This window comes from Ptychodera flava, chromosome 22 (genome assembly GCF_041260155.1).
Source record: "Ptychodera flava strain L36383 chromosome 22, AS_Pfla_20210202, whole genome shotgun sequence".
Taxonomy (NCBI): Eukaryota; Metazoa; Hemichordata; class Enteropneusta; family Ptychoderidae; genus Ptychodera; species Ptychodera flava.
In genome coordinates, this window is record NC_091949.1 from 20,162,467 (window position 1) to 20,234,555 (window position 72,089).

At 38.9% G+C, this 72,089-nt stretch overlaps 4 protein-coding genes and 1 long non-coding RNA gene across 8 annotated transcripts in view; 1 reads left to right on the forward strand and 4 right to left on the reverse strand.

Moving 5' to 3' along the window:
- Positions 1 to 10,724: 10,724 nt before the first annotated feature.
- LOC139122904 (uncharacterized) lies at positions 10,725 to 22,470 on the reverse strand. Of its 2 annotated transcripts, XM_070688765.1 has the most exons (15): positions 22,325 to 22,470; positions 22,037 to 22,103; positions 21,470 to 21,631; positions 20,949 to 21,028; positions 20,433 to 20,616; positions 18,679 to 19,999; positions 17,966 to 18,122; positions 17,375 to 17,539; positions 17,046 to 17,228; positions 15,739 to 15,900; positions 15,291 to 15,461; positions 14,271 to 14,480; positions 13,453 to 13,610; positions 12,583 to 12,802; positions 10,725 to 11,815 (listed from the first exon to the last, which is right to left on the reverse strand). In XM_070688765.1, exons 1-7 carry the CDS (start codon positions 22,370 to 22,372, stop codon positions 17,981 to 17,983), a joined length of 2,004 nt encoding a protein of 667 aa, XP_070544866.1. In that variant the 5' UTR covers positions 22,373 to 22,470; the 3' UTR covers positions 10,725 to 11,815; positions 12,583 to 12,802; positions 13,453 to 13,610; positions 14,271 to 14,480; positions 15,291 to 15,461; positions 15,739 to 15,900; positions 17,046 to 17,228; positions 17,375 to 17,539; positions 17,966 to 17,980. The 2 variants fall into 2 exon arrangements, with proteins under 2 accessions (XP_070544866.1, XP_070544867.1); XM_070688766.1 differs by lacking the exons at positions 20,433 to 20,616; positions 20,949 to 21,028; positions 21,470 to 21,631; positions 22,037 to 22,103; positions 22,325 to 22,470 and having other exon boundaries at positions 18,679 to 19,864.
- Positions 22,471 to 24,764: 2,294 nt separating this feature from the next.
- On the forward strand, positions 24,765 to 33,430 carry LOC139122906 (uncharacterized). Its single transcript, XR_011549548.1, has 3 exons — positions 24,765 to 24,860; positions 25,071 to 25,116; positions 32,918 to 33,430. It is a non-coding gene; the product is annotated as an uncharacterized lncRNA (long non-coding RNA).
- Positions 30,652 to 40,549, reverse strand: LOC139122905 (neuronal acetylcholine receptor subunit alpha-10-like). Its single transcript, XM_070688767.1, has 6 exons — positions 40,429 to 40,549; positions 38,514 to 38,644; positions 37,703 to 37,747; positions 37,116 to 37,225; positions 34,459 to 35,000; positions 30,652 to 33,556 (listed from the first exon to the last, which is right to left on the reverse strand). The coding sequence occupies exons 1-6, from the start codon at positions 40,481 to 40,483 to the stop codon at positions 33,345 to 33,347; spliced, it is 1,095 nt and encodes a 364-aa protein (XP_070544868.1). The 5' UTR covers positions 40,484 to 40,549; the 3' UTR covers positions 30,652 to 33,344.
- A 1,872-nt stretch (positions 40,550 to 42,421) lies between these two features.
- LOC139122371 (neuronal acetylcholine receptor subunit alpha-10-like) lies at positions 42,422 to 52,449 on the reverse strand. The gene is made up of 6 exons (XM_070687760.1): positions 52,371 to 52,449; positions 47,640 to 47,770; positions 46,937 to 46,981; positions 46,303 to 46,412; positions 44,488 to 45,029; positions 42,422 to 43,956 (listed from the first exon to the last, which is right to left on the reverse strand). Exons 1-6 carry the CDS (start codon positions 52,426 to 52,428, stop codon positions 43,343 to 43,345), a joined length of 1,500 nt encoding a protein of 499 aa, XP_070543861.1. The 5' UTR covers positions 52,429 to 52,449; the 3' UTR covers positions 42,422 to 43,342.
- Positions 52,450 to 55,363: 2,914 nt separating this feature from the next.
- The window catches only part of LOC139122907 (neuronal acetylcholine receptor subunit alpha-10-like), a 25,068-nt gene continuing 8,342 nt past the window's right edge, over positions 55,364 to 72,089 (reverse strand). Inside the window, exons 1-6 of one of the 3 annotated variants that reach the window (XM_070688769.1) lie at positions 63,962 to 64,096; positions 62,202 to 62,332; positions 61,384 to 61,428; positions 60,805 to 60,914; positions 58,166 to 58,707; positions 55,366 to 57,255 (exon numbers count right to left, since the gene is read on the reverse strand). In XM_070688769.1, the coding sequence (XP_070544870.1) occupies positions 56,627 to 57,255; positions 58,166 to 58,707; positions 60,805 to 60,914; positions 61,384 to 61,428; positions 62,202 to 62,332; positions 63,962 to 64,016 (1,512 nt within the window). In that variant the 5' untranslated portion in view covers positions 64,017 to 64,096 and the 3' untranslated portion in view covers positions 55,366 to 56,626. Of the gene's footprint in view, positions 57,256 to 58,165; positions 58,708 to 60,804; positions 60,915 to 61,383; positions 61,429 to 62,201; positions 62,333 to 63,961; positions 64,097 to 68,635; positions 69,493 to 70,840; positions 71,380 to 72,089 lie in introns of those variants that run through there. The other 2 variants (XM_070688768.1, XM_070688770.1) reach the window with 2 other exon arrangements.

Consider the following 72,089-nt stretch of genomic DNA (forward strand, 5'->3'; position numbering starts at 1 on the left):
CTTTTCTTGGTCAAGGACGAGATGATCGCATCTTGATACGCATGACGTGCAACACCCCATATCTGCAAAAATGAATAATATGTGAACGGTTTTGAACTAAAAGCGAAATGTAGATCAATTGGAATTGATCAGTATGTTTTTCTTGCCAATGCTAAATATTGGAGAACCCTTTAAAATGACCGAATAGATACTGCAATCAAAAACATTGTCCAGATAATTTTCATCGCTTTATTTATTTTTGATTTATGCAGCTTTAGTTCCTTTCGTTAATTTCGATTAAAATCTCTGTCTACCATTTAATACTGTATCTAGTTAACAATAATGCTAGCATAGGCATGTACTAGCATGTGCAGTAAGAACATTTTCCTGGAAAATTTTAGCTAAAAACTTTGTATAACAACAAATTAACAAAGATTAAAATATGAGAAATGGGAAATTCAGGGGGAGGCGCGGTCTCCATTGATATCCTTAAGTTATTCGCCTATGCCCTTACCTTTTGAAAAGTTTACTAGTACGGCTCTACAATTGCTTATATCACAAAAATTCCTTTCTGTAGGAAATCAAAAAAATGTTGCCACCTTTCGATTATTTATCAAACAGCCAAGGAACGCTTTTGATCGCACTAAACCAATATTTCGTTATGTCTCATACATCGAATCCGTATTATAGAGAATCGTTACGGGCGCCGCCATATTCTATTATGATGTCACTAGCGTCCTGGGTTTCACAGGGGCTTTCACAGGGGCTGATAAGGTTAGTGCATTGGCATATCGCCAAGCAGTTTCATAGCACAGGCTAACAGAAAGGGTCAGCAATACCCCACAGAAAAAAATTGTGACCCTGGTTGAATTAAACCTTTAGAAATGAGCTCCAGGGAAGTGATTCTTAACATGAAAAGATTGGTGTACTGTCACACAATTTATTCAGAGAACGTTCGACTGCCTTTTTCTATATCTTGTAATCGTAAAATATTGCATTCAACTAGCTCAACCAAGTGCATGCATGTAGATTTCACAGTACAGATTTACAATACTTAAATCCACATAAATTGCCCTTAACTATATAAATTTATAGACTATACGAAATTCACATTTAGAAAACTTAATAAAAAATTAAAAGTAAACATATTGCGGATAAAAAGCGCATATTGTTAGTGGGACACTTTGACGGGAACTTGAGCCTTGAAAGCATATACAAGCTTTGATTTGCATAATACTACATTAGAATTGAACACTACATACTAAATTTCGTAAAACCCATTTCTGTAAGTTGCATGATTGATGTAACTTCTCTCAGCTGTTATTGCAACCACTTTTAAAGTATTTTTGGTAAACAACTGTTTTTCTTTCAAAACCCTGTGAAGTTTGATAGACACAGCTTCGCTTGATCTCAAGTTTGACTGCTATTATTTAGGTCGTTTACATACGGGTGGTTACTCGTTATCGGTGTCGATGCTTTCTACTGGCATCTCAGTGTTTATCGATATTCTTAACTGTTCTTTATAAACGGTTTGTTTCTAACAAGGCTCAGCTACACACTCGTTAAGTCGTTTCTACTGAACTACAGGTCGAATGTATGATCCCATCATGGCGTTGAACATGTGTCCTTACTGTACTAATCTCTGTATTCATATTTCACAGCAACTGAATACAATTTTCGTTAAATATGTCTTAAAGGTGGTTGAGGAAAATAAATGTAGGAGATATGTTTCAGATTCACTGTCTCTCCTTGTCCATTCTTCGTGCGAGTACCATCAAAATTAAAAATAATTCCAGTCCCTGAAATGGTTCGTATGTTTTCAGATCGTCAAAATCATATTACTCTCTCAATAACCATCGAGTTTTCTTCGTTTGAAAGCCTTTGATTAGTGAAGAATAATTACACGACTCTGTAGCCGTTGAAAAATGTTAGGTTATCGTTCTTTCAAGCGATAGGACTAATGTAACAAAATGTAAGTAGCTGAAGCCACATGCTGGTCTTGTCAATTTTGCATTGTTGCCTACTAGTCAACAATAACTCTGACTTACCATTTTGACCATTTTGCACCGGTTCCAAGGCAGTGATAATGCATCTTGTCTTTTTCCGCCCTTTCCTGATGCATGGCGATCTCTGTGCACAGCAACTCCTGGAATCCAAAATACCATAAGAAATAAACACAAATGATTGCATTGAACATGTGTTTTATCGTTAATTGGTAACAATACAGCGTACTATAGCATTGACGTCAGTTTACATCCATTACTTAGATTCTTAGTTAGTTAGTTAGTTAGTTAGTTAGTTAGTTAGTCAGTTAGTTAGTTAGTTAGTTACTTAGTTACTTACTTACTTACTTACTTACTTACTTACTTACTTACTTTCTTTCTTACTTACTTACTTACTTACTTACTTACTTACTTACTTACTTACTTACTTACTTACTTACTTACTTACTTACGTAATACCTACTTCTTAACTATAAGCTGGCTTACATATGAATTAAGCGTTTGTTCATTAATCAGTCAATTTTCTTGTCTATCCATTACTTAACTTTACTTATTTTAGTGTTGATATATTTATCTGATAACAGTTTCCGCCTACTCTTCTACTTGGAAAAACATTCATGAAAAATATAACAAACTCTAGATGAAATTAACTCCAGAACGACAAACTTCTTGCTGGTAATTTACTGGCGTGTCTTATAAACCTTACGCCACCTGCTTATTAGTAACTATTAGTAGGCCCACATCAATTATCCTTATTTCGCTGTACTGCACTACCTTCATAGTTTTACCTATGTACTGGTATCCTTGACTGATTCAAAATTGTTTGTATCATCCAAGCAAATCATTGTTTGGAAACCTCACAATACACATTTCTTATTTACAGCCACATGGTTACTTCAAATTAATGCTCTTTGCAAGCTATGAAACAAACATCGCCCTCGACGACGATTATGTGATATTTGTTTTGAAAACATCGCCACCACAAATGACCCTATACACCGGCACGTAGTTCTGCGTGCCATTCTGTCAAGATCTAGCCGTAAATAACAATGCGGGTACAGGATTGCTGCCATTGTTAGCCATGAACAAAGAGTTGAACTCCGATTATTCGTATTATAAAAAAGACACTGTTTTCTGTGCATGTTCACTTAAGGGGCAATTTTTCATCAAAATCAGGGGGCAGACTTGACACTTCAAAGATGGTAGAAACAACAGCGAATTCACAGGTCACTACTATGCGCTTGGGTCACCATCACATGGGCGTATTTGCTTGTTGTGTTTTATAAGCGATTTTCGCGCTGTCAGTAACTTTTAAAAGTGGCAGAAACAACAGCGAATTCACAGGTCACTACACTATGCGCTTGGGTCACCATCACATGGGCGTATTTGCTTGCTGTGTTTTATGCGCGATTTTCGCGCTGTCAGTAACTTTTAAAGGACAGAGAGTGGCTCAAAATGCGCAATTTGCGCAATTGCGCAGTCGAGAGAAAACCCTGCCTACGGGAATGCAGGGAACTTTTGACATATGATGTGCGACATACTTGGCAACAATAAACATTGGTATTTTACTTCAAATTTTCTAATCGTCGTCCTTAGACATGAAAACCACAAACCTATGTTATCAAGTGATTCTTGTCCTAGTATTGTGATCGGTGACCTATTATCAGTTTTTTTCAAAGTTAATCAATATAGAATAAAATAGTATCGACCCATCTACAAGATCATAATAATCACCCGACTTGACTCATTCCAAAGTCTAAAAGAACTCGGCCCTACCTGTATACTGTCTATATCGGTAAGTTATAAATACATCGGTCCAATTAGCGCAAGACATGCCGATACAAGCCAAGTTCCTTCTTTCCACCACCTGGGTGGCTGCTGGTTCGAATGTCGATGGTGTTTCGACGTGCGCGCAGGATGGCGCGTCGAAATACAATACGCCAATCGTTGAAGAGCTAGTATTAGAGAAACAGAAATAGCCTAAAAGAACTTCACACACGAGTAAAATATTATTTTTGCTTTCTTTAAAAAAACGTTTCCTGTACTGTAACAGAGAAGTTTATGGTTTAGATAAGTCGCCGTCAGTTTAGCTTTTTGCTGTAGGCCTAATACAGCTCATAACCGCGTGAGTCAGTAGTGCGTTTACCTATTGCGACAAAGACAAGTCAGACAAAGGTCGATCAGAACCGGTTTGTTTTACTGTCTTTGTGAGTGTACGAACTAACAAAAGTTAATTTGCATTCCTTCACGCAAACTTGTCAGGTGTACCAGTTTCAAAAATTTTTGAAGCTCTCTTTCGATTTTTCCAGTGAAATTATCGAGTTTTATCCCGAAGGGAAAACTAAATAACCGTGCAGCATCGTCGCAGCCGTATTCGGTAAACGCAAAGTTTGAACAGGTTTATCCACTCGACTTTATATACTTAAAACGTATAGAAAGTTCCATTGTGACGTCGATGAAATAGGTAAATGACAGTCAACATTTTCCGAGGGTGTAAGTCAAGCATACATATTGCCAGAGTTGTTGTTCAGTTCCTTCAGTATGCAAAAACGCCACGGTTTAGAACTTAAAATTATGGTGCAGCATGGCACATGTTAAAGAACCATTATTTGTAACTTTTGACCATTTTTTACCCCGGAAAATTCCATGTTAGAGGCTCATATTTGTTGCAAAATGTTGTTTTACGAAGAAACAAACATGATTAGTGATGTTATAGCCACATAAAACTGCTAATTTTTGTCCAAACGTGTTGCCCTTCCGAGCTCGTTTGTTGATGTCTGGCATGCTCAGCGTGCTGGAACATCTGGCTACGCAACGTGTTCGGACAATGGACTACGACGTAAGTGCCGGGCTGAGTAATGAATATTTATTTTCAAATAGCTATAAATGGCTCGCGCAGGTGCAGAAGAATGCCTACGTTGGAATCCGCGTGTCAACAGAGTTTGTATTTCTGTCCGGACAAAAATTGAAATTTTCGTTGTAAAATCACATGTTATTTAGTTGTCGGGCACGTAATGTTTCCGAATAATATGCGATTCTCTGTTATTTGACAGACTCTTTAACATGAGCCAGTGATCATTTCAATCAAAACTAACGGAAAAATCGCCAGAAGATACAGCTAATGGAACTTAATACATTCTGAACAATACATCCGCGAGCGTAAACCTGCGCCGAACGACGATCAAAACATCTAAAGACTAGTTGTAGTTGGTAACCTTAAAGTTAATTCTAGTGAGCGTAAACAAGAATTAAGACAGAGACATAATTTCTCAGTGGATTAAAGTAACAAAATTAACTCTAAAATGTAGAAAAAGTGATCGAGCGTTAAGATTATGATTCCCAGCAAGGATTTCAAGCAGCAACACATATGTTTTGTATCACTGAAAAGTCATTCCTGCGTCGCACGGTAGTGTCTAAAGAGTAATCTATTCTCTGAGCTGAGTGAACTTTTTAAAGAGAGACTTACCGAAGATCTGAGCGTTTTCATCATCTGATTTTTCAAAGTAGACGTCTCGTTACTTGTGACACTTATATCAGCATGTTTTAAGTTACAGCTTATGAAGATCACACACAAAATCATGATCGCAATCCGGGTATCACTCGCTAAGTTTGTTGCTCTGTGAACAATTGTAATGTCCACAATACCCTTTTGTCACCCAGTACAGAATCGTTTCCTTCTGCGTCACTCTAAAAGTTAATATTCTATGAAGCGTGTCAAGAAAACACACGATCATGCCTGACACAGCTGACCCAGCTGCGTTACTACAACGTTGAGTGGGTGCAGCATTGAGCCATTGAGGATTTATTGCGTACCGCACGATAGACCTTATACACAGGGGTCGTTTCCAAACGTCACACACTTATGCATTCAGAACTTCTGCTTTGACGAAGATCTAAAAATAAGAAGACCAAAATTTTACTGTTTTGTGAGTTTTGAGAATCCGTCAGTTAACCTTTTCCCTCGCGGGCAAGACGTTGAGTAAAACTTGCCCGTGATTTCAGTTGACCTTTCCCCTTCCCGTGTGCGAACAAGTCCCAAGCAGAAGGGATTCACTTTCACTTTTACATAAGTGCACAAAAGTAAATAATATGCGTATTGCTATAGGTGATCTTTCAGACGAACGCCCTCACCGCTCTCATAGGAGACATTTATCGGCATGTATTTATTTACAATACAACTGCTGGTATCCATAGAAGAAATATGCATTAGAAATAGACATCTCTTATTCTACTGCTCACTCTTCTTTGCGCACATTCTGAAAGTCATCAAGGTAGAATGCGTCTCGGGGACAGAGATTCGGACTCTCAAACTTCTTCAGTTCTTTTCTGTAACTTGTTGAGGCTCATTTTAAGAAAAAAGTTTACCTTCTTAGTTTTTCAGAAATCGAAAAGTTTGTATTCCATAGAGCTAACACAGGGATGGCGGCCATTTTGAATTTCAAATATCGGAAAATCTGGGGTAATTTGTTTTTCTAGTACCAAAATTTGCATCCACTTGCCGCTTTTATTCTTTATTTTGAAAGAGAATGGTTGAAAGATTTCTTTAAGAAAGTTTGAGCAAAATTTTGAGTCTTTCACTTTCGAGGCGCATACTAAGCACAATATTCATTTGTCAACATACTAGTCTGTCTGGCCATACAAGCGCTCTCGAACATTGACATGAAGAAAACTTTTGATGAAAGGGTTCACCGAATTAATGTTTTTGCGATCCAGGGCTTATAACATTAAACTTTCCATCCAAGTTTTTCTGTTCATAGATCCACATTCAGACTTACCATTACTACCAAAGGATTTGGAAGCACGGTGATGGAATGCATGGATATGACTGAACAAAAGACTTAAGAAAATATAAGGTACATCATGTTATGAATGTGGTAATATTTATTTTAACTGCGTTTACGGATGGCCCATGTAATATGATAATGAATTCCCATAACACTGTGAAGTACATTATTCCAGAAAAAACTCAGAACCTCCGAGTTGAACATTGACAGAAAAAAGGCAATGAAATTGCCTGGGTTGATTTATTCATTTAAATATGTTCTCGTGTTTTAATTGAAACGTGAAATTAATTGAAATGAATATTTACAAACCAGGCATTGAATAATAGGTCAGAGTGGACCACATTCATTTTTCACTGTTTTTTATTTCTTTCTTATCATCTTGTATTTTATGCCATCGTTTTGATATCTCGGATCTCCGAGTATGCTACATTACTGTTATAATACGACACCAAAAAGGATCAAATTTTCAGTATCATTCAAGGTGACAAATAAACAATTTACCACTGGTCAAATGAACAGAGAGAAAATTACAATAAAAACATAGGATCATCTTGAACCACTGCATAGTGGTGTTACCAGATTTTAGGGATGGTAAGTAAGTGTACTCTGTCAGGATGCTGGTAAAAGACGGGCTTTGAAAATATCTACAAAACACAGATTTATAATTAGAAATATTTGGAAAGCCATTGAACAAGCAAATACTGGAAAGCCGGCCGACCGGGAGAGTGTCAAATTGCACAGCCGCTGAGGGGCTGAGAGAGAGAGAGAGAGAGAGAGAGAGAGAGAGAGAGAGGGAGAGAGAGGGAGAGAGAGAGAGAACTCAGCGCTCGCATATTGTACATTACAATTTAACAAATTCAGTGAGTCAATAAGTACGAGGAAATCTTTCGCACTGAATGGATATAAATTTCAGGGTCAAAATTAACATGAGCGTTACTTGAAACGTGTTTTTTTCTGAAACTAATTTCGTTGTTGGCAACCTTTACATCTTAATGTTGTTCGCTGTGATAATATTTTAGATTATTTTTGTCTGAGGTTTTTTTTAATGTAAACGACAGCTTGTTCTACTCCCCGAAAATGTTGATATACACAGTATGATCCAGTTTCGAACTCTTCTTGTTCATCAGCGACTGCATTGTTCTCTGTTGACAAGAGAGTTCTGGTCCGGACTGGAAATAAAATCTGAAAAATAACCGTGAATTCTGTGTTGGCAAGCAAACCGGGAAAAAAAAGGGGGGGGGGGGGGGTGTTGTAAACATGCTTCGGTGAGCAGCAGAGCTTGCAATGAACAAAAAATGATTATCAAAAGTTACAACTACTACCCGTTTGTTTCTAGTGTCTTTACTGCCACGTATGATCTTGACTTTTTGATAATAATCTGCAGACAATAAATCAAAGACAGGTAGGGCTTGAAAAACACGTTTCAAGAACCCGAGATCCGTAATAGATTTTTTATGAACCAGTCATAATTGCGCTCGGTCGGCAAAGCTCCTCAATCATTATCGCTGACGGATCATACTTGTCGTGGGAACGTCCCAATTGTTTACATAACGGGTAGAAAATGTCATAGTATACCATCAAAAATATCTTATTTATCGAGTCTTGGTCAAGGTGTTCATCTTTATTAAAATTGTGAAACGTTTCACATAAAAACCTCGAAAATAGACATTGCAGATTATTGCTGGTAGACCACTTGTTCAGTCAACTGATTAAAAACCTGTTAATGTGGCAACAGCATAATTGTTAAGATAGAAACGTTAATAATTAATGAGAAAATAATTAGCAGTGTTCAAGCTTTCTCGTATCCAAGTCACGTGACGTGTCACCTGACCATTGAGCTCAGAACTGGAAAGTAACCAGAAACTTAGACTTGCTCCAAGCCTGTGGGCATATTGGTTTATCAAAAAAGAATAAATTAAAGGAACAAACTTCACTAAACTGTCGCACTAAGTGGTAGCCTGTTGCGTAGATCATGGGGTGAATGCATTGGCCCACGGCCAGTAACTCAGCTGCCGAGAAAAGCCAAGCGACTTGGGGCCAGTCTACCAGAAACTCCGACCTGAAATGGTTAGCTGTCACAAGATCAGATACCGTGAAAGTTTGATTACAAAAAGAAAACCAACGTAAAATGGTGTTTTAACGTAAAATTACGTCATAACGACATTTACGCTTGTTACAGACCCGCAGAAAAATATCATCAGCTTTTTTTATCTTTTAGATAATTAAATTTTGACCACAATGACTCGATAAAGCTGAGTGAGCGAAACTCAGAATAGAGATGAGCTGATCTTGAATTGTTTTCAAAACATTTTTGAAAAGTTCATGATGTTTTCGTTCCAAATGCATTAAATAAAGTCAGGCACGTAGTAAAAGTTTAGACTAACATATTGTGATTAGAAGTTGACAAACATTTTGCGACTGATCGCGGTTTCGATCCTTACAGCAACCGACTGATGAATACAACGTAAGAAAAAAAAACAGAATGCGGTTGGTTTTAAGGTTACGGCTGCGTCTGATTGGTGCATCGCCCCGCTCCGAAGTTTACATAGCAAGCCTCCAAGCGGGATATCGATAGCTGATGGATGATACTCAGGGTATAATAAGATTTCAAGTCAAGACTCGCATTCAACTTTTAATACATCTTCGTTTGAAAAATAAAACTATATTACTTCCCATACAGAATGCGTTGATTTCAAGGTTACGACCGGGATAGTAGACGTCGCATCGGTCAGTGAGTTTGCATAGGAAAGCTGCAAGCGGTATCTCGATAGCTATAGTTGATGATACTTACGGTATAATGAGATAAGTAATAGTCAGCATATCAAAATGTATTTTACTCTCCATATTTAATACATTTTCGTTAAAAGTAGCGGTAGTTTTGCTCTGGAAAAATTCAGTTTTTGTCTTATTTGTTTTTCTGGTCGTACAAACATTTTAATACTCTTCTTGGAGTTAAAATTCTCGCCGTCTTAAATTTTTTTCGAAAATATAAAAATATGTTTCTTCGCACACTTAATGTAGGGATGGAGATAATTTTGAATTTCAAATATCGGTAAATGTCAGGTAATTTGTTTCTCTAGTCCCAAAATGTACACAGAGGCGGTTGATTTTTATTCTTGACTTTGAAAGAGAATGTAAGTTTGAGCAAAAGTTTAAGTCTTTCAGCTTCGAGGCGGGGACTATCTTAAGGCAATGCCACCGTCCTCTCCACCCTAATGGCATAAGTTTGACTGTACTTTTGCAAGTACATCCAAGATTAAAATGATTTGTTTTCAAAGACATGTGCTGCAATACTAAGATTTGTGTCGGAATTAACTTCTTCGGGAATAGGCGGATGTATCTCGTTTAAATTGCTGAATCTCTAAAGCGTTTCACCTTACTGACTTTATGGGGAACTTTATAAATTACGAGTCATCATGCACAGCAAGTTGTATCATGTCTTTTTCTTCGGCTTTTAAAATACAACCGCCGTTCCATATTAATTGTTCATAGCGTTCTTGGGTAGTATGGTGGTTATCCGAGGTTTGACAAATTCGCAAGAACTCAGTAGACTTATCAATATGAATTACGATTGTTTGCTTTACTCAGAGACTCTTATTGGTCAGTTTCGTTGTGGGACCTGTCTGGAAACAATTGAACAGATGACGTCACCTAGTATGAGATGAGACACTGCACACTGTTCGGTGGCGTAGCTCAGCATGTCGTTCATCAGCCAATGGGAGTACACGTCTCAATCAAGGTTCTTCTAGATTGGAACTTGCCAAATAGGTGTGTTCTTTCTGTGTGACTACCAAATGACTAAGATTATCAATCACAGCAAGAGTCGTTTCAATCTTGTCTTTTGTCACTTTTGAAGAGCAGCTGATATCGCTGGACTTAAAAAAATCTCGATGAAAATATGATTGTAGACAAACAAATCACACTTTCCATCACAGAAAGAAATCGCAAGAAACTTCACTTGTTTGCAGCTGCTTGAATTAACTTTATTGAACGTTCTTAGTGGTTGAACAGAAAGAGGTGAACAATACACAAGTAAAAGACATTTCTGAAAGATAATTGTACACTGAAATTTCCAATTGGCTCTAAATTGTATTATAAAGATACTTGCAATTTACATACAGTTTGCGACCATTAACATGGGCAGAATTTAAACAAAGACTTATACTATTCATAGTTGATTTTGAGTCAGTGACGGACAGACAGTCGGTCGTGAAACGATTTGCTTAATAAAGCTCATGAAAGATAATTATTCTGTTTATTCACATCGAGCACATAATTTAGTCGGATGGGACCGGGGGTGTCTTCTCTGTTGGATTTTGTCAGGGGGTGCTACTCTCTGTCTATTTTGCAGGTATTATTCTCATTCATTTGCAAATTTCCAAATTGTTTAACTGGGGGGGGGGGGGCAAAATAAAATATTGCAACAGTGGAGTTGTCTCATAAATACATCGTTTTCCACATACTCGTAAACTATTCATGAATCTTGAAAATTGAATTTGTATACAAACTTTAAAATATAAATCTAACCGGTCGCCAATAGTACTGTGTATGCTACAAAGCAAACCATTACTTTATATGTACGAAAAGAAAATGGATGGGTATATGACAACATAATCAGCGCACCTGATTCTGGTATCAATTCGTCATGATTACAATTCACAGATTTGAATACCGCTTCAAATATTGTGTAAAAAACTAAACGAAATAAATTATTCTCTGTAAAAGATGCTACATTTTGCGACCAAAAAAGCTTAAATTTTGTCGGTTAGGCATAATTTTCAGTTCATTTCCTTTACTGACTTGTATAGAACTACTAGTTTGTAGTAACTGCAATGTAGTACATGAAAGACGGGAATCTTTACATCCTCGTAAATATCCTTTCACGATCTTCATTCGCGCCTCGTTCACAGCCCTTGTATCACCATAGCACCGCCACCGTGTGTTCAACTACCAAGAGCGAACGTCGTGTGTCCAAAACGTAAATCGAGAGAAACCGTTTGAAGAAACCACTGTCGTATTCGTATTCGATGTAATTGCATACATCACGGTCTGAAATGAAAAAAGCGAAAAAATGTTTAGCTTCCGTACAGTAGGAGTTCTACGCACAGTCAACCTTTATCAATTTTTAGAATATTCATCGAGGATAGTTTACATATGGTAATATCCGTGGCTCCTTTTTTGAAACTTCGAGAAATGCCCTTCGCTCCCCGGAGATTTAGAGTTGATATTTTGTGTCGTGGAATGTGTAATGAAGGTCATCATGTGACCTTCATGTGACCTTAATCATTCACGATTACAAAGAATGAGTCTATGGTCATTTCATGGTCTGTAAATACTGACATATTTTCAGTCCTTTGGGTAATGGGTTACTGACAAGCATGTATCTCTGACGAAACTTTGAAGTGTGACCTTGACACAGTGTGTTGAATTCCCACTAGCGAACGATTTTCATAGACAATGAGAACATATTGCCAGATCTGGAGGTGAAGATTCGAAAAAGATTAAAAGGGACAATTGGCTGTAATTATTTAAAGATATTTTCATTATTCATGTTCACGAATACTACGATATTTTCTTATCCTCAAATTTTGTTGAAATCTATTTTATTACAATGTGTGTGTATATAAATATATATATATATACACACACACACATCATAGTCAGTATGAATTGCAAACATAAGGCTACGTTTGCAAGTTGAATTTCAGGAATTATGATTTAGTTAAGAGCTATACGTAAGAAGCATTACAGTAATAACGAAGAAGACATCAAAAAATACAGCTCCTGCATGGAGCAATAAAATTCTGCATTCCTACCTGTACATGTTTACTTAGTTGACCAGTTGATCTTGAAGCCTGTGGCCTGGCCACCATTATCACTGGTGAAGCGCACTATAATTTCACTGTATCCTGTCTCGAGTGGTTCCGGAGGAACTTGACCCGTGAACTTGTTGATCTTCTGGAGTTGGGGTCCGATCACCCAGATATAGTCAAATCCACCTTCCAAGTCCAATGCTTCGAAATCGAGCACGACTTCCTGCAGAAATCGAATAAGGTAGAGTCTTAAACTCTCGCACCGTAATGGACTTGTGTCTGGACTGTGGCTTGACTTTTCGTGAATGTTTTTAAACATTGCTTACAAAGTCGTTTGGAGAGAGAATTTGTTGTAGTTTTCAAACCCTCGATCATTTTTAGCATTTTGAAAGGAGCCCACGTTGACTCGAGAACTATTCTAGTCTTAAATATTTGATTTTACTCAAACAAGTCACTGCTTATGAATCGTTTCTTTATTTTATGTATTTTCGTTTAGAAGTTGTTTTCAAGTTTTTCGGTTTTCATCTCGATCAGCTGATTAGTAAACAGGTATCCAGGACAGGCTGTCCACGTGTTTTCTGTGCTATTATCAAATGACAGTTTAAACTTATGCCGCGTCTGCGGCTGTACGTATGGGACGAAAGAATGGGCATGGCTAAGCTGGAGCAAGCAGCTTCATATCAACGAAGGGACGCAACCAAAGTGTTTGGCAAAGCCTAGCAGTGATTTGAAAGTTAAAAACTGGTGAACATGCATCAAATGCTGAATTTGCTTCACACTTGCTCGACATCGTCAAATTGTGGGAGGAGGCTATGTTTATCAGGAAGAAAGTCGCGCAGCCGCAGACGGGACGACACCTCCCTTTTAACTTACCTTTCCTTCTGTGGATCTGATGCGGAACTCGCAGCGTGCGTCGTTTTCGTACAGAGTGGTACCATCGTAGTCCAGTGACGTGATGGTTCCAGTTTCACCTGCCAAATCGTGTGGCAAACCACATCCGGAGTCGAAGGTTGGCTGTTCTGCACCGGATTCTGAGGAGAAAAGGGACAGAGGTTACTCCGAGTCTCTGATTCATTTTAACATCGATCAACCTGCCAATTATTGACTTTACTTTCAAGTGTCATGGAAGCATAGCCAAAATCACACTTAAGGTAGAACGCACCTCGGGGACAGATATTCGGGCCTTCAAATTTATCAATTTCTTCTGACCTACCACTTGTGGGGGCTCATTTTGAAGCTCTTGGCGAAAGAAAAGTTTTCACCGACTAAGTTTTTCGAAAATCGAAAATTTCATTTTTTTTCCCGTAGAGTTAACACAGGGATGGCGGCCATTTTGAATGTCAAATATCGATAAATCGCAAGTTATTTGTCTCTCTAGTGCCAAAGTTTGCACGGTGACCCCTGATTTTTATTCTTGCTTCGGTAAGAGAACGGTTGAAAGTTTCACTGAGGAAAGTTTGAGCAAAAGTTGAAGTCTTTCACTTTCGAGGTGCATATTACCTTAAGCTACACCCCAACTTTAATGAAGTAAATATCCACATCGTCAGTAATATTGCATAGGCAGTGCAGCAATTCCGCGTCACAATCAGACACAAGGTATAACACTTATTTCTGTTGCCAGAAGAACTTTCCCCTCAACTGGTCGGAGTGGCTTTTGCAAATTCACAAAAATGGAAACAATTGACACTCACCAGGTGCCATGACGGACACTTCGCAAACGACGACGGGATTGCCTCGGTCTGACTGGAGGCTGACGTATCGGCCGACGATTGGTGTGATACAGTCGACGGTTGTGATGGACATCTCCAGTATCCTTGGTGTCAACACTTCGCCGCACTGATGGTGAATTTCGATGTTTTCCTCTGATCCGACTCTGACAACAGCTCCGACAAGACCGCCACCTGAGTAAAACAGAAAAAAATGAGTTTGAGGGATTCCCGTTTTTGGTGACTTCGTATTTTTGCGAATATATCTTTTTCTAAAATTTGACTGCATGCATTGTCTTGTCATGTTGGTGGCGCCAACCCTACAGTCATGCTGATAGTATGGTTTGTGGAAAGAGGAGGTGGATAGATTACTACCAGTGGCCAATAGCACGTAGAGGGCGAGTTTCACTATGATTGTCAGACGCTGACGGTCCCCATCATGTCTGCAAGTTGCAATCCCACGTTTGGTGTTGCTTCACTCAAGCTCTTTGATGGTGCAAAGAGATTTCCATATGTCATATCATGCCAATGTTTCATTTTGACCACAATTCAAATGACACCCTTGAATAAGAGACACTAACTCATTGACCCGATTAGATTTTACACACTCAACACGACTTGAACTACATTGGTATGGTCGCAATAGCAAGAAAAGTGTCACGAAATCGAAATTTCGAAATTTTTCCAGCACTTTAAGCGTCACTAACATTTTCATTACTTTGAGGCATTACAATAAATGCTAAATGTAGTCAGGGTATATTTGAAATAACTTTGACAGTCTGACTTTGACTTTGACTGTCAATATTGATCACGTGTTTTAAAGTTATTGAATCAGATACTGTCGTGCATTTTATTTTGACTCGCGACATTTGCACAACATCGCAAATCCTGAACAGAATTTTTCAAATCGTACTTGGTATTATATATAACAAATTTGTTCACTGTCTAAAAATTGTGCGAATCCAATTATCGCAAATTAGTTGCAACCGTGTAATTTACACCCACCTCTGTAATCAGCACAGTCATCACAATCGCAGTGGTCGGCGGTTTTGCCACACCATGCGTAGGGCGAGCAGCAGGGGAATTCACCGTTGGGGTTACACTGAGCTGGAGAGCCATCAGCGGCAGGGTAGTCTGGCCCGCACCTGAGATCCGCCCGCCACTTCATTGTCGAGGCTGTGAAACATATACAGAGAGATACTAAGATCAAATCTTGAACCTGAATGCATTGTAGTAGGCACTGTGGAGCCCTGTCACTTTTAACGGCAGATCGGACTTTACAATAGACGCTTTCATTTCTATTAAAATATTTGAATCGATTCATCTTTGACTTGTAGTGAACTCTAGACATCACAATTAATTAAAATTCCACATATACAAGCATGTTGCGCGCTGTTGAAGTTTTTATGTGTATCGTTTGTTTGTTGTTTTTTAGGGAAATTTGTGTGCTTACAGAAGTCTGTGCAATCGGAGCACGTGCAGTGGTCATCGGTGTTTCCACACCAGCCGGACGGTGAGCAACATGGGTAAATTCCACTCGGGTCACACTCAGCTGGGCTTCCATCAGAGAGAGGGTAGTCGGCACCGCAGCGCAAATCATTCCTCCACCTGTTTGCTGGTGAACGAAAAGAGAAATATATTAATTATTCAAAGCAGAGGGTATTTATATATCAGAGCAACAGTTTTCTAATTTTAGTAACGATGGTTTGGGCGATTGGCTTATTGGCACAATTGACATGAGGGGTTGCTGTACACGTTCATCAATGTTTCAGGGCTTGAAATTAACTTTTTACCCTAGAAGTCCACTTGGGCTACTATTTTCTGAAGTTGGTAGCCCAGTGACAGTGGCTGGTAGTCCATGAATATTTTAGTTTAGGGATACTTTACTCGTCCGAGTATAAGCCCCGTTCAGCAACACAAAATAGCAGTAAAACTAGGGGCTTCAACTCGAGAAACCCCATGTTATGTGTCACGAATGCTTAATTTAAGCTAATTTATGTACATGTACATTTTAACACTTTCTATCACTTTCAAAATGGCTTACACATCCAAAGAAATTGTAACTTGAGTAAAGAAAAACAGAAAAAAAATTCTCATGATCTTTATGAACTGGCATGCCTTGTTACACCCGAGTCTCTCTATACAGAACGTAATACATTGATACTGATCGACACCATAGATATAAAAGACAGCGAAACTCAGCCAAGCTTAACTGACACAGTGTTTATATTACTATTTCAAATCAAACTGATTACACAATCTCTTGATATAGAAGTGACAGTTTTGTGAAATTTCAGCACCAAAACCCCAAAACTTGACACAAGTACATCTTGTATGCTGCCGATCAACAGCATAGTGTGAACTGGTATGCAAAGACTGCACACGGAAAAGCAACTCAACATTCTAGTATCAAACGCTCTGCATCTTGTGAAAACAACAACATAGCAGTGAAAATTGTATAGTCACCAGAAAAAAACTCTTCGTAGATGAAAGGATAATTGCTTCAAACAAATGAAACTGCATGTTAACTGCATTTAGTTTGTCCGAAACTGACAGACATTGCACGCCAAGTATTTCATGTCCCAGGCTTTGGTAGTCCGTGTGGGCTACCATTTCATGGATTTTGGTAGCCCCAGGGAAAAGTTGGTAGTCTGTGGACGCGGGACTACCGCTAATTTCGAGCCCTGATGTTATTTGTTGCCTTATTTTGCAAACACAGTATTTACATTTCCAAGGAGACGAGTTGAAAATGACACTTACGTTGTCTCTTCAGAATGACTCTGTGAACAGCGAAGGGTTGGCCGAGATCAACCTTCCACCAGGATTTGTCTTGCGGGTCCAAGAGGGCACAAGTGCGAGGGTCTCCATCGCTACCGTAAATTGCATTTTCACCAGCGCTGAGGTACGCAACGCCGCTCGTAGCAACATTGACCAAGTCCGGTTCTGAAATGAGAAATATTTTCGCCTTATTATCAAACTCATCATCATCATCGTCATACTTTTAGGAAACAATTTTTTTAAACTCAGAGTAGTGATCTTAACAGAAATACTGTGGAGGTTCGCTTAATAAATTCGACTACAAGTCCCACCTTGTTTCTGGTATTTTTCGAAGAAGTCACTCTCGTTCCAGTCGAAGTCGCTACATCCGGGGAACTCCATAGGTGTGCTAGGTTGCTCGTTTGGCTTGACGTTGAGTAAGATGGCCATACCGCCCAACAAATGGTGTTCGATGTGACAGTGCAAGAACCACCAGCCTGAAATACACCATGCAAATGATTATAAAAAACTGTTGACGTTCCTTAGTCGACAGACTAATTTTTCAAATTTCAGAATTTCAAGGTTTCAATACTTCCTTAGCTACTAGCAACATTCATTTTCATAATTGTCAGTTGTTGCAATGGCATTTACAAAATGTTATCCATCAATATGAAATATGGCTACATTTAAGAGACATACAATCTCAGGAGCACATTTCAACTTTGGTCAAGAATATCAAGGAAATCTCTGACAATAAGCTGAGATCTGTTGAGAACAGTCTCTTTCATGCTAACAGCGGAAAAGCAATGGATTTAAATTGATGGTTTTTTTCTGTGATTATATATATAGACACTTGAAAGCGGAATTGTCAAGGTGATTGAGACTTAAAATGAGGTATCATCACTGTAGGACTGGGAAGTTACCTGGATTGTCGGTCGTCAAACGAGCGATGACGTAGCCACCAGAGGGCAGTAGAACGGTATCCTTTCTTGGCGGGTTGAACAGATTCTGTGGAATGGAGTCGGGATCCTCGTTCCAGGTGTCGTTCTCCAGCGTGGATTGTTGCATGGCACAAGAACGCTACAAACAATAAAAAGACTTTAATGATACAGGAGATACTATCGGATGACTTGGCATATGAGATTTAAAGGTTAGATTACGAAGAACTTCACTTTGAAATTAACTTGGATTGATGTGAATACGTATTGATCAATGAGATTAAAGTCTCTAAACTGTAAGTTTTCGGAAATGGAAAGTTTTCGACGGAGAAGGACGGAGTCAGAGACACAGTTATGAAATCCCTCCCTATTCTTATTGTTGCGAGGCCATTAGATCTTTAATGCATATTTTCATTGGACTCAAGTCATTTTGGGTCTTTGATAACATAAACCTTATTCCGATCATTATATACGTAAACTGGTACACCGAATACCGTACGTGACGTTAGTACTTGTGGGATGGTTGGTATAGGTTCTACTATGAACAGGTCATCGGGAATAGAAACAGGATGACAGATGTTTGTGTAGGAAAAAAATGTGCATGGCAGACGGAAACAGGCAATTGCCAGAAAGTTACTTGAGTTGGAGCAGAGACAATCTGTCCAATTAAGGAAACAGTCGAAATTGGCAAGTCTTACCTGTCAAGAGAACAGCACTGACTTTCGTCATCTGGGCATGGACAGCAGAGATCTTGATTAGCACGGACGTACTGACCGTCTTCGTCCTGTTCTGGGAAGCCCATCTTTGTCACCAGCAAACTGTGTCCGTGGATGTGAATTGGATGAAGGGACCCGTTGTGGGAGCCACCAGAACCAACGCTGGTGAAGACAAGCTGGTAGTGTTCTTCTTCGAATGTGACGAAGTTGGTGCATCTGCAGACGTTGTGGTGATCTGGATCATCGCATACCTCGTCACACTTGACAAACGCAGCGCTGGGGTCGAAATCGTGGATTGACAGCTGTGAGGGGGAGACGAAAGCCTTGCCGTTGCATACCGGAGCTGGTTTCATACCAGGCAGGGCCTTACCCAGCGCAAAACCTCCTTTGCCGCCGAAGACGAAGTTCATGAAGTACTGGGCTTCCTTTGTGACGTGCGCAGGTGTTGGGTCGAGGGCCAATTCTCTTGCGGAACGGCTCAAGTCGTCGAGATGGATACACTTGGCACCAGACCAGGACGGGTAGTGGTCGAATGGGCAATTCATTGTCCAGCAGGGTGCGGTGTCCTTGTCACAGTGACGCCAGATATCTGGTGGTAGAGTGTCAGTAAGGAAAGTGCCACTTTCGTCACAATAGCGGAGTACTGCAGCATTGGTGTCGTTAAAGGGACGTTTGTTGACCTCATCAAATCTCATGGTGTCGGCTCGCACTTGGTATTCATTATGTTCGGGGTCGGTTTTGGTCGTTAGCACAAAGTCGTATCTTTCACCTGCAGACACTACGATGTAATCAACGTCTTTAGGATTGACATCGAAACCATCGGATGTGATCACCTTCAGTTTGTGGTCATCGATTGAGATACGGTATGAGAAAACCATCTGAGCACCAATGACTCGGAAACGGTATCTGTGGCCTGGTTTGACCGCGTAGCCGAAGTATGGAGTACGCTTTTTCGGATCATGGACGTCGTAACGTCCGTGGCCGTTCAACAAACCGGACTTGTAGGGAATTGGACTGATCTCAAGGCCATCGAAGGTACGTTCACCATCGAATCTCACCCCGTCTTCAAACCAACCACCAGCTTTGAAGAGTTTCTCAAACATGTGGTGGGATTCCTCGTGTTGCCAGTCAGATACCATGATGATGAACTGATCGTACTCGGGCAAGTGACGTTCATCGTGGAGGTCGATCAGGTTGAAGTCGTAATAGTGTTGGTTAGGCTCGTCTTCTTCATAGATGACAATTGGCCCGGCCATACCTTCGCTGAATTGGACGCCGGTATGGGAGTGATACCAGAAAGTACCTATTTTTAGAAAACGAATATTATAAAAAACATTCGCGTTTTAGTATTCACTTTAAGATTTTCTGTGGGTATGGTAATGCATGCAACATTTGCTTATATTTTGCAGAGAATATGCGACCACAATGCTTATAATTCACGATTGAAATCAATAAAATTTTGGAGTAGAAAAGCAATATTGAAAGCCAAATGGCCACCATTCATTGTATTTTAACTCCACATGAAGAATAACTGTTAGAATGTCACAGAAATTAAGGCGAAAAGTGACTTTTTCTAGAATGGTTTCAACATATATCCATGAAAGATTAGGACTAAACCATAGGACCCTCGCGAAAAACGATGACCTATGACCAAAAACGTAATGTAGGATAAAAAGTTGTCCACAATACACGTTTCATTTGAAGAGATATGCTCGCAATCACGTCAGGTTACTTACCAGGAGGCATGGCAGCAAATGCGTAGACAAATTTGCCACCTGGAGGGACCGGACACTGCGAGATGTATGGGACACCGTCCATCCATGGTGTTCTCATCTGATAGATTCCGTGCCAATGTATGGTGGTGGCTTCTGACATCATAGCGTTGTGCATTGTGACGCGTACAATGCTGCCATATTTGACCTAGATAAGCATAAAGATTACAGTATATTCAGTTTTAATGTATGAATGGAATTGCAATAATTGAAACAGTTAATAATATGAAACTTGTCGGCGAACAATGATACTTGGTAACTATTAGACTTGAGGTCAATTTCACGCTAAAGAATTTCCACTGCACGCGTGTCAAGTTTGTATGTTCTTACACTTTGCAAGAAAGTTCCCCTATAAATCCCCGGTTAAAATCTTTCTCGCTGACCGTTTTATCGCCATGTTCAGTTAATATTGAAATTCACTCACTCACACACTCACTCACTCACTCACTCATTCGGAATGGCGTCGTCATGGATACATACTCTGATGGAAGGTCCTGGGATCTGTCCGTTGATAGTGATCACGCGGCGCTGCTCACCATCGCAGGAAAGCCTCACATTTTCTGCAAGAAAATGACCAGGCTCTTAGTTCACGATGACAGGTTTAAATTTGTCCAGAGTTGATTCAAATTCTCATGAAGTCTGCCAAGCCCTACCTACGAAGCTAGGTACTGTCTAGGTGTATATTATTAGTCAGGGAAAGACAAAAGTTGGCTGAAGATAGATAGAACTCGTCTGGGACAGATCTAGCGATTTCGTGTTTTTTACCTGAAAGTCGCAATTAGGGATGAAACTTGGACAATTGCACTTTGATTCAATCAGTGTAGAAAATGGGTTAATTTATAAGGCATTCTAGCCCAATAAATAGAAGCCAAATGCATTCAAACCCTGCAGTTGTAGCCATAACCGTGAAATTTTGAGAACAACATCCTGATTGGATGCCTATCGAATGTATGGACTCAGCGGGTGAGGCTTTGAGAAACACATTCTAATTGGATACCTACCGAATGATATTGCCCTATCGGTGCCGGCGCAATCGGGATCATCGACGTAGCACGCCACGCAAGTGACAGTGTTGCCGTCCAGATCTTCGCAGTCACTGACGATTGTGTTACCCTGGTACGTCATGCAGTAATCGTGTTCAACTTCGAAGTCGTACCTACAGACTGTAAAAGAGGTGACGCAATTTACGGACGGACCTTATTTTTTAGCAGGGTGGCGCTCAAAACTACGTCTGGAAACTTGCTTTATGAAAGTTGTTGAATGTTTCTTGTTGAATGCCACCGGTAGCTGAAAGAATTGACGTAGAAGCTGCTACCAACCGCAAAATGTTTGGAAACTCCTAATCACAATATTTAGTGTAAGCTTTTACAACGTGACAGAATTTATTTATTTCGGGATAAAAAAATGGTTTTTTTAACATGTTTTAGAACGATAAAGTGGCTCAGTACATTTGATGATAATTTCAGTCTGGAAACATGTCAATGTGACTAAGAGAATATCGTCAAAGGCTTTTACCTCATTTTGATGAAATATCGAAGACTGACCGACAACTCGGCATGCCTACTTACCCACACGATAATCGTCCAGCTCGGGAACGTATTCACGTTCGCATTCTCCCTGGTCATCATAAATAGCCTGCAAAATTTACAGGAAAAGAATGCGCTATTCAGATAATTTAAGCATTATTTTAACCATCGGTTTCAACACCTCCATCGCGTTTCTTTATTGCAAAGTTGAAAAGGCCGAGGTAAAAGTTTTCATCGCTCGGCAAAGGACATTCGACTGGGAAGCTCCCCAGGGCTTACAGGCGCAGCGGTCCAATCACATAGCTTTGCGAAACTCAAAATGTTACTTACCTGTGATAAGGCAAAAAGCCCAAGAAGAGCCAGCACCAGTAACTTCATGCTTTGCTGTTTCTTCTCCTAGTCCAAACAGCGATATGAAACTATCTGGACAAACCACCAACTTTTATACACTTTTGGGATCGGATTGGTCAGGTGACACGTCACGTGATTTGATTACGATGAAAGCTATGAAGCGCTGCTTAATTATTTTGTCGTTGCAAATTAAAGTTTCCGGCTTGACCAATAACGCCGTTTACACATTTACACTTTTATGGTCAGGTGACTATACACGTGGTCTACCATCAAGAATCTTTTTGTGTCTATTTTCGAGTTTTTGATGCCAGCGTTTCCCATTTTTAATATTTATTGACACTTTTACTAAAAATTGATGAATTAGAAATTTGTGATGGTATACTATGACTTTTTTCAAGGTTATGTAAACAATTAGAACATTCCCTCGCACCAAGATGAGCCATCAGCTTGTGGACTTTCGAAATAGAGCAGAATTGTGACTGGCTGTAGTCTTGAAACACATGAGTCAAGCCCTTCATTTCTCCCGTTTATCGGCATATTCTTTATCAAGGTCAAGGCCATGGGTTCGTTGGTAGTAGTTTATGACGTTAAATTTCGGAACTTTTTCCAGAAGCGTCTGGCTTTATATCTGAAATAGAATCACGAAACAGAGTCACATACAACTGCTGGTTAGGCGTTGCAGAGAGGGTCCTGTTTTGCTCTCATGGAAAATGAACTAATAGAAGCAAATCGATCGCAAGGAAATAATGCTAAAATGTAAACTTTAGCAGCAGTATTACAGATCACAAACTTTGTTCTGAGATACTTTTCAACCAGGTGGCTTGTCACATGATTAATCTAAGTTGGTCAACCAACAAACCAATGTGAAATGTTTACTCATCTTTCTTTGTTTCAAGACTGGATTCAATATGAGTCTTCGAGATACTTCAGCGACTTGGACTTTCAACGAAGTTTTCCTTTTGGGCGATAGGGGCGGACACGTACACATTGTCTTTTAACACTAATGTCAAGGTCATGAATGACTCAAAAGTGAAAGATTTTACTCATTCTTGTTTTACAGAAAATTTGAAATTATCATGTGAAATTCTGTCTACTGTGCATTTTTTAAACTACGAAATCCAGATATAAAAATACCCAGCATTTCTTGTGACATATGTTGGCAATTCCCTTTGGTTATTCCACTCGAAAAAAAATGAGTATTTAATTTCAACGGAAAAAATGATACAGAAAACGTCGTTCTACAGTTTGTGATGGGCTTTCAACATGAGCCACGCCAACTGCAGTATAGCAAAATCAGGTGTGAAAGCTCAGATCTGTGTTATGAAAATATCTATAGTCTCTAATCCCTTTTGTGCCAGAGACTTAATTTTATAGGTTCACTTTCACAAATTATATCGACGGAGAAAGTTGCTGCATTTTTGTATATCGATTCGTGTCGGTCTAAAATCGTACAGAGGAATGACTTTTACAACTCGAAATTCTCCCCTCAAAACGGCAAAGACACTATAATGCAATTGACTTTAAGCTCCAGGGACTCTCAGTATGCTGCGTTCCAGGCAAATATGCAATTTCATTTGAATATTGAACACGTAATGAAGTTTAAGACTCTCTATAATTGTATATTTGTTAGATGTGATGGTCAGTCCTTATTCTTGAACTACATGCAATGACGATTCAGTAATTCAGAAATTTAGCAATCGAGTCAATGGTTAGGTGGTTTACATAAAAGTTGTCAGCGGCACAAGATCTGATAAGCCTACGAGTTTTGATGGATGTGTTCTCATTCCTCGTAGGATTTTTGGATCGTTCAGTTGAATTTGACTGAAATACGCCGATGGAAGGTGGAATGGGTACCTCATGTTATCTAGGAACTACGTATGAATGTAATGAGCATTAATATAACATAGTTTTATTGAAAACGTTTGGCTTATTTTTATTTTCGAATTACAACGATATTTCCAGGTTAACACGACTGTGTAACACGAGAGAATGTGGGGTATAATTTTCGACGAGTGTTGCTGAATATGAAGTCTGCCAAAATTCCGTTGTGCAGCAAATCGGATATGTATAGTGTCTTGATCCATGGTTGTCACACGGATCTCTCTCTCTCTCTCTCTCTCTCTCTCTCTCTCTCTCTCTCTCTCTCTCTCTCTCTCTCTCTCTCTCTCTCTCTCTCTCTCTCAACCTCAACCTCAACCTCAACCTCAACTCTCAACCTCTCAACATTTTTCATTAAATTATTTTCCGTCGTTTTCGTGTTAGTAATAGCTCTGGTAAAGTGCTTCAAACTCTGCTTGTTATAATATCGAAATTTAATCAAATAACTTGAATTTGAATGAGACCCAAAATGTAATCACGTCACAAAAGTAGGTGTTTCCTAACTGAAAACGTATTTTACTTCCACTGTTTAAAATGATACATTTTACTGTGTTTTCCCTTCAGTACAGTAAGTCTTCTACAACGGAGCTAGTCAGTAAAGAAGTCGGGCGATCACTAGTTGCCATTTTAAAATCAGGTACAGTGAAAATAGCCAGCCGAAATGGCATCGGAAAACATGACTTTCGTGACTTTCAGTATGTTCTGTACGTCTACAAAAATGTGACAAGCGAGGGATATGCAGATTCGACACTGTAACTAACTTAGGTGTGATTTTCGAGGCGAAAGTAAAAGCGGTCGCTAATGTCCCGTGTTTTTTTTGTTTTTTGTTTCCATTTTTCCGGTGAAGATTGGATTTGCTTACTAGGAAAGCGATTTATTAACGTCAAATACAGGTTTGTGTAATTGTTTAATTTCAACTATTTTTCATTTTCAATTTTTCGAATCTTGTAAAACATCGTTCCATAACGGAAATATTTTATGTTAACATCCGTACCATGTGCATCCGTGTGAATGTAATATTAAAGCAAAAAAGATGCGGGGGAGGGGGAGTTATTCCGTGGGAGTAATTGTTTGTGCAAATTTACAATGTATATGTTAATCAGTAGCATGATCATGAATTGTAAGTACCCGGTCAATGCCAATATTTTCAACTCAAGGATGCTGACGCATTCACACGTTATTACGTAAGAGTTACCAATGTACGAAAATTCATATATTATTCATTTTATACTTAGCTTCCTATAGGACTTTAGAGAGCAACTGAGCATGCGCCAGTGAGAGTTGATATTTTCTTACACAAGTCTCGATGACACGTGTCAGTCTGAAATCTGCGATACACAGATTAAGGGTAGAACGTGCCTCGGGACAGATATTCGGACTCTCAAACGTTTGCAATTCTTTTCTGATATTTCAATTGTGGGGGTTCATTGAAAGCTCTTGGTGTAAGAAAACTGTTCACTGGCTTAGTTTTTCGAAATTCGAAAATTTTATTTTTCTCCATAGAGTTAACACAGGGATATGGCGGCCATTTGAATTTTACATATATCCGTAGATCTTGGAATATTTGTTCCTCTAGTGCCAAATTCTCACGGTGACCCCCAATTTTATTCTTGATTTGAAAGAGAATGGTTGAAAGATTCCTTTAGGAAAGTTTGAGCAACAGTTTAAGTCTTTCACTTTCGAGGCGCATACTATTATAGGTATGGCGAGCGTTCGTAGGTTGTTGCATTGCCTTGTAGCCGGCCGGTGACAATTTAATGGAAAAAGTTGCGGGAAACATAAACCGAATTTTCGAGTTTTCTTTGATCACGCAGGAAGATTCGACATCAAAGAAGATAATACTGCCTCGTTCTTTAAGACAAGTTGCTGTATTTTTTCTATTATTTGTCTTTTTATATTTTAACTGCAATTTATGTCTGATCCAAGCAAAGGCATGTTGGATCACCAACTATTTAGTTTGTCAACGCAAAACGCACGTGTAAAACGCACTGTACGTTGTCGGTTATATCTTCATTTCAGTCTAAAGGTAACAGTGAGACGATATCATGAAGCAGTGTCAATTTTGGTATTTTAAGTGATACGCTCGTACGTACAAGAGCATTGGCACCCTCTCTGCTATCTCCGTGCCCGCTCCGAATACGGTAATTCTAAACAAGAGCCTTTTGACGCTCCGAAATGCCACGCTAAAACACGCCCCCCTCCCCCGCATCCATCCAATGCCGCATATGCAATGCTGACATTTGCGACGTATTGAGAGGAGATACAGCGCGACATGCAAAAGGGAACAGGACTGCAGATCAGCTGTATTTAGCTGCGATCGAGAAAACGGGTCCTGGCTGATATGCGTATAGGGAAGCAAGCGGAGGAATAGGCCAGTACCGAAACTCAAATTCATTTCAGCACTCTAGTCGAGAATTCGTGTGTTGATCCAGTTGACTAAAACCGATACAATTACGTTGTCATGGAAATTGGGGTACAGATATATTTCGGGTTCACCCTGCGGCGCAGACGACCCCCTGTATAGCTTGGTAGCCACGAAAATCTAATGTTTTTGTTCCCCTAAACCACAAGTAGCTCCCAAAACTCAAACAGTATCGTATATTGGGTTATTTACGAAAATTTATTCGAAACAACTCTCTTAAATCGTTGTTTCCTGATGCACCATGGTGTTTTGGCAGATATGCTCACTATCAACCGCTCGTCGGATCCAATACCATCCGTTATGATAGCATTTTCTGAACGCCATTCCCGCCACTTTGTGAAGTTAACCATTCAGGTGAAATTTTGCCATTCTTTTCTTATCATTGTCTGTTTGTTGATCTAGCTTTCAGTTATATTTGCCCTTCCTTTGTGAAACATTTTGTTATGTTGAAGACATATAGGCACTTCTCAGTCTTCTGTTAACATTACAGAGTCGTACAAAATGTCACAACCGAAATCGCCACAACATTCATGCGTGTTTTTTATGAGTTTTAAGCCCAGAAGACATGATCTACAAAAACAAAACAGTGTATGACCCTAAATAAAACTATACAGCAGGCCGTATTGCTTGTTTCTGCAAGCTTGCAAAGACACTGTTGCTCGTTACAGCCCGTATAGGAGGGAACAATTAAACGATCACTCTGATCGCAATTTTCAAAGTATAGAATTGATTTCAACTTTTCCTCGGTGAATGTCTATTGAGAAATGTCCACCTCTCGTGACCTGAAACAATATAATTCCTCTTCTGCGACCTAATTCCGTAACATTTTAGCAACCGTCGACAGAAAGACAAGCTGACTCCACACATCCAAGTCAAAGACGATGTCCTCCCACAACATACGTTAATTGTGTACGTGCTATGTGACTTGTTTTCAGGGGTTTGAAGTTACACTGCTTGCTAAGTTGTCTATTGACGTCAATCTTTGCTCCCTGATATGACTTCTTTCGTCACCGATCAAAGCATCCGATTTCGAACTTGTGTACATAGCGACACAGTCATTGCACGTCAAAGGCACATATTATTGCTGTGTACCAATAGAGATACTTGAAACACTGTCCATCCTGCGTTTTCTAGGCTGCTTATGTTATGGTGACTCACATCGACAGTGACTAAAATAACCTGGTATTTTCGCAGCCTGATCACCGTAAAGTCTGATTTTAATCGGGTTCTGATGATGGACTGACACCTTTGAAGTTCTAAATATGCAACAAGGACTTGAACGCTATCGGCACTCTGATATAACCTGCACATACCTTTAACAAACGTATGATCTTGATCAGCTATGCCAATATGTACATTTTTTACAATGAGTAATTGAAATGACTCAGCACTGCCTAAATGTAGCGCAGAGAGCACTGAAAGCATATTGGCTGTACTTTTTTTTATTGAAGATGGTTTGAAATCAAAAGCCTCTTATGTAAAAAGGCTTACCGAAGTGTGACCACACCACGTTTTTCGAACAATAGCGACGAACGTACAATTTACACTTTATTATATAATTCCATGAAACTTTTCTTTGTTTGACGTCATCAGATACGAGAGGCATTCTTCGCGGAATCGTACCACTTCTAGCGAAAGATGAGAAGCTATATATACGGCTCCGTGAAAAAACAAACATAGGATGACTTTCACGATGTAAACCACCCATCAAGAAATGCAAATGAGTTACATGTACTTTTATTCATGAATTCAATCACAAGTTGATACACCGAATGCGAGCTTTACCAATCAGACCAATGGATTAATTACTCACCTGAACTTTTCAATCATTGTCTCGCGCTGTCCCAACCCAAAGCAAGTATTAAAGGCACTGGCGGTCAGGGGGGTTTCATGGTTCTAGCGGCGTACCACCACTATAGTGACAGTAATATACAGGATATTTTCAAACATATTCATGAAGAAAATGCAACGATAAGATTGAAACAGTGGTTCGTGGCTTTCAAAGCCCCCACAAGTTTACGTTCTGGGTACGCCCGGAAAGGACCGTTTGGTGGCGCCCACGATTGAGTACTTACAATGATTGTGGCTACAGGGCTGCAAAGTCAACTCGTTAATCGATATCATAGCATTACGTTGCAGGTTTGAATCCGGCCACAGGGGCTCATAAGTGGCTATATAAGTCAATATTACAGCGTTTTTTCTTTCTTTTTCAATGTTAAAAATAAACTAGCTGAAGAGCACAACACTTGTGTAGCTGTCTTTTGTGTAGCTTGTATTGGCATGTATAGTGCGCCCTCAATAGGGAGTGTGATCATATGTAAATGTGACCTTTAGTTCCGTGACCTCTAGCCATGCCTACTTCCCTCTCCATATGGCCGGCCATGCGTACAGACGTCGCTGTGTTTACTGACGTCGGTGTGTTTACTGTACTAAATTAGTACAGTAAGCATAGCGAGGACAGGAAGTAGGCATGGCTAGAGGTCACGGAACTAAAGGTCGCATTTACATATGATCACACTCCCTATTGAGGGCGCACTATACATGCCAATACAAGCTACACAAAAGACAGCTACACAAGTGTTGTGCTCTTCAGCTAGTTTATTTTTAACATTGAAAAAGAAAGAAAAACGCTGTAATATTGACTTATATAGCCACTTATGAGCCCCTGTGATCCGGCCGAGAATTTACATAATTTTATGTAATGAAGGGAATTTATTTATGACTCGACGTTTTCTGCTTTCTTCGTCGCTTCCCTTTAAATCATACCATCAAAAAAATCGACTTTTATGTATTGAGTTGAACTTATGCAGGGGTGTAGCTTAAAGATTTGTGGCCAGGTACGATGTCTGCATTGAGCCGTACGGCGGGGACTGCGACCTCAGCTCATCGGTTAGTGGATCACGGTGCACTGCAATTCTTGCGGACCGTGCGGGCATTAGGGTCCGCCGAGACTTGGCACACTGCAAGGTCATTTGGAATAGCGAAAGCTTAAGCGACTCGAAATTTCGTTCGGCATGCCTCCCATCGCATCATCATTTTCGTAATTTTCTGTATGAAAAGAAATTGGCCCTAATTGGTGTTTGAGCACGGAAAGATGAAAGATTGGTTTCTTTCTGCTGGAAAAAGTTCCAGTAGAACAGAAATAGCTGATTGCACGGATTTTTATTTGCCTCCTTCCAAGTCACACTGCATGCTGGCAGTCCGAGACAGTCATGTGATGAACAAATAAATAATTTCTGCTTGCACTCCAAGTCAAATATGGCTGCCGCGAGCGCAGCGAGTACACACTCTGAGACCTAATCAATCGCAAGGGATTGAAATAGATATTATAACTTATCATATTATTTTGTCAATACCTGTGAATTTTAGGACATCATCTTCCCGATTATTACCGAAAGTGTATCCGATTATACAGTATTGTGGCCCCAGCTGTTTTCTACATCTACTAATTCACCGGCGTCCAAAACTATAAAATGATATAGCTATAAGGGTCGACTGAACTTAGCACTCCATAATATACTCGGCCTCGTCTCGTATACACAGTGTCGTGTACAACGTTCGCTTTCGTCCATTATGAGCCAAGAGAGAATTAAAATATCTCTCCGAAGATTGGATGGTATTTTTGGAAAGGAAAATTGCACAAAAATACCGCTAACAGGGCTTGAAGTATGTATGGTTTACATTTAATAGTCATTGCAATGCGTGCGATTGTTTTGTGGTTGACGAGATGAAGGATAAAAGACAGATTGCCTTGCGATCTCATGACTTCCTGATATTAAAATTAGTAGCCATGGACATCGCAAAGGGAGGTATGCATTCAAAGCAAAAGAAGGCACTACAGAAACTGTGGCTACGACAATTTTATTATTACACACAAATGTGAAGATACTCATATTTTTCATAATAATTTGATGAATACAACAAACTAAATTTCCACTTTCATTAAATACATCATAGAATGTCTCATGCATACATACTTATATTTCTGTGACAACATACTGTCACCTCTTACACAAGCTAACGGTGTACAAGCATACAATCAACTAAAGACAAACATCTACTTAGCATTATGATTACCTTTTAAGCGATTAGTACCTTTGAGATAAATATCTTTAAAAGTGGAATGCTAACATCGAATAAGCTAAAAGAAACTGTTACACCATTGCAACTACATAAATATTAAACAATTAGACAACACAATGTAGTCTGCTCGACTATACCATACAATCTTTATCTATCATTCCATGCAATCTATTGCAATGTCTATGTATATGGGCCGGAGGCCTTTCAATACAATAAATACACACGATTTTCCTATTTCCCCAATAACATCCCTATGTAACAAGAAGCCTTAAGATTCCTACTTAATTAATAAGAAATCAATGCTAAGATTGTCAAGATTGTTGAAAAGTGCTATCGTCATTCTTATCTTTATTTATCACGTGACTACAGGCGTCAAGAGCGGAATTTTGATAATGCACGATACATTTAAATCTAACAATATTTTGTTGATGCAAGAAGCCTAGAGCTACGTATATTAAAACAAGAATTATTTTATCTATAACGTCATTTTGTTATCATCAGCTCAGCTTATATTTTGAACTGATTTTTAACCGATTATATTTGCATGTTTGCCCTTTGAAACAACAACTGAAAACCTATAGACTCTCTCACAGCCCCTCGCCGGCTACGCCTTCGACCATACTAGGGCGCTCAGCAGTTTAGCCGAGCGAAGCTCGGCTCAGCGAGCCGGCGAAGCCGCCAAGTTCCGCTACGCTATAACACGACTGGCTCGGTTAGCTTCGCTTGCTGGAAAGACCATTGGGGGCGCATCACCATATGGTTGAGGATAGAGCTGCGTAGCGGACGAGGGGCTGTGAGAGAGTCTACTGAAAACCCTGACATATTGGCTGGCCGTTAGTAGCAAAATCACTGAAAAACAGAGTTAGGCCAAAAAATACCCTAAAGTTTTACCCTGGTAGGCGAGCGTGTGTAATTTAAAGACTCGTGCCTAGTATTCCTTGCCGTTGAATTCGATAAAATCTTTGCTACGGTGCTCCCAAACAGACTGCCGACTCACGATCTACACGATTCACGATATCATATGAAATCACTTAAATTAATTAACTCGATTTGTGACAAAACCTCCCTATCATACTGTTCCTTCTAATTTGTGAAAATGGGCAATAGGAAGTGTTTTGCAGTCAGGTGAAATACAGTAGTCTTACAAGAACTGTAGAAGTAATTGTCTCAAAAAATACTGGTTAAAGTGGCACTCCCACTTGGTAACATTTTTAAAACACATTTTTTTAATGCCAACGGTCAATATTTGACGTGACGACCGCGTATGAATCGCGAGATATTGATAAAAAACATGTCATTTCCCAAGCGTATTTTTCACATCCAGTTTTACGATCGTTTCTGATTGTGACCAGAAATCCCCGAAGGTTTGTTGGTGTGCTGATGGACGATATTCTATAGGGAGTCCATAATAAGGTGGAACGACGCAATCAATTTACCTCCCACTGCGAAGACTTTATATACAGCATTATGACATTACCTCAGGAAAGTTTCTTCTTTTAAAAACTTCTCCTTAGTTTTTGTCGTTTTCATTATTCTCAATCAGTTGTATTATATTTTTACATATACAATACAACGTAGATATCATTTTTTACGTGTAAAATATTAGACATTTTGTCGTCTGCCACACGGTTACGTGCGGTTCGATACATAGCGGCCGCCACGTGGTATGCGTCTATGCATACCACGCGGCGGCCGCTATGTATCAACCAAATGTATCTGTGCTAGTCACCTATGCGAATTCTGGAGGAATCAGCAAACTTTGTTTTTCGGGGTTTTTTTGGCGAGTCAGTAAGACTCGGCTTCCTCCGACGGGGCATGACCGATCACGGACGCGAGTGGTACTTGCATACACCAGCGTCAGCGTACACTCGTACTCTATAGCTTAGTTGACAATGGCCCCAGTGCCGAACGTTCGATCATGATGATCGGAAGGTGAATTTAGGTGGGCCATCGGATTGCAAACTTTTACTTTTTTGAGGACATGTTTTTATCGATATCTCGCGATCCGCGCGCAGTGGCCACGTCAAAAATCGACCGTTGGCATTAAAAAATGTGTTTTAAAAATGTTACCAAGTGGGAGTGCCTCTTAAATATGATTTCATCGTACAATGTTTGCTAACTTCCTGGGAATAACTTTTTGTGTTTTTGTTTATTTGTTTGTTGTTTGTTTGTTTGTTTGCTTGGTTTAGCCTCATTGTTCCTGAAATTACATTCTACAAGCCTCTGGCACTTCCATGTGATCGTGTAACATGATGGCCACAGCAAAGCCAACAGCAACAGCGACGGTTACCAGAAGAAACAGCCAGAAGAGTAGTCTGTCAAGCATGGAAGCGATTTCGCGCCATTTTCCCTCCATTCTTGCACTTTCTTCTTCGTCGTCTCGTTTACGAATCAGTGTCTGGATGCCCTTTGCTATCTCCGCGTGGTATCTCTCCGGGCCGCCATCGCCATCGCAGCGTTCCCTCTCGGCCCAGTCCGTCCAACGAAAGATATTTCGGTGATTCAAGCTCCCAGTTGCTTCTTCATTGTACCAAAACACTTCTCCAGTTTTGACAGTAGTAGCCGAGTCTGGCCCATTGGTACCTGGGGCGACGGAACTCAAACCTCGACTACTGTCTACCTGTAGGGCACAGTCGTAACTCCTTCCCTTGAAAGAATTCCCTCCTGATCGGGTTTCCTACAGCTGAGTTCGGGCAGGTATTTCAGCCATGTCTCATGCATATCTGGACCTTCTTGATACCCAGGAGGAACATTGTAGAAGTTTAGAATGAAGACAGTTGATATACACGACATCCCAACAATGACGATCATACACGAAAAATAGATTGCTGCGGACAAAGGCAAAGATTTCTCATATGATATAAGTGTTAATCTATCTTACTGAGAACTCCAGAGGTGCAGTATTTAAGCAATAAACCATACCAAGCGACGGTATAGGCCTACCACGAGATTTTGATCAGTTCAAGTATGCGCATGTGAGAAAGCGAGTTCATATATTGAGTGAACTAGTCAAAATTGAGTGATATACCCGTTGCTAAGATGGTTTATCGCCATAGCAATAAGCCACCTTATGGTGTATGTGATTACACATAGGATGAGATGTGTATCATAATAGTAACTGGAATTCTGGCGTGAAATGTCCAAAATGGAATTTTTCTCTAACTGAGAGCTCGTGCCTGTTCCGACTACTATATTGCGAATATGGAAAGGTTATTTTCCAATCTCGACCAATCAGATCGCAGTATTTGCGCCATTAATATACTTTGTATGATATAATTGTTTATACTAGCAGACGATAGCAGGGGGCAAGATTTGCGAATATGTGTTATCAATTTTATAATTTTACCGAAAAAAGTAGTCACAGCAGAGAAAGTCGCCACAGGAAGAGAGTCGCAGTAATGAAATACACCATTTTCCGATTGCAATACGTATATTGCTTTCAATTACAAAGTAAATTGTATAGTTAATTGTTATATATTGAGATGAGTCAATAATCAGTATGTCAGTTCTGTAAATCCATGAACATAAGTTAAATATTGACAAAGTTAATAATTCGAAATGATGCATGGAGGTAATTTGCTAACTGTGATATTTTATTTGTTATTATACCTTATCCCGGACAATTTCCTACTGGTATTTAAGAAGATGCATAGCAGAAACAGTTTTATTATTTTAGTATGGTGTGTAAAACTGTACAAAGACAGTGCGATCCAGTGTGATGTGTACTTACTGAGTATCGGGAGATCTTCAGAACTGCTAGGCAGCGACTGCGTCGCGACTTCGTTGAAGACAAATATGGTCAAGAGCGTAGTGAACGATAGGGCAACTCTCTCACCTGACGCCAGAGGCAAATAAAATGCAAAGACAGCTATGAGAGATATTATTGCAGTCGGAACAAAAATCTTCAGCACATGGTACATCAGACGTCGCTGCAGGACAATCATGTAGGTAACATCCGGGTAATGCTCCTTAGTGTTGCAGCACTTGCAGTTGCCTTCGTGGCGGAAGACGGGCACCTTCAAAAGCCACCAGTCGGAGTGGGATTGAAAGTTGCTGAGATCAGCATGGTCGGCCTCTGCACGGATGTCCAAGTCCGACCCGGCGAAGGTCCAGGAACCGAACTTGAGGGCGCAGCACTGTCTGTCATGCGGAAAGTAAGTGGCGTCAATTCTGCAGGTGCTGACCAGTAAGGCAGGAGTTGGCCATTTTAAACTGCCATCTGATTTCAAGATAATATTCGTCTGTTTTAGTCTTTTATTTTCTTTTCCAACACTAAAAAGAAAATAAAACATATAATGAGGTAGATGTCTATCATAACTTCTCTGCCGACCATAATAGAAATAAGTAAGGTAGTATGGTCCTCGAAAGTAAAAGACTTAATCTTTCACTCAAATTTTCCTCAAGGCATCTTTCAACCATTCAATTTCAAAATCGGGGTCCACAATGAAAATTGTGGTACTAGAGAAACAAATTACCCGAGATTTATCGACATTTGAAATTCAAAATGGCCGCCATCCATGTGTTAGCTCTGTAGAGAAATATAAAATTTCCTAATTTCGAAAAACTAAGCCAGGAAAAAGTTTTCTTACACCGAGAGCTTTAAAATGAACCCCAACAAGTGGTATATCAGAAAAGAATTGTGAAAGTTTGAGAGTCCAAATATCTGTACCCGAGGCGCGTTCTCCCTCAAACATGGTGTCACAATCTCTGGAATATTGAATTATTTCGTCGCACTCGAACTTTGGGTTGGATGAGCAGAGAAAGAAGTGAACAACTTGTTATTGATGCTCAAAACTCAGGAACACAGTCGATGCAATCAAGTTGCCATGAATTGCGGTATCGGAGACTAGTAAGTGAAACTAGTCAAAGCCAAGCCTTAACACACATCCTCAAGACTTACACATTCAGTCATACGTTCAGTTAACATGTGCATAAGCCCTTACTGAAAAATAAAAGATGTTAGACCTTTCATGGTAACACAGGTTTAACACAGGGATGGTTGCCACTTTTAATTCCAAAATAGGTGAATGATGATAGATAATTTGTTTTTTAGTACCAAACGTTTTGCTCGTCGATCCCTAATATTTGTTCCTGACTTGATAAGACAATGGTTGACAGTTTCATTGACGAAAGTTTGAACAAACGTGTAAGCCAGTCACTTTCGAAGCGCATACTTCCTTGTATTAGACACAAATATGATCGGCAACGAGCACAATTGGTGGCAAAGGACGTTTCAATGCCAGTTTAAGGGGGTCCCGAAAGTTCCTTAAAAAGTGAGGACTCTCTGAACTCTTTTACCCGTTTCATACTCAGAAACATTACCTTTAAAAAGTTTTTTTTTTCTCATACTGTTTCATGAAAGTCTGTATTTCATAGATAGATAAGTGGAATGCAATATTAGAGTGTAGGTTTATCTGTACATCGGTATCGATTATCATTTACAATGGTGTTAATTTTGCACGTGAGCACTCAAACTGACTGCCAAGAATGAATGTTTAAGAGAGACCTTGACAAAAATTTACCAACATTTGGAGTACTCGAAAAGTAAACAATACCAGACTAGGAAAAAAACAATTCATTCATGCGTCAACTTTTATGTAATACTATCATCGCATTTCAACAATAGCGGCTGGAATGTATCAAAATACCGCGAAAGGGCGTCCTCTATAAACAAATTTGAAAATGCTTTTTGTCGGCGTCTAATGTTAAAGATCGCCCTTGGCGCCTTGGGCTTGGCCAATGTGGATGTCAGTTGGTCATGTGATAACAGGCTACAACAAAATGATGAAAAAACAATTCCACTACATGAAGTAATAAAGCTATAGATGAAATTGTAAACTTTTCAGGTGAATATTTAACGAGCTAGGCATTTACCAGCAATAAAATTTCGGGGGTTTTGTAGATCATGAACACGGTGCAGTCGAAAGCCATATGCGGGAGTTGATAGTCCGTTGAACCTACGGTCTAAAGGACTAAAAACCAGGTCCCCTCTTCTCCTAAAAGCCGGGTTACATACACAATGACAAAACTCAGGGCAAGAAAGAGCAACACTTTGTAACATAAACCGGCTGTAAGAGGAGCAAGGAAACGAGAGGCTATGTCCTATAAAAGCGAAAGTTTTTTGTTAAGGTTTTCCTATTATTTCAACAGTAGGCCTAATGGAACAAGTTCATGTTCATATTATTCGCTACGCACAACGCTTCAGTTCCTATGAAGGAAAGCTGAATTTGAGGGTACGGTGTGTTTTCAATGCCTGCCGCAGTCAGGGGTCAACAGTTAACTCTCATGCCAGAACCATGAAAATATATACAAATTCACTACATGGTGTGTCAGACGCTGCCACTAGTGGGTACTGTAAGCATAATTTCACGGCATCGAGCTACTCACTCGTTGTACAGTACAATGTCAGATATCCAGACTTGACTCGTCGAGACACGTATTTCATCAATACCGCCATATTCAGATGAATTCCAGCGCAGCCTCTCATCGACCCAAAACTTTTATAAAGATAAAAATAGACAAATCAAACAGAGTGTATCACTTCCACACCATTGAGTAGTTTGCTGTAAGCATAATGATCAACTGCGACCAATTAAAAAATGGTGAAGGTGTTGTGAGTCATATTGCTTCAACCACTGCAAACTATAAATTTGTAAAATGAAAAGTTTGCAATTGATTAATTCGCATCTTGATCTGGATAAGCAGTGCTTTGTACTCTGGTTAACATAATCCTGGCCAATGGAGAATTCCCTTTGGCCACGTAACTTATGGTTTCCAAATATTTCATTGAATACATATTGATGTTCAAAATTACAAAGAGGATAATTTACATTTGTTGAAGAAGAAAATAAAGCCAGTATAAGGTGATCATAACCATATCTAATGACTTTGTCTGTACCCGTGACCGAAGAATATTTCTGTTGACATTGAATTTAGTCAAGGTCACTGTTAATTAGCTTTTTCTCTTCCATTACCTGACGTAACCACACGTTGATCGTTATCTTTTCGTTCAATTCGTCCTGTAGAAAGGAAGGACAATGTTAATAAGTGATGGCCTTTACAAATTCACCATTGTGACGTCATAAGAACAGCGTCGATCAGCTCGACCGTGTCATTTTCTGCGGAACGAGCATTGGCAAAGTCAACAAACAATTACGTGTCTTACGCGGGAAAGTACGTCACACATTCTCAGTTTTACTGTCATATCTTTCAGGAGGAGAAGGTCAAAATGTAGTTGAAAGAGAAATCGAAATATTTCTCGTGGAAAGTCGGTACATATAACATGAGGGAAATGTTACTGTACTGACAATGACCTCACTCAAAGCCATCGTCATGTAGCTTGAAACACACAATACAGCAAATGCATATGTAAGGTATATTTAATTGATTGCAACCTATTTGGTCAGGCTTTCCAAAAACAGGTGGAACCTAAGCTAAGCATACACATGTAGCAAATATTGTGGGTCCTAAATTGTATTGTTATGCTTTACATTGGGACTATAAAGTGCCCCTCACAGGTAACAAGTATTTAGCGGAGTTGTTTAACTGTCAGTGGGATCGATGCGACGCGGCCAAATGTATTGTACATTTAAGCAAGTCCCTCCATGTATGACTAAGGACTGTGATTTAAGGCTTGCTTCTGTGCAACCAGCTAAGCTGGCTGTCTGTTTATCGCAATCACCACGATATTGGCCACGTCGCATCACGATCCAAAGACGAAGTAACGAGTCGGAAGGAAGTCGCTATGGAAAGACAGCAACTCTCCTTGAAGAACAAGTTTCTTACCAGATCAACAATCTGAGTCAGTGTCATGCCTAGCGTTATGTTGACAACGTCGTCATTGTTCAAACCTGGCCGAAGTTGACGGTTATAATCCCGAAAGAGATCCTCAAACAAGATCGCCCCGAAGTCTTTACCTGATGGAAGAGCAAAATGAAAACAAAAACAAAAACAAAAAACGGTTTAACCTACCGTGACTTGCCAGCCATGACATGTTGCCATCGGATAAATGAAAGTGAAGGCATATTAAATTCTTTAGAGGTGCATTTGCCAATCCAGTCGTACGAATAATGGGGGAAATGTGCGAACTGTGGGTGTTGTTCTTAACCTTGGTGCACAATCAGGGGCACTATTTTGTCAATGATAATATATATATATATATATATATATATATATATATATATATATATATATATATATATATATATATATATATATATATCTATATATATATATCTATATATATATATATATATATATATATATATATATATATATATATATATATACCGGAAGAGATCCTTAGACAGGATCGCTCTTGCGAAGTGGCCGACTCACGACATGCTGTTTTATCGGACAATATCTGATAAAATCGATAATATCGCCTAACATCTAAGTTAGAGTCTAATATTAGAAGGGTTTGGAAGTGGCCGATGCCCGACAAGTGACGATAAACCTTCAACGTGATACACATGATATCAAGTAAAGACTACGTTGACAAGTTGAATCGAGTAATCAAGATATTTTCAGGTGCGATGACGATAAACTCCAGCAGAAGCACAACAAATTCATAATGCTACTCAGTGTTGAACAATGAAACAATAGGTAAAACAACAGTGAAAGTGTGAGATAAAATATCAATCAAATCAGGGCATAAATGAAAGCAAATGTAAATAAATTCAGATGTTATGAAAGAGAAGCGACCAATGGGAGCGCCGAAAAATGAAAGATATTATGGAAATTAGGTTTCCAAAGGACGTACAGACACTGACATATGATAAAAATGGTGTGCTCGACAGGGACGCCAAAAATTAAAAATGATATGGAATGGGGCGCCGGGAGGAGGGGAGGTGGGCCAAAAGTGACAAGGAGAGACTTAAAAGTACTTCATATTTTTACGTCATATCTGCTGGCAATATTTTTTGTGCCATTCTTTGCTAGACTTTATTTCAAGGACATCCTCTCGGAATCTTGTTTTCCTTCAAAAATCTTCCCGCCCCCTACCCGAAATCGAATGGTCCATCCCTTCAGTTGTTACAATTTTGTGACTGCGACCGCTCCCCATGCTATAGAGTTAAAGAAGCATTCGCATTTACATACCTTCTATCGAAGATTGCAGACAAACTTTGTCAAAGCAATGAATATACATCGCTAAAAATGTTTTCTGGTCAATTCGTTTGGAATGTGATCATGACATTCACGGCATCCCCGTCCCCATGGTAGCAGTAGTCACTGCAAAATATTTGACCGCGCGTTCGGACATTGATTCCATTCAACTGCTAATTCAAATATTAAAATCATCGTGTGTCTCCAGTTCTATACGTACATACGGTATACCCCGTCGGGAGCCCAAATATCTGTTATTTTAAATCAGTGTGCGATTTTATAATGTACAAGATATTGATGCTGCTTTCTGTACTTTTTCATTAACGTTATATTTTACTCTAACATGACGAATGTTCAGCTAAGATTTCTTCGTGACATCAACTTTAGGTCGTGTAATATGACTTTATAAAATTAATACATGGACGATGATCTACAGTAAAATCACCGGTAATTTAGCGGTCATTATCAGCTGTTTACAGTTATGACACCAGTTCTCCGTGTAACGTCACACAGGAATGTGTTTCTGAAGAGATGCTGACACCTGTAGGTTTGGATCTTGTTGAGGTTTATAGTGATTAAGTCCAATGGTGCTTACCTGCTAAAACAAATTGCACGTGAAAAAGGGTGAATATAACGAACGCCAGGTACATCTTTTTCAAGGGGTGAGATTTTTCTCCTCTTTATGACTCGCCGAATCAGCTTGTAAATGGTAAGTTTAGTGTGTGTAATGGGTTTGCCCGCATTTTGAAAATATATAACCAATTGATTTATTAATAAATAATACGGAATAGTTGCATAACTGGTAGCAGCACATCATATGTTAACATCATCACATATTGAATTATTTATTTCAGTAAATTTGGTCCTCCAAAGAATGACCCTTGATTGATGAGCAAATGCAACACGCTCCTAAAATCGTAATGGTATTTTTTATCTGAATGAAGGAAGACCAACTGGCAGCGCAAACTGAACACGCTAATGTTTGAAATCAACATGATCAGCGAAATTGACTCTTTGTGGATGGCCATTTGGGTGAGCGTGGTATCAGTGAGATTTAGGGACCTTGGGTAATTGATAACAAACGCGTTCGTGTGAGTTTTACAATGCAAGAATCATCAATCACGCAATATGATTAATTCAAGTTTATCACATGTTTACTGGTATGACCTTTTACAGAGGTCAGTTCAATGCTCACTCTGACTCATGAGCGCCAAGACTCGTGACTTGGCCAATATATTGCCCACACGTGAACGAAAATATATATCAGGATCTTCCATATTTTGCTATGACTTCTTCAAACATCAGAGATGCGTGTATTAAGTTTCATAAAGGAGTCTTACGGCTGACTGACCAATCGTAAATCAGTTGACATAATCAATGAATCGTTACTCCTATTACATGCCTTGATGTAAGTGCGAATGAGTGCATTGTTTTGAATAGGAACATCCGGGGAGTTAGCAGTCCGTGTGAACGATGTACCATGGAGACCGGTTTCCATAGTTACCCGGTCCGGTGAAGCCCTTCGGCGTCAATGAAGAAGCTTAACGCTAGATGTAAAATATCCATGCGCGCACTGGCATTTTGACTTTCGTTAACATCTGTTTGATGCTGGTCGATAATGATACAACTCTTTAAGAATACCCTTCATCTGAATGTAAGTACTTGTAATATAAATATTTAATGCTTGAATACATGGTTTATGTGACCGCGCAGCAGGTGACAATTTGCCCTACTGGCGTCTGGCAAATTGTCACCTGCTCTCGGGCACATAAACCCATGTATTCAGGCAATAATATATAAAACTGACTTTTCTCTGCCCATTCTTTTGTCGGAATACATGTTATCAGATGTAATCAACTCATCACGTCTTGTTCACCCAGGTCTTTTGTTGAAGACTGCTGCCATACGGTTTCAATCGTTCGCATTATCTACGTAATCTGTTTGCCCGCAAATCATGCTTGGACTGTTATAGGTACAGACTTTGTTTTTCGGTTCATTTCAGTTCTGCCATGGCAATACTTAAAAGAAAAATAAATGAATAAATGAATAAATAAATATAAAATTTATAAAACTGAAGCTTACAGAGTGGATTTACCGAAGTGATTTGGTCATGTCAACATTCATCATGAGAATGATTCAAGTACAATGGCCGCCATATGTGCACATGAATGGGTGGCTGGGATCCGCACGATCAGATTGCCGAATTTTAGACAACTACAAATTTGGCACTGCACATTTATGTATACATTTATCTACGTTTGATAAGTTATGTAAATGCACTGTATTCGCTTCAAGTCGAAGGTAAAACATGGTAGCCTAAGAGAAAACTATAAACAGTATTCCCAATATGAAACGACGAGCGACGAGCGATACCTATATATTCATTTATAGACGTTTGGTCATTGATATATATATATATATATATATATATATATATATATATATATATATATATATATATATATATATATATATATATATATATATATATATAATATATATATGGTTAGAATAGGATTGGTACAAGTGCGCATGTGTACAAGAAAGTTGATTTTTTTTGAATTTCACTGAAAATGTGAATCCACTGTCATAGAAGTCTATGAGAATATTTTTCCGATATAAAACTAACAATATATGTGCACTTATAGTGGTTTGATAATTTAATTAAATATATATGATTAGGGGTGTTCACAAGTGCAAATGTGTACAAGAAATTTGGTTTTGGAATTTCAACGATAATGAGAAAACTATGAGTTATTTTTCACAATACAAGCTAAGAAATCTGTTTTTTCTATAAATGTTTGACAATTGGTCTAAATATTCTTGATTAGAAAAGGGTGTTCGAAAGTGCAAATGTGAACATCAAATATGACATGAGAATTTCATCCAAAGACATTAATTCACATCTCATGGTAATCTATGGGTAAACTACAAGCTATTTTCCCCCTATACAACTTGCCTTATCTGTACATTTATAAGTAAGAGCCGTTAAAAATTGACTTACAGGCTGCAATCGGTTTCTTGACAAACTATGAATGAAGGTAAAAATTATAATATGTCTTTAATATTTGAATAGCCAATGGTGCTTTATGTAGTTTATATAATTATTGATAAATGTGATCTGTTTTCATCAAATTACTTAAAACCTTGCATAAAAGTGTTAACATGTATCTGTGAATTTTAAAAATTATTCGTTTTACAATTAAAGGTTCAAACGAGAAGTGATATGTCAATTAAGATATTATTGATAAAGACTGTAATGCGCGGGGATCACTGTTTTTTGCGCATGGGAAGGTCACTTGTTTCCTCGCAAATAGTTTTGAAGGATCACCATTTTTTGCGCATCGTCCTGATAGAAAAAAACCCACCGACCGTCCCTTTGTAATTTCTGTCCAGTCCCTAATACGATATCATCGTAAAAAGTTTGCTAAATACCAAGGAACACAAACAGCTGATGTTTCCGTTCGTGTTTGTTGTATTTGTTTGTTTTAGCCTGTGTGCTCCTGAAATTACATTCTACACGCCTCTGGTACTTCTATACGATCGTGTAACGCGATTGCCAAAGCAAAGCCGATAGCAATAGCGACAGTTACCAGAAGAAACAACCAGAAGAGTAGCCTGTCCAGCATGTAAGCGATTTCGCGCCATTTTCCCTCCATTCTTGCACTTTCTTCTTCGTCGTTCCGTTTACGAACCAGTGTCTGGATGCCTTCAGCTATCTCCGCGTTGTATCTTTCCGGGCCGCCATTGCCACCGTGTCGTTCCCTCTGGACCCCGTCCGTCCAACGAAAGGCATTTCGGTGAGTCAAGTTCCCAGTTGCTTCGCCATTGCACCCAAACACTTCTCCAGTTTTGACCGTAGTTGCTGAGTCTGGCCCATGGGTACCTGCAATCAAACTTCGACTGATGTCTACCTTTAGGGCACGGTCGTAACTATTCCCCTCGAAAGAGTTCCGGCCTGCTCTGCATTTCCGACAGCTGAGTTTGGGCAGGTATTTCAGCCATGTGTTATGCATATCTGGACCTTCTGGATACCCAGGGGGAACATTGTAGAAGTTTAGAATGAAGACAGTTGATATGCACGACATTCCGACGATTACGATCATACACGAAAAATAGATAGCTGCGAACAAAAGCAAAGACTTCTCATTATATAACTATAATTCTGCCACGAAAACTTCACAGGAAACAGAAAGAATATCAAGGATGCGATATATTTTAATAATACACACGAGACCAAGGGTGAGATTTGCGATTATGTGTTATTAATTTTATAATTTTACCGAAAATAGTAGCCACAGGAAATGAGTCGCAGCATTGAAAGACACCATTTTCCGATTGCAATACGTTAATTGATTTCAATCACATAGTCAATTGTAAAATAAATTGTTGTAAATATTGAGACTAGTCAATAATCAATACGTCAGTTCTGTAAAGCCACGAACATAAGTGAAATATTGACAAAGTTAATAATTCGAAATGGCGCACCATGGTAATTTGCTATATACTAACTGTGGTGTTTTATTTGATTTTATGCGTTGTCCCCGAACCATTTCCTATATCGGTAATTTACGAAGCTACACGTCAGAAACCAAATTATTATTTTGGTATTGTGTGCATTAAGACATAGCGATCCAGTGGGATGTATACTTACTGAGTAACGGAAGATCTTCAGAACTTCTAGGCAGCGACTGCGCCGTGACTTCGTTGAAGACAAATATGGTCAAGAGCGTAGTGAACGATAGGGCAACTCTCTCACCCGACGCCGGAGGCAAATAAAATGCAAAGACAGCTATGAGAGATATGATTGCAGTCGGAACAAAAATCCCCAGCACATGGTACGTCTGACGTCGCTGCAAGACAAGCATGTAGGTTACATCCGGGTAATTCCCATCAATGTTGCAGCATTTGTAGTTGCCTTCGTGGCGGAAGACGGGCACCTTCAAAAGCCACCAGCCGGAGTGGGACTGGAAGTTGCTGAGATCAGCGTGGTCGGCCTCTGCATGGATATCCAAGTCCGACCCGGCGAAGGTCCAGGAACCGAACTTGAGGGCGCAGCACTGTCTGTCATGCGGAAAGTAAGTGGCGTCAATTCTGCAGGAGCTGATCAGTAAAGCAGGAGTTGGCCATTTTAAACTACCATCTGATTTCAAGATAATATTCGTCTGTAATGGTGCTGTATTGACTGTACCAACACTAAAAAGAAAGGAAAGCATTATGCCATCATGTAGATGTCTATCAAAACAACTTTGCTAGTCATAATAAAATTAGTTACACTGTGAATGGGCGACGGATTTGTGCAATAGTCTACTTTTTCAATCAATTTTATAGTTTTTATCGAATTTGGTGTCGCCTATACTTGGAAAACTCATGCGTTACGTGTGTGGCTTTTGTCAAAAGAATTTAAGAAAGCTGAATCTATTTGTTGCTATTTATGCATTTTGTTTCAATATCTCATCGAATGCATGGGTGGATGCTTTCTGATGGACGTTGCTTTATCAGTTTTATTTAGACTATTACATCATAAAGACAAACTGTTATTAAAGCTTAACAAACAAGGAAAAGAGTCTGTAAAGTCAAGCTGTCATGATTTCCAGTATAGAAAGTGGAACCAGTCAAGAATAGACTGAGCATCCATACTCATGTATACTCTCAGTTAACTTATGCATATAAGCTCTTACTGCAAAACCGAAAAGAAGCAAGCCCTTTTCTGGTAGGATGGGCCTCTGTGACAACTATTCGCCATCTCAAAATTTACAATTTTCCCTTTATGGGGGCTCATTTTATACCTCTTTTGGTTAGGAAAATTTTCATAGTCTTAGTTTTTCGGGAATTGAAATTTTATCTCCCTGTACAGTTAACTCTGGGATGGCTGCTACTTTAATTGAATATCGGTAAATAACGTTAGATAATTTATTTCTCCTGTACCAAACTTTGCACGTTGGCCCAAAGATATTTTTCCTTGACTTGGTAAGAGGATGGTTGAAATTTTTATTGAGAGAGTTTTGGGCGAAAGTTCAAGTCTATCACTTTGGAGTCGCGTACTTCCGTATATGAGAGATACAAATATGACAGGGAACAAGCACAATTAATGGAAATTGGAGTCACTAAAAAAGAATGGGTACGATGGGAGAGGGAGCGTCCTCCGCCAGAGTCGAAAATTACTTAAAAAGTGAGGGACCCCCCTGAACCGAAGCTGTTTTCACAGATGGTGTCATGGTCTGTATTTCATATATAGATAAATGCATGCAAAATTATATCATTTTATTCGCTACACACAAGGTTGCAGTTGCCATGAAGGAAAAGTAAATTTGAGGTGTACCGTATGTTGTCAATGCCAGTGGCGGTCAAAGGTCAAAAGTCAGCTTTCATGCCAGGACAGTGAAAATCATGCCGTTTGGTGTCAGACGCTGCCACTAGAGGGTTCTGTAAGCATATAATTTCACCGTGACGGTTTCAAACTACTTACTCGTTGTACAGTACAATATCAGACATCCAGACTTGGCTCGTCGAGACACGTATTTCATCAATACCGCCATATTCAGATGAATTCCAGCGAAGCCTCTCATCGACCCAAAACTTTTGTAAAGATGAATAAAGGAAATGAAACAGAATGTACCACTTCCACAATATTGAGTAGCTTGCTTCCTTTATGTATAATAATTAACGGAGGACAATTAAAAATGTGGGTTTTTTGTCTCAACCACTGCAAACTATAAATTAGTAGAATAAAAAAGTTTGCATTTGATTAATTCAATCTTAATCTGTGAGATAAGCAGAACTTGGTTACCGTCACACACGTTGGTGCTTTGTACTTTGATGAATATGATCCTGGCCAAATTAGAGAATTGTTTTGGCCATGTGAACTACATGTATTGTTTATATCACGGTCCCTCCACAGGGAGAAAAGCTTTTAAAAGATAAAACGAATGTGTAACAAATTTAATTTACCTTGTACAATTTAATTATATTAATGTCATTATTTAATGTCTAAATATGTTCTTTTGTTACATTTGTATAGTGATCAGATTGTCACTCAGGCTGACCATCTTCCTTTGTACGATGGCCTTGAACTATTAATTAGCTTTTTACGCTTCAATTACCTGACGTAACCACACGTTGATCGTTATCTTCTCCTTCAATTCATCCTTAAGAAAGGAACGAAAACGTTGATTAGTAACGTCACAAGAACAGCGTCCATCGATCAGTGTCATTTTCTGCGGAACGTGCGTTGGCAAATACAAATTGCCTGTACGGGACTTTTGTTTTCAACAAGCAATTGCATGTACTTGACTTACGCGGGAAATTATTATCAGTTTTACTTCAGATATTGAGAGGGGAAACATTCAATATGCACTTGAAATAGAAATATTTCTCGTGGAAAGTGTGTACACATAGCACAGAGGGAAATGTTACTGTGCTGACAATGACCCCGCTTAAACCCATCGTCTTGTAGCTGGACACACAAAATGTAGCAACTGTATATATGATAAGGGAACGTGCTGCAATCTTCACATCCCTTGATAATGTGTGTCATTAGAGTACATCAACTTGTGCGCTGCAGTCAAGAAAGCTGATTTCAAACTCTAATGAAAAGTGCTTTACGATGAGGGATTTAAGTACCCATCACAGGTTACTTTACGGGGCTGAATAACTTTACAATTAAAGGTGGTCTCTCTGCAACTAGCTAAAGGCTGTCTGATTATCACAGTCACCACGATATTTGCCGCGTCGCATCATGATCTAAAGACGAAGTAACGAAGGAAGAAGCTATGGACCACTCTCCTTGAAGAACAACTTTCTTACCAGATCAACAAGCTGAGTCAGTGACATGCCTAGCGTTATGTTGACAACGTCGGCATCGTTCAAACCTGGCCGAAGTTGACGGTTGTAATCCCGAAAGAGATCCTCAAACAAGATCGCTCCGAAGTCTTTACCTGAATGGAGAGAAAAACAAACCAAAAAAAAAAAACGGTTTAGCCTACACCAGCTCACGCCATTACATATTGCCAGTAGGTAAATGCGAGTGAAAGTATATTAATTCGGAAACAAACCTATAGGCAACACCAAGAGATGCAAATGCCTATCCAGTAGGATGAACAATAAGGGTAAATGCGTAAATTGTAGGTGTTTTAAACCTTAGTGTCCTATTATGCCAATGCTATCAGTGAATCAGTGCCAATGTCAGAATCTGTGTAACTGTATATATATATATATATATATATATATATATAAATAAATTACTTCAAGTACAAAGTAATGAAATCTATTACTTAAGTTTCATGCATCTTGCAATCCTCTGTCTGAGGATTGCAAGATGCATGAAACTTAAGTAATAGATTTCATTACTTTGTACTTGAAGTAATTTGTTTATTTATAACGCTCTGCTTTTTGCATTGAGCACTGTAATTTCCCTCGAGGACATCTGTATACTTCGATATATATATATATATATATATATATATATATATATATATATATATATATATATATATATATATATATGTGTGTGTGTGTGTGTGTGTGTGTGTGTGTATGTATATATGTATTATATTATTATATTATATATTATATTATATATTATATATGTATTATTTATTTATTTATTTATTTATTTATGATTACACAAATGATTGCAAGTAAAGAGTAATAACACCACCCAGTAATCTTCAGAACTCTGTCTACCTGTTTGAAGATTGCAGGGTGCAAGAAACGTAAATAACAGAGGTTATTACTGTTTACCTGAAGTAATAAGTGTTATTATTCATAATGCTCTGTTTTCAGCTTGGAGCACTGTAATTTCCCACTAAGCATCTGTAAGCTTTGATAGTTACATATATGTGTGTATATATATACAAAAGTATATACACACATATACAAAAGTATATAGCAAGATATATAAGGGTTGCTTGAGAATTGATTTTTACAATTTCATCTCTACAACGTTGTTTCGTTAGTCGCAGCGAGACTCACTCGTCAGGAGACTAAACTGGAGTGGATCTACATGGGGTATACACATCGCTGTCCTCATGCCGTCACGAAAACAAGGCATTGTTATGCATTAACTAGTAACCTCCAAATACATCCAACTATGTAAATCAGTCCTGTCCTTGGTAATGAATATTCATATCAGCACCAATATCATGCAACAACTGTCAATCTCAACCGAATATTCCACCATCTGCGTAACCAGCGATGTGTGACCCATGTAGATCAGCTCCAGTTTAGTCTGCTGACGAGTGAGTCTCGCGACTTACGTAACAAAGCTGAAGAGATAAAATTGTAAAATCAATTCTCCAGCAACCCATATAGACCCTAAACTCGTTACTGCGCAACTCGTCAAAATACGGACACATCACTCGAATACGACGCGGTATCGCCCTAACTTCGTATAATAACCCCTTTATCATACATGCATGCTTTGGTTATGACTGTTTTCCTACATACGCACCGAAAGTAGCGACGAAATCAACTTGAAATCGACCTTGCTTCCTCCAGGCTGTACTTATAAAAAGTTGGTTGCTAAGGAGTGATGACAACCGTATCACTTCTTGATATTATTCCGCTATTGGGCCATTCTACTTCAAAGGAGGGTTTATGGAGAACTTTTAAAGCGAACAATTTAAATATTACGATGTCGACACAGGTTTTTACAATTTGAAGATGATTTGTTTTTAGTTTCAAATGACGGTGGACGTAAAACATAGGCGGCAGTTTGTAAAATGGGTGTGTTTTCGTGTTTTGATACATAACCTCATCCCTGCGTGAAAGTTATGAGGCCGACAAAATCGGGTCAAAATACTCGCGCCACGCCAGCGTTCGATTTCAAACTCGATCAAGTATGAACAGCTGTGAGCATGGAGCAAGCAGCTCTGCGACATCTATGAATGCACAGTGGATATAATACCCGTACGAGTCAGTTTATCTTGAAGAATTATACATGTTCCCAGACGTCAAATATGCCGAATTTACCATCTTAGTAAGCGGATTAGGGAATACATGAAGTGAGTACACTGTCAGCTGTAGTGTCGTAACTCGTTTGTGATTTTGTTGCTGTACGAATAAAACATTTCTAAGGTATTCCGAAGTCTGCTCGTATATTTTAGTCCTTGCTTGCCTAAATAGAGCTAAACTTCCTTTAACAATCTAAGCGAAAGTTTGACTTTCCCTAGATCCTACATTGTATCTGAAACCCGCGCCGCACCGGTGCCACCAGACACGATCATGACCTGTGAATCTCACTGACAGGTACAAATCGGAAATATTATGTGCAAGTTCAACCTTGTCTGTCGCGAGTATTTTCAGTACGGTTGTTTTTTTGGCTCATTTACGGCTGTAAATGGTGTAATTCATCGCCCAGATACTAAAGCTCATCAACAGGAATCTTGTCGTAAAGCAGTTCTATCATGATGCACTGTCAACCGATATTCTACATGCAATCTTCAGCAGCGTAGACGACACGAAAACACTCCACCGCCACGGGACCGGCCGTGAACGATGGCAGGTGTCGGCAAATGATACAAATTTTCAAAACTATTGTTTGTATGTATTTGGTACAACTGTACTTGTGCCTAAGTGCAATGCCCATGACGTGACTGCAAACAACATAATTTTTACCGTAATCATAATGACGTTTCGGATTGTCATTTGTATTATTCGCTCAGCTGTTTTATATGTACATATTATATATGTACATATTATATACCAACGAAGGTCGTGCATTCCAGCGAAGGTCACGCGTACGCGTAGCTGTAAGAAGTTCGGTTATAGTGAAAATATAATTCGTATTTTCACTAGTTAAAATATGGGCTCATATCAGTACCGTCTGAACAATAGAAGAATGGCAATACAGGCATAGCATGTATGATAACATTACCAATTAAGGCATGTTTGATTCTCAAACCAAGTACTTGCAACGAAGTGTCACATTCTGTTATTCATATCGTACGACACTTACATGCAGTCACTTAGTGAAGACATCACAGTAAAAACCCTCGGCTGAATCCCTTCCCTTTAAAAAAGAATAGTTCAATGACTGAGTTAGGGTTGAACCATTTGATATTCTGGGAGAGGGCTTTGAAGAGTGACTCTAGAGTATTATTGTTTCCCTGCTCCACCAAGAATTTTTATTAACTTTGTGAATTCTGGCATCTTTTATTTCCACTTCCCCATTCAAAGTAATGTTTTCTCGCATGCATGCGACTGCACTCTGAAATGCCAACATTTGCTGGGTTTTTGTTAAGATGCCCTTCTTCATATGACAGAACAAAATTGAATAAGGAAATATAGAACAGCAAAAAGTTGATATTGAATGACAGGCAAACAGCAGCTGCTTCACGGAGCTTGGAAAGTTGAAGAGAAAATAGAACCATCTGTTAGTGCAGTAAAATTAATGATATGGAGACAAATAGATCGAGGTCACAATCTGTAAGACAACCACTACCAAAGTTAGTGAGTAACTGTGGTACAGCCAGTAGGCTAAAATCATGTGGTACAAATCGACTGAGGATTTGAAAGACTGCAAATGCATAGAGACATTGGAATACTGAAATGACATAATCCAATTACTTTGGGTGTTTTGTAGGGGCAGTCTCCCTCCTTCATATGTATATGCTACAAAGAATATTTCAATAGTCTATGCAGCTTCTTTTTGTAGATATGTCTATTTTAGTGGGTCTTTTATGACCGATATCTCAACCTTATCCAATCCAAGTAACACTGGATTGCAATTGTTGTTAGAAATCAGAAAAGAGTAGTTCTGGTAACATTCAATATTGGATGAGAGCGGGAACCACTTTACGTACAACAAATGCTTGATAAGTAATGAAAAGCCCTGCACATCATTGTAAAGACCAACAATGGACTGCAGTACAGACTATGTTGACAAGCTGAATTGCGTATAAAAGATATTGTTAGCTGCGATGACGTTAAACTGTAGCAGAAACACAATAAATGAATAATGCTACTCATTGTTCCACATTGAAATACTTGGTACATGTCAAACAAGGACAAAATGTGAGTTAAAATATCAGTCAAACAAGAGCATTGGTGAAATGAAACTTACATGAATTCAGATGTTGTCTCTAACGAGTGGGCCGAAAATTTAAAGATTTTTCTAAAATAGGGCATCCAAAGGACGCACAAACATGGACTGATATTATAAAAAGGGTGTGCCCGTAAGGTAAGCGGAAATTAAAGATGTTATAAATGGGGCGCCGAAACCGGAACTTAAAAGTAAATGTCTGTGCATTAATTTTTACTTCATATCTGCTGGCAATGTTTTTTCTGTCATCGTTATCTAAACTTTTGTTTCAAAGGCAGCCTCTCAGAATCTTTTTTTAAAGATCTTCCAAGCCCTCTTCGGGATATCAAATGGTCCATCTCTTAAGTTGTCACAATTTTTAACTGCAACCCCTCCACACGCTATATAAATTAAGAAGCAGCCGCATTAAATGTTTGGTATCAAATATTGCACACAAACTCTATTAAAGCAATAAATATATCGCTAAAACTTAACTTAACAGCACTGGTGCTTACCTGCTGAAACATGCTGCATACGCAAAACCGTGAGGATAATGAACGCCAGGTACATCATTTTCAGAGGGTGAGATTTTTCTCTTCTTTATGACTCGCCGGATCATACGATAAATGGCTTTGTATGTTAGTGGTAAATCTGCATTTGGAAAAAATAAGATTAATTAATTTATAAATAAATAACATGAAATAGTTGCATAACGTATGGTTGCATATCGTATGTTAACATCAACACACATTGAATTATTTATTTCAGTAAATTTGGTTCTCTCAAGCATGACCTTGATGAGCAAATGCAGCACGTCTCTTAAATCGTAATGTTTTTTTTTTTAAATCGGAAGAAAAATGACCTACGAGTAGCGCAAACAGGACACACTTATGTTCGAAATCAACATGTGAGGAAAAATAGACTATTTGTGCACGGGGAACGGCCGTATGGGTAGAGCGTGGTGTCAGCGAGACTTGTGGATCTCGGGTAATTGATGATAACAAACGCGTTCGGATGTGTTATTACAATGCGACAATCGTTTAGATATTATTGATATGAGGGAATAATATATCACATCCACAAGCCAAGAATTCATTATTTTTTTTTAAATACAAGGAGCTTTTCACAATAATTCTGCGTCTATACTTCTGAACTACTTTTGGAATACTATCTTTACGCAGTGGGTGAGTTGTCAACCATTTATCGATGTCGGTCGCGTGAGCGAGGAATACTGCGCTTGCGTCTGTGTTGGGATCAAATGCCAGATGACCTCACACAACACGTACCTTCCATGAAGTTATATATGATTTCTAAGATAGCATAGGGCTATAAATTTAACTCGGACAAAGTTACGTTATTTTTCAAGAACAACAATCGACTGAATCTCAACAGCGCAAATATTGTGTAACATCGCGCACGACGCAGTACGGTGTACTCTGTGCGTCGAACGTTATGGTGGCGTTGGGATCTTTATGGATATAAATTAACCTCCATTTTGGTACCAAAACTAAAATAGGAGGACTCAAAATTTGCCAAATGGATGTATTTTGTCAAACTCTCAAAGATATAGCTGATTTTACAAATGTTCACGTCAGACAAATTTTGATCGCAGGAGGACTACGGGCTGCCATGTTGTTTGTTTACTTTGACGAGCACATCAAAGATCGACGCGAAAAAGGTCAGACGCACTTAAATTGATGACATAGACGCGGGTTGTCGTGACGTGGAACGACCAGAGTGTAAATCCCGGTATCTTGGCTTGTGCATGTGATAAAAACATGAAATGCAAGTTAATTTAAGTTTATTAATGCTTACCATTATGGCCTTTACGGGGGCCAGTTCAATTCTGGCACGTACTCATGAACACCAAGACTCATGATGCGGCCAATATATTGCCCGTCATGCGATCTACAAATATATCAGGAACTTGCATTTGTTGCTGTGATTGCTCAACCCTCAGAGATGCGTATATTAAGTTTCATAAAGAAGTGTTACAACTTACTGGCCAATCATAAATCAGTGTTACTACAGCCCGGCCAATAATAAAACAGCTGACATATTTAGTGAATCGTTACCGTGACTCATACTGACTTTTTTCTAGCCTTTCGTTCGTCGGAATATATGTTATCGGCTGTAAACAACTCATCACGTTTTGTTCACCCAGGTCTTTAGTTGAAGACTACTGCTTTAATAAACTCCAGCTCGAAAAGGACATGGATGGTGTCGATGCCAAGTTTGGGTGGGCGCGGGTTGTTTTTTTTTAGCATGGCTGTTACCACTACTGATAACATGTTCGTCTTACGAGCAGGATACCATGAGATCAACCAGAGTGGTGTCTTGTCGATGGCAAATACGAATCTTCATTTCTTCGATAAAAATGTTTACAGATGATAGTAAAAGATGCTATACCAAACCTAGTGTCCAACTATATGCTTATTATAAATCCAACAGATGTTACAACACACCTTCTCAACTCAATTTTAAATGCATATTCTGACTCATTACACTAATAAAAGCGAAAACAACAGATGTTATAAGCGGGTGTCTACCCAGAACTTCCAAATTGGTCACTAACTTTAACTTGTTCACATCCGGTCGGAGCCTCAGTGGATGTTTGTCACGATTTCGAATTAACATATAACTGTCCGACTTGTGAAGTCGGCTTACACAAAGGGCATTGAACTCTGTGTCTTAACTCAAGTTTTCTGAGGAGCAAATTTCCTCCCAAACACTTTGCATAATGAGTGTGTTGGCAACGCTTTCGATCGCGTTCGCATTATCTGCGCAATCTGTTTGCCCGCAAATCACGCTGGGATTAATAGATATAGCCACAGTCCCTCCACCCACAGCCTTCGTTTCCTGATTTGTTTCAGTTATGTCTGGCAAAGAAAGAAAGAAAGAATTGAAAAAAATAATCAAATTTATGAAACTGGAACTTGCTCGGTTCATTTACCGAAGTTCCGAAGTCATGTAAACGTCCATGATGAGAATGATTCATCTAACACTGATCGCCATATGTACACATGAATAGATAGCTCCGCACGATAAGATTGCCGAATCTTAGACAACTTGGCCTGTACATTGTGGAAATGATCATCAAAAGAGGTGATTAACTTTTGCAAACTTTACAAATTTGAAATAATTTTGCAATTTCGTACAGTGAAATCACCAACTCTCGATGAAAATTGACTAAAATATACTCATCTGGACATGGGCAGAGGACATGCCACGAATTACCAAGACGATTTGATAGGCCAACTCAGCTGTTACCTTTATGCAGGAAATTTAAATATCAATGCATGTTCGTATGACTTAGAGATTTATGGGTAAAGATTGTCTGTGATGTCAATGATGTGCCTGTCTACCAATTTTATGTCAATATATTTGGATGGATGGATCAGGATAGGATAGATTTGGATCTATGACAATATATTTGGATAGATCGCCGATTGATCAAATAAGAAATGAAAAGAAATTAGTAAAATGAACAATTTGGCTACGACATTTTTATTATAACACGTAAATGTGAAGATACTCATAATTTTCATTATTATTCGATGAATACAACCAACACTACTATTTCCACTTTCATTGAAAATGACATCACAGAATGTCTCTTACATACTAATATTTCTGTGGCAACATAAAGTTACCTTTGACATAAGCTATAGACACGCATGCAGTCCACTAAAGACATACATCAATGTAGCATTATCATTACCTTTTAAGCGAATATTAATTTTGAGAAATATCTTTAAAGGTGGGATGCTAACATCAAATAGGCTAAAAACAACCAAGACACCGTTGCAACTACAATATAGTACACAATTAGACAATACATGTAATCTGTTCGACTATACCATACAATCTGTATCTATCATTCCATGCAATACATTGCAATGTCTATGTATATGAGCCGGAGGCCTTTCAATACAATAAATACACGCGATTTTCCTATTTCCCCTAAAACATCCCTAAGAGTACACACAAACACATGTAACAAGAGCCTGAAGGTTCCTACTTAACTAATAAGAAATCATGCTAAGATTGTCAAGATTGTTGAAAAGTGCCATCGTCATTTTTATCTTTGTTTATCACGACACAGTGACTGCAGGCGTCAAGAGCTGATTTTTGTTAACACGCGATAAATCCAACGATATTTTGTTGATGCAAGAAGCATAGATCTACGTATTAAACAAGAATTATTTTACCTAGAACGTCAATTTGTTATTATCAGCTCAGCTTGTACTTTGAACTGATTTTTAACTAATTATATTTGTATGTTTGCCCTTTGGAACAAACGGAAAACCCTGACATTAGTAGCAAAATCACTGAAAAACGGAGTTAGGCCAAAAAAAACCTAAAGTTTTACCCTGGTAAGCGAGCGTGCGTAATTTCAAAGATTTGTGCCAAATATTCCTGCCGGTGAATTCGATAAAATCTTTGCTAAGGTGTTTCTAAACAGACTGCTAAATCACGATATACACAATTCACGATATAATATGAAATCACTGAAATTAATTTACTCGATTTGTGACAAAGCCTCCCCATCATACAGTTCTTCTAATTTGTGAAAATGAGGAATAGGAAGCGTCTTGCAGTCAGGTAAAATACAGTAGTCTTACAAGAACTGTAGACGTAATTGTCTCAAACATACTGGTCAATATGATTTCATCGTATAATGTTTACCAACTTCCAGGGAATAACTTCTTGTGTTTTGTTTGTTTGTTTGTTTGTTTTTTTGCTTGTTTTAGCCTGAGTGTTCCTGAAATTACATTCCACACGCCTCTGGTAATTCCATGTGATCGTGTAACATGATGGCCACAGCAAAGCCGACAGCAATAGCGACGGTTACCAGAAGAAACAGCCAGAAGAGTAGCCTATCCAGCATGTAAGCGATTTCGCGCCATTTTCCCTCCATTCTTGCACTTTCTTCTTCGTCGTCCCGTTTACGAACCAGTGTCTGGATGCCTTCAGCTATCTCGGCGTTGTATCTTTCCGGGCCGTTATTGCCATCGTGGCGTTCCCTGTCTGCCCCGTCCGTCCAACCAAAGGTATTTCGGTGATTCAAGTTCCCAGTTGCTTCTTCATTGCACCCAAGCACTTGTCCAGTTTTGACTGTAGTTGGTGAGTCTGACCCATGGGTACCTGGGGCGACGGAACTCAAACCTCGACTGCTGTCTACCTTTGGGGCACTGTGACAGTCGTAACTCCTTCCCTTGAAAGAATTCCCTCCTGATCGGAGTTTCCTACAGCTGAGTTTGGGCAGGTACTTCAGCCATGTCCCATGCATATCTGGACCTTCTTGATACCCAGGGGGAACATTGTAGAAGTTTAGAATGAAGACAGTTGATATGCACGACATCCCGACAATGACGATCATACACGAAAAATAGATAGCTGCGAACAAAGGCAAAGATTTCTCATATGAATATAAGTGTTAATCTATCATAATGAGAACTCCAGAGGTGCAATATTAAGCAATAAACCATACCAAGCGACGGTATAGGCCTACCACGAAATTTTGTTGATCACTTCAAGTATGCGCATGAGAGAAAGCGAGTGCATATATTGAGTGAACTAGTCAAAATTGAGTGATATACCCGTCGCTAAAATGGTTTATCGCTGTAGCAATAAGCCACCTTACGATGGTGTATGTGTATCATAATACACATAGGATGAGATGTGTATCATAATGGAATTATGGCGTGAAACGTCCAAAATGGAATTTTTTCTCTAACTGAGAGCTCGTGCCTGTTCCGACTACTATATTGCGAATATGGAACGGTTATTTTCCAATCTCGACCAATCAGATCGCAGTATGTGCCCCATCAATACACAAGTGTGATATAATTGTTTATACTAGCAGACGATAGCAGGGGGCAAGATTTGCGAATACGTGTTATCAATTTTACAATTTTACCGAAAATAGTAATCCCAGCAGAGACAGCCGCCACAGGAAAAGAGACGCCACAATGAAAGACACCATGTTCCGATTGCAATACGTATTATTGATTTCAATTACAAAGTAAATTGTAAGGTAAATTGTTGTATATTGAGATGAGTCAATATTCAATATGTTACTTCTGTAAAACCATGAACATAAATGAAATATTGATATAGTCAATTATTAGACATGATGCATTGAGGTCATTTCTAACTGTGATATTTTATTTGTTTTTATACCTTGTCCCCCGACAATTTCCTACTGGTATTTTAAGAAGGTACATAGCAGAAAAAGGTTGTATTATTTTGGTATGGTGTGTACATCTGCACAAAGACAGTGCGATCCAGTGGGATGTGTACTTACTGAGTATGGGAAGATCTTCAGAACTGCTAGGTAGCGACTGCGTCGTGACTTCGTTGAAGACAAATATGGTCAAGAGCGTAGTGAATGATAGGGCAACTCTCTCACCTGACGCAGGAGGCAAATAAAATGCAAAGACAGCTATGAGAGATATGATTGCAGTCGGAACAAAAATCTTCAGCACATGGTACGTCAGACGTCGCTGCAGGACAATCATGTAGGTTACATCCGGGTAATGCTTCTTAGTGTTGCAGCACTTGTAGTTGCCTTCGTGGCGGTAGACGGGCGCCTCCAAAAGCCACCAGCCGGAATGGGACTGGAAGTTGCTAAGATCAGCGTGGTCGGCCTCTGCACGGACGTCCAAGGCCGACCCGGCGAAGGTCCAGGAACCAAACTTGAGGGCGCAGCACTGTTTGTCATGCGGAAAGTAAGTGGCGTCAATTCTGCAGGTGCTGACCAGTAAGGCAGGAGTCGGCCATTTTAAACTACCGTCTGATTTCAAGATAACATTCTTCTGTAGTGGTCTTTTATTTTCTTTTCCAACACTAAAAAGAAAAGAAAACATAATCTGATGAGGCAGATGCCTATCATAACTGCTCTGCCGACCGTAATCGAATTAAGGTAGTACGGCCCTCGAAAGTAAAAGACTAAATCTTTCACTCAAATTTCCTCAAGGAATCTTTCAACCATTCAATTTCAAAATCATGAAGAAAAGTCGGGCGTCAACGTGAAAATTTGGGTACTAGAGAAACAAATTACCCAAGAGTTATCGATATTTGAATTTCAAAATGGCAGCCATCCCTGTGTAAACTCCATGGAGAAATAAAATTTTCGAATTTCGAAAAACTAAGCTGGTTGAAAGTTTTTTCACGCCAAGAGCTTTAAAATAAACCCCAACAAGTGGTATATCAGAAAAAAATTGTGCAAGTTTGAGAGTCCGAACATCTGTACCCGAGGCATGTTCTACCTTAAACATAATGTCACAATCTTTGGAATATTGAATTATTTCTGCGCACTCGAACTTTGGGTTGGATGAGCAGAAAAAGAAGTGAACGACTTGTAATTGATGCTCAAAACTCAGGAACACAGTCGATGCAATCAAGTTGCCATGAATTGCGGTGTCGGAGACTAGAAAGTGAAACTAGTCAAAGCCAAGCCTTAACACCCATCCTCAAGACTTATTTTACATTCGGTCATACATTCAGTTGACCTGTGTATAAGCGCTTTCTGCAAAACAAAAGATGCTAGACCTTTCATGGTAGCACAGGGTTACACAGGGATGGTTGCCACTTTGAATTCCAAAAAAGGTGGATGATGTTAGGTAATTTGTTTTTCCTGTACCAAAGTTTGCTCGTCGATCCATAATATTTGTTCCTGACTTTAATAAAGTAAGACAATGGTTGAAAGTTCCATTGAGGAAATTTTGAACAAACGTGTAAGTCTGTCACTTTCGCGGCGCATACTTCCTTGTATTAGACACAAATATGATCGGCAACGAGCAAAATTTGTGGCAATGGGCGTTTCAATGCCAGTTTAAGGGGGTCCCGAAAGTTCCTTAAAAAGTGATTGCTCTCTGAAGCTTTTTACCCGTTTCATACTTAGAAACAGTACTTTTATAAAGTTTTTTTCTCATATCTTTTCATGAAAGTCTGTATTTCATAAATAGATAAGTGGAATGCAATATTAGAGTGTAAATTCATGTCTGTACATCGGTCATCATTACCATTTACAACAGTTTAATTTAAAATGACTGCCAAGAATGAATGTTTAAGAGAGACCTTGACAAAAATTTACAAACATTTGGAGTACTCGAAAAGTAAAAAACTACCAGAATGGGAAAAAATAATTCATTCATGCAGCCCGCTTTTTTAAATGTTTTACTATCATCACACTTCAGCAACACGGGCTAGAATGTATGAAAATGCCGCGAAGGGCGTCTTCTATACAAAATTTGAAAATGCTTTTTATCGGTGTCTAGCGTTAGAGAGCGCCCTTAAGTCCAAGCCTTGGCCAATGTTGATGTCAGTTGGTTGTGTGATAACATTCTTCAACAGAATGATGAAAAAACAATTTTACTACATGAAGTAGTAAAGCTATAGATCAAACTTTAAACTTTTCAGGGGAATGTTTAACGAGCTATGTTTACCAGCAATAAAGTTTCTTTTGGGGGTTCTATAGATCATGAACACGGTACGATAGTCCTTTGTGCCTACGGTCTAAAGGAGTAAAAACCAGGTCTTCTCTTTCTATTCGGGCTCCTAAAAGCCAGGTTATATACACAAAGACAAAACTCGGGGCAAGAAAGGGCAACACTTTGTAACATAAACCGGCTGTGAGAGGGCCAGGGAAAGTAGAGGCCATGTCCTAAAAGCCAAAGTTTTTTTTTCAAAGTTTTTCTCCATATTACTACAGTAATGGAACAAGCTCAGGTTCATTTTATTCGCTACGCACAACGCTACAGTTCCTATGAAGGAAAGCTAAATTGAAGGGTATGGTTTGTTGTCAGTGCCTGCGGCAGTCAGGGGTCAACAGTTAACTTTCATGTAACAACCATGAAAATTATACCGATTCACTACATGGTGTGTAAGACGCTGCCACTAGAGGGTGCTGTAACCATAATTTCAAGGTTTCGAACTACTTACTCGTTGTAAAGTACAATATCAGACATCCACACTTGGCTCGTCGAGACACGTATTTCATCAATACCGCCATATTCAGATGAATTCCAGCGCAGCCTCTCATCAAGCCAAAACTTTTATAAAGATAAAAATAGGCAAATGAAAGAGAATGTATCACTTCCACACCATTGAGTAGTTTGATTCGAATAATGACTGAGACTAATTAAAATGTGATGAAGGTGTTGTGAGCTATATTGTCTCAACCACTTCAAACTATAAATTCGTAAAATGAAAAGTTTGCAATTGATTAATTCTAATCTTGATCTGGATAAGCAATGCTTTGTACTCTGGTTAACATAATCCTGGCCAATGGAGAATTCCCTTGGCCACGTGACCCGTGGTTTCCAAATATTCCATTGAATACATATTAATGTTCAAAATTACAAAGAGGCTAATTTAAATGGGTTGAAGAAGAAAAAAGCCAGTACAATGTGATCATATTCATATCTAATTTCCTTGTCGGTACCCTTGACCGAAGAATATTTCTGTTGACATTGAATTTAGTCAAGGTCACTGTTAATTAGCTTTTTTCGCTTCAATTACCTGACGTAACCACACGTTGATCGTTATCTTCTCGTCCAATTCGTCCTGTAGAAGGGAAGGAAAATGTTAATAAGCGATAGCCTTGTGTGTGACGTCAGAAGAACAGCGTCCATCAACTCGACCAGTGTCATTTTCGGCGGAACGAGCATTGGCAAAGTCAATTGCTTATATGGGAGTTGTGTTTTCAAAAAACAATTACGTGACTTACGCGGGAAATTACGTCACACATTATCAGTTTTACTGTCAGATCTTTCAGGAGGAAAAGATCAAAATGTAGTTGAAAGAGAAATCGAAATATTTCTCGTGGAAAGTCGGTACAGATAACATAGAGGGAAATGTTACTGTACTGACAATGACCCCACTCAAAGCCATCGTCATGTAGCTTGAAACAAACAATACAGCAAATGCATATGTAAGGTATATTTAATTGATTGCAGCCTAATTGGTCAGGCTTTCCTAAAACAGATGGAACATAAGCTAAGCCGAATATATCACATGTAGCAAATATCGTGGGTCCTAAATTGTATTGTTATGCATTGTATGGGGACTATAAAGTACCCCTCACAGGTTAGCGAAGTTGATGATTTCATCGATGAGACGCCGCCAAATATATTGTACATTTAAGCAAGTCCCTCCATGTGTGAGGAGGGACTGTGATTTAAGGCTTGCTTCTGTGCAACCACCTAAGGCTGGCTGTCTGTTTATCGCAATCACTACGATATTTGCCGCGGCGCATCACGATCCAAAGACGAAGTAACGAGTCGGAAGGAAGTCGCTATGGAAAGACAGCAACTCTCCTTGAAGAACAAGTTTCTTACCAGATCAACAATCTGAGTCAGTGTCATGCCTAGCGTTATGTTGACAACGTCGGCATCGTTCAAACCTGGCCGAAGTTGACGGTTATAATCCCGAAAGAGATCCTCAAACAAGATCGCTCCGAAGTCTTTACCTGTCGGAAGAGCAAAAAAAAGGTTTAGCCTATACACACACACACACACACACACACACACATATATATATATATATATATATATATATATATATATATATATATATATATATATATATATATATATATATATATGATATATACCGGAAGAGATCCTCAGACAAGATCGCTCTTGTGGAAGTGGCCGTCGCCCATAATGCTGTTTTATCGGATAATATCAGATAAAATCGATAATATCGTAGAACATTTCAGTAAGAGTCTAATAATAGACGGTGGGGTCAGTGGCCGATGCCCGACGTGCTGTTTTATTGGATAATATCTGATAAAATCGACAATATCGCCTAACATCTAAGTCAGAGTCTAATATAAGACGAGTTGGGAAGTAGCCGATGCCCGACATGCTGTTTTATCGGATATTATTGGATAAAATCGATAATATCGTCTAACATCTAAGTTAGAGTCTAATATTAGAAGGGTAGGGAAGTGGACGATTAATAATCGAACAATCGAACAATTAAACCATGGGTAAAACAACAGTGAAAGTGTGAGATAAAATATCAATCAAATCACGGCATAAATGAAAGCAAATGTAAATAAATTCAGATGTTATATCAGAGAAGCGATTAATGGGAGCGCCGAAAAATGAAATATATTATGGAAATGAGGTTCCAAAGGACAAACAGACTCTGACATATGAGAAAAATGGTGCGATCGAGGGCGCCGAAAATTAAAGATGATATCAATGGGGCGCTGGGCGGGAGGGGGGGGGGGTTGCGCCAAAGTCAAAAAGTAGAGACTTAAAAGTACTTCATATCTTTACTTCATATCTGCTGGCAATATTTTTTAAATTTTTCTGTCATTCTTGGCTAGATTTTATTTTCAATGGCAACCTCTTGGAATCTTTTTTGCTTTCAAAGATCTTCCCAGCCCCCCCCCCATATCGAATGGTCCACCCCTTCAGTTGTTACAATTTTGTGACTGCGACCGCTCCCCATGCTATAGAGTTCAAGAAGCATTCGCATTTACATCTATCAAAAATTGCAGACAAACTTTGTCAACGCAATGAATATACATCGCTAAATATGTTTTCGGGTGAATTCGTTCGTAAGTGGAATAATGACATTTACGACACACCCGTCCCCATGGTAGCAGTCGTCACTACAAAATATTTGACCGCGCGTTCGGACATTGATTCCATTCAACTGCTAATTCATATATTAAATATCCTCATGTGTCTCCCGTTATACGTACATATGGCATACCCCGTCGGGAGCCCAAATATCTGTTATTTTAAATCAGTGCGCGGTTTTATAATTTACAAGATGTTGATGCTGCTTTCTGTACTTTTACATTGACGTTATAATTACTCTAACATGACGAATGTTCAGCTAAGATTTCTTCGTGACATCAACTTTAGGTCGTGTAATATGACTTTGTAAAATTAATACATGAACGATGATCTACAGTAATATCACCGGTAACTTAGCTGTCATTATCAACTGTTTACAGTTATTGTTACCTGTTCTCAGTGTAACGTCACACAGGAAATACGTACTTCTTGAGAGGTGCTGACGCCTGTAAGTTTGGCTCTTATTGAGGTTCATACTGATTAAGTTCAATGGTGCTTACCTGCTAAAACAAATTGAATGTGGAAAACCGTTAATATAACGAACGCCAGGTACATCTTTTTCAAGGGTTGAGGATTTTCTCTTCTTTATGACTCGCCGAATCACCTTGTAAATGGCTAGTTAGTGTATGTGTGTGATGGGTTTGCCCGCATTTTGAAAATATATAACCAATTAAATTTATTAATAAATAATACGGAATAGTTGCATAACTGGTAGTAGCATATCGTATGTTAACATCAACACACATTGAATTATTTATTTCAGTAAATTTGGTCCTCCAAAGAATGGCCCTTGATTGATGAGCAAATGCAACACGCTCCTAAAATCGTAGTGGTATTTTTTATCTGAACGAAAGAAGACCAACTGGGAGTGCAAACCGAAAACGCTAGTGTTTGAAATCAACATGATCAGCGAAATTGACCTTTGTGGATGGCCATTTGGGTGAGCGTGGTATCAGTGAGATTTAGGGACCTTGAGTAATTAATAACAAACGCGTTCGTGTGAGTTTTACAATGCAAGAATCATAAATTATGCAATACATGATTAATTCAAGTTTATCACACATTTACCAGTATGACCTTTTAAAGAGGCCAGTTCAATGCTTACTCTGACTCATGAACGCCAAGACTCGTGACGTGTTGTTTTACATATTATTGCCTGAATACATAGGTTTATGTGCCCGAGAGCAGGTGACAATTTGCCCAACGCCAGGAGGGTAAATTGTCTCCTGCTGCGAGGCAAAATAAAACTATGTATTCAGGCATCAAATTTTGATTACATTCTTCTTCACAGTTTACGCTATATGACATTTAGTTACATTCAGATGCAAGACATTCTCAAATAATTTTACCATTATTGACGAGCATCAAACAGATTTTAACGAAAGTCAAAATACCAGTGCGCGCATGAATATTTACAACAAGCGTTAAGCGTCTTCCTTGACGTCGAAGGGCTTCACTGGACCGGGTAACTATGGAAACCGTTAGGTACATCGTTTACACAGACCGTTAACTCCCTGGATGTTCCTATCCAAAACATTTCACTCATTCGTACTCACATCTAGGCATGTAATAAGAACAACGATTCGTTGATTATGTCAGCTGATTTATGATTGGCCTGTCAGTCGTAACACTCCTTTATGATTGGCTAGTCAGTAGTAACACTCCCTTATGAAACTTAACACACGCATCTCTGATATATGAACATCTCATAGCAAGAGATGGAAGATCATGATATATATTGTCGTCCACGTGTGGGCGTGGGCAATATATCTTAGGTTCAAAACTTGATTAAGTAAGTTCGAGTACCTGCTAAGACATATTACACATGAAAAACCGTGAATATAACGAACGCCGGGTACATTTTTTTTCAGAGGGTGATATTGTCTCTTCGTTACGACGCACCGAATCACCTTGTAAATTGTTAGCGTGTATGTGGTTTTCCTGCATGTTGAAAAGTATCAAACTAATTGATTTTTTAAAGAAAAATATGAAATAGTTGCATAACTGGTAGAAGCATATCGTACCTTAACATCATAACACATTGAATTACTTATTTCATTAAATTTGGTCCTCTCAAGCATGACCTTGATGAGCAAATGCAGCACGTCTCTTAAATCGTAATGGTATTTTTTTTAATCGGAAGAAAAAAGACCAACGGGTAGCGCAAACTGGACACGCTAATATTTGAAATCAACATGTTCAGGAAAAATAGTCTCTGAATGGCCCTATGTGTGAGCATGGTGTCAGTGAGACAGTTAGTCAGTTTTTACGATACAACAATCATAAATTATGTAAAAATTATTATTTCAAGTTTATCAAACGTTAACCATTTTGGCCCTTTAAGGAGTCCAGTTCAATTCTTATAGAGACCTGTGAACGCCAAGACTCGTGACGTGGCCAATATATTGCCCACGCCCATACGTGGACAATAAACCAGAATCTTGCATCTTTTGCGATGACTTTAAGAGATATATTTTACAACTGACCGGCAAATTATGAATAAGCTGACATATTCAGTGACTTATTACTCATATTGACGTTTTTCTTGGCCAATCGTTCTTCGGAATACATGTTATCAGATGCAATCCACTCGTCACGTCTTGTTCGCCCAGGTCTCTGTCGAAGACTGCTGCAACAATAAACCCCAGCTTGAAAAGGACCTGGATTAGGGTAAAATGCCACCGATTGAAGCTTGGGTGGGTGTTTTGTGGGTCATGGCTCCGCATGAGTGTGTTTTGACGTTTGCAATCGTTCGTATTATCTGCGTAATTGTCTGCCTGAAAATTACGCTCGGACTAATATAGGTAAAACCTTTGTTTCCCGGTGCATTTCAGTTCTGCCACGGTAATACTCAACATAAATGAAAGAGAGAAAGAAAAATACCAAATTTATCACACAGAAGCTTGCGGAGTGGAATTACCGAAGTTCTTTGGTCATGTCTACATTCATTACGAGAATGATTCGGCTACACTGGCCGCCATATGTACATATTGGTGGCTGGGATCCGCACGATCAGATTGCCGAATTTTAGACAACTACGGAATTGGCCCAGTGCATTTATATATACATTCATACATTTTTGACAAATGTACAGTACTGGCTTGAAGTCGAAGGTAAAAAGTACATGTGTGTCCATGAATTTTGATTTTTTGGATTTTACCGAAAATGTTGATTCACTATACATGGGAGCCTAAAAGGAAAACTATTAACAGTTTTTCCAAAATAAAACTTGCGATATCTATGCATTTTGCAGATGTTTGATATGTGATATAATGTACTTGGTTAGAATAGGATTTTTTAAACAGGAAACTTTATTGAAAAGCATAAAACAAATAAAAGTTACAAAACAGAAGCAAGACAACCCCAACTCCTCTGGAATGTACTAATTGCATTTGTCATCGTAGCCTTTTTGTGTTCGGCCTCATACTTATATCTCAACTTGTTCAACCATTTCTCTTGTCTCAATATTACCCTTTGGAAATATATCTCTTAGTAAATATAATTCAAACTTTTCGATAGCTTTAACCTCTGGGTTACCAAGAAAGATATCGACTTAAGCTAACTCACGGAAAATGCTACATCGCGTTCTCAACAGTTGAATTATGTCATTCCAAAAATGATGACTAATTGTTCACCAATAGAACAAATGTTCAATTGTTTCAATTTCTCCTTCACAAAAGGTATTAAGTTCAGAATCAGAAATACTTCTGAGAAAAAGAAATCTTTGTTTTGGAATAATCCTATATAAAATTTTTAAATTAAAAATTACGGAGGTAAAAACCATCAGTTACTTGAAACGGCAATTTAAAGAAAATATTGAACGAATCTCTCCTTATTTTATCGTTCACGCCACTTTTTTAAAGCTTTAAACTCCGTATTTTGACCTAAGTTTTTTGACTAGGTACTAATTCAGATGTATTTTTACGATTCGCTGTTCTCCTGGCTGCGGTAAAAACGTAATTTACAAACATTCAAGATTTCAATATTCTCCCTAATTGTTCTATCGATAATTTCACAATGTAAAGGTATCGCTGGAATTAGCCCATAATAAGTAATACGGTCTAATAATAGGTATATGATAAATAGTCTTAAATTCTCCGTAACTGAAAAAAAATTACAATCAGCATAATTAACAAAGTTGTGTACAAAAATAACCCGTTGATCATGTAAAGCTTTCATAAACACAATGTTTTGCCATTCTAATGAATGGGTGAAACCAGACGACTTTGGCTATTCGGACCGTAGTTAGACTTGTCCCGCAGTCAAAACATCGCTCCAGAAGGTGTTTTTATTAAAATTGTCTTTTGAAAGGCACTATCTGCTCTGTTCCATAATACAATTTTAGATCCACATTTTGTTTTAACGAACTACAAAAAAAAGCGTTTTCTATTTACGAGCATAATTTTGATCAAGGAGTTTGGAATTTCACTGAAAAATGTGGCCCAACTATCATGCTATATGAGGATACTGCGAATATTTTTTTCTCAACATAAAACTAACAGTATTTTTACATTTATAGAGGTTTGATAATTTAATAAAATGCACTAGATTAGAATAGGCATGCATGTCACAAGCACACATGTGTACAAGAAATTTGATTTTGAAACAGTACTTCACGATACATGGCAGTCTGTGATACTAGCTAAATCTGTGCTTTTATGTTTGACATTTGATATAAATGCCCCTGGTTTAATAGAGTGTTTGAAAGTGCAGATGTGAACAACAAATATGATATTTGAATTTCACTATAGGATACTAATTCACTTCTCTTGGTAATCTATGGGTAAACTATTAACTATTTCCCCCTACATAACTTGTTGATCTGTATATTTATAAGAAGGAGCTGTTAAAGATTGACTTGAAGATTGTAATCAGTTTCTTTACAAGCAATAAGTGTTACCTTTACAACTACAAGCCCAACCATAAATGAAGGTAAACATTATATTGTTCCTTTTGATTTTGAATAGCTAATTGTACTTCAAGTAATTTATAGAATTATCTTTTGAGAAATGTTATCCTTCTTCATCAGGTTACTTTGAAACTTGCATAAAAGAAGTTATTACGTGTATTTGTAAAGGTTAAAAAGTATTTGTTTTAAAGTTCAATTATCAAATGAGAAATTCTATGTCAATTAAGATATCATCGATATAGACTGTGACAAGAGGGACTCACCGGTGTTTTTGCGCATGAATAATGGGAAGTGTCACATTTTCAAGGATCCCTATTTTTGCGCAGAACCATTTTAAAAACAAAACCTATCTTCCCTCTGTAATTTTTGTCCAGTCCCTAATATGATATCATCGTATACAGTTTGCTAAATACCAAGGAATACAAACAGCTGAATGATTTTCCTTTGTTTTTTGTTGTGTTTGTTTGCCTTTTTTGCCTCAGTGTTCCAGAAATTACATTCTACACGCCTCTGGTACTTCCATGTGATTTTGTAACACGATGGTCAAAGCAAAGCCGATAGCAATAGCGACAGTTACCATGAGAAACAGCCAGAAGAGTAATCTGTCCAGCATGTAAGCGATTTCGCGCCATTTTTCCTCTATTCTTGCACTTTCTTCTTCTTCGTCCCGTTTACGAACCAGTGTCTTAACGCCCTTCGCTATCTCCGCGTTGTATCTTTCCGGGCCGCTATTGCCATCGCAGCGTTCCCCCTCGGCCCCGTCCGTCCAACGAAAGGTATTTCGGCCATTCAGGTTCCCAGCTGCTTCTCCATTGCACCCAAACACTTCTCCAGTTTTGACTGTAGTTGCTGAGTCTGGTCCATGTGTACCTGGGGCGACGGCACTAACACTCAAACCTGGACAGCCGTCTTCGTACAATGCACGGTCGTAACTCTTCTCCTCCAAAGAGTGCCGTCCTGCTCGGCGTTTCCGACAGCTGAGTTTGGGCAGGTATTTCAGCCATGTGTTATGCATATCCGGACCTTCTGGACATCCAGGGGGAACATTGTAGAAGTTTAGAATGAAGACAGTTGATATGCACGACATTCCGATGATTACGATCATACACGAAAAATAGATAGCTGCGAACAAAGGCAAAGATTTCTAATTATATGAACACAATTATTAATCTGTCTAAGTGAAAAGTCTAAGGTAAAACAGAAAGAATAATTATCAAACACGCGATATTTGTTATTATATAACCATACCTTGTACGTCGCATTCTAATTGGTCGACCTAAACCACGTGGTTTCGCATAAGTTCAAAAAAGCGAAATTCGTTCGTTTACGGGGGGTAGGAATCCATTCATTTAGTGAACTTCACTTTCGCACTTTTATTTTTTGATCACAAGTTCTCTTTACACTGTGTGTAAAAATAAACAAAAACTGCACGTGTCACTCGTACCGACAATTTTTTCTGTAACTGTTTCCAACTCGTTCGTACCATGCTATGGTTAAAAACACTCAAATTTGATCGATTACTTTACGATGTACATGTAATGTGGTTCGGGGATACATATTCTCCAGTAACTATAGCAAAATGCTACATTGTACTCTCAGGCAGACATCAACATTCTGCACTTTTGAAGTTTCATTTAGGGGAGGGGAGTAGTAAGTTTTGATGTTAATGAAGGAATTTCGTTTCTTGAACTTATGCGACACAGTCCCTTACATGCCCGTAAATATGAATAGTAATATCAACTTTAACTGCTAAAAATTAAAGTTTGATTTGTACAAAGACCATGATTAATCACCAAACATTATGAAGCACTTGTGGGCTAAGATTAGACCCTTTTTTCCAAAACGTTTTTGCGGATTTGCAATTTTTTACAGCGCGAATGACGGTGCGTCGCGTATTACATAAATTCTGGGGCCCCGTTGGTTTTCGCGTGGGAAATTTTTGTAAATTTTGACGGTTTTCTTGGGTTCGTTGATAAATTAATTGAAATATCAGACTCCACCCCGACCATTAACGTTTATTTATGAGCTCGGGCACGCCCTTGCCCATAAAGAAACGTTAATTGTCAGGGCGTCGCCCATTATTTCTATAATAATAACACACGAGTAAGGGGCGAGATTTGCGATTGTGTGTTATTAATTTTATAATTGTACCGAAAATAGTAGTCACAGCAGAGAACATCGCCATAGATAGAGAGTCGCATCAAATAAAAGACACCATTTTCCGACTGCAATACGAAATTGATTTCAGTTACATAAATCAATTGTTATAAATATTGAGATGAGTAAATTATCAATATGTTACTTCAAACTGTGGTAATTTGGCCCTCGCTATCCGTGGTATTTTATTTGCTTTTATGCCTTTTCCCCGAGTTATTTCCTACTGGTAATTTACAAAGCTTAGACGACAGAAACCAAATTATTCTTTTGGTATTGTATGAAGACATAGCGATCCAGTGTGATGTATACTTACTGAGTATGGGAAGATCTTCAGAACTGCTAGGCAGCGACTTCATCGTAACTTCATTGAAAACAAATATGGTCAAGAGCGTAGTGAACGACAGGGCAACTCTCTCACCCGACGCCGGAGGCAAATAAAATGCAAAGACAGCTATGAGAGATATTATTGCAGTCGGAACAAAAATCTTCAGCACATGGTATCTCAGACGTCGCTGCAAGACAATCATGTAAGTTACATCCGGGTAATTCTCGTCACTGATGCAGCAATTGTAGTTGCCTTCGTGGCGGAAGACGGGAGCCTTCAACAGCAACCAGCCGGAGTGGGACTGGAAGTTACTGAGATCAGCATGGTCGGCCTCTGCACGGACGTCCAATGCCGACCCGGCGAAGGTCCAGGAACCGAACTTGAGGGCGCAGCACTGTTTGTCATGCGGAAAGTAAGTGGCGTCAATTCTGCATGTGCTGACCAGTAAGGCAGGAGTCGGCCATTTCAAACTGCCATCTGATTTCAAGATAACGTTCTTCTGTAGTGGTCTGTTGTCTTTACCAACACTAAAAAGAAAAGAAAGCATTATGCCATCATGTAGATGTCTATCACAACTTCTTTACTAACCATAATAAAATTAGTTACACTGTGAATTGGCGACAGATTGTATACAATAGTCTAGTTTTATATCGAGTTTAGGAAACTCAGGCGTTATGTGTGTTGCTTTTGGAAAATAGAATTTGAGAATGCTAAAGCTATCTGTTGCTATTTATGCATTTTGTTTCAATATTACTGTCTCATCGAATGCATGGGAGCTAATATCACATACTTCTTAACTTTTCTTAGAGTAGAGGCTTTTTGATTGACGTTGCTTGACCAGTTTTATTTAGACTACTACGTCACAATCTCTGCAACATCGAATTATTTCTTCACACTCCAACTTTTAGACGAGCAGGTACGGACAACCTGTTATTCATACTTAAAAAATAAGGAAAACGGTGTGTAAAATCAAGCTGCCATGAATTCCAGTACAGAAAGTGGCTAGAAAGGGCAACAAAGTGGAACAAGTCAAGGTATAAACTTGAAATCCATACTGCAAAACCAAAAGGTACTAGCCCTTTTATGGTAGAATGGACCTCGAGGAAAACTATTCGCAATCTCAAAATTTTACAATTCTTCCACTTGTGGGGGCTCATTATATAGCTCTTGGGGTTAGGAAAAAATTCACAGTCTTAATTTATCGGGAATCAAAATTTTATTTCCCTATGGAGTAACA

Bases quoted from the DNA above. Each gene is read 5' to 3' on its own strand.
- LOC139122904 (XM_070688765.1), bottom strand. From the start codon at position 22,372: ATGAAGTTACTGGTGCTGGCTCTTCTTGGGCTTTTTGCCTTATCACAG. The intron at 20,617-20,948 runs GTATGTATCCAT...ATGCTTATCTAG, and splicing joins TCCCAGGACCTTCCATCAGA to GTCAAATATGGCAGCATTGT. The intron at 20,000-20,432 runs GTAAGTAACCTG...TTCTAAAAATAG, and splicing joins ATTTGCTGCCATGCCTCCTG to GTACTTTCTGGTATCACTCC.
- LOC139122905 (XM_070688767.1), bottom strand. From the start codon at position 40,483: ATGTACCTGGCGTTCGTTATATTCACCCTTTTTCACGTGCAATTTGTT. The intron at 37,748-38,513 runs GTAAGAAACTTG...TCCTTTCTACAG, and splicing joins TGACTCAGATTGTTGATCTG to GACGAATTGAACGAAAAGAT. The intron at 35,001-37,115 runs GTGAGTAGCTCG...TTTTCTTTTTAG, and splicing joins GACATTGTACTGTACAACGA to TGTTGGAAAAGAAAATAAAA.
- LOC139122371 (XM_070687760.1), bottom strand. From the start codon at position 52,428: ATGATGTACCTGGCGTTCATTATCCTCACGGTTTTGCGTATGCAGCAT. The intron at 45,030-46,302 runs GTAAGTAGTTTG...CTTTCTTTTTAG, and splicing joins GATATTGTACTGTACAACGA to TGTTGGTACAGTCAATACAG. The intron at 43,957-44,487 runs GTAAGTATACAT...TTTTGTTCGCAG, and splicing joins TGAAGATCTTCCGTTACTCA to CTATCTATTTTTCGTGTATG.